The sequence below is a fragment of the Nannospalax galili genome, unplaced genomic scaffold (genome assembly GCF_000622305.1).
Source record: "Nannospalax galili isolate Female #2095 unplaced genomic scaffold, S.galili_v1.0 scaffold529, whole genome shotgun sequence".
Classification (NCBI taxonomy): Eukaryota; Metazoa; Chordata; class Mammalia; order Rodentia; family Spalacidae; genus Nannospalax; species Nannospalax galili.
In genome coordinates this window covers 235,686-301,138 of record NW_008360309.1, presented here as the reverse complement: position 1 = coordinate 301,138, position 65,453 = coordinate 235,686, and the positions used below count along the sequence as shown (strand labels likewise).

The 65,453-nt window shown below is 43.4% G+C and overlaps 1 protein-coding gene, 1 non-coding gene and 2 pseudogenes across 2 annotated transcripts; 2 read left to right on the top strand and 2 right to left on the bottom strand.

Moving 5' to 3' along the window:
- The first annotated feature begins 7,994 nt into the window (after positions 1-7,994).
- LOC115068677 (zinc finger protein 709-like) lies at positions 7,995-27,800 on the top strand. Its single transcript, XM_029559337.1, has 5 exons — positions 7,995-8,149; positions 18,253-18,659; positions 20,822-20,948; positions 21,122-21,185; positions 21,697-27,800. Exons 2-5 carry the CDS (start codon positions 18,621-18,623, stop codon positions 23,078-23,080), a joined length of 1,614 nt encoding a protein of 537 aa, XP_029415197.1. The 5' UTR covers positions 7,995-8,149; positions 18,253-18,620; the 3' UTR covers positions 23,081-27,800.
- Positions 27,801-45,956: 18,156 nt separating this feature from the next.
- Positions 45,957-46,451, bottom strand: LOC103726935 (annotated as a pseudogene).
- Positions 46,452-55,987: 9,536 nt separating this feature from the next.
- On the bottom strand, positions 55,988-56,059 carry Trnae-uuc. The gene has a single exon. It is a non-coding gene; the product is annotated as a tRNA-Glu (tRNA).
- Positions 56,060-58,370: 2,311 nt separating this feature from the next.
- LOC103726934 overlaps positions 58,371-65,453 on the top strand; it is a 31,700-nt pseudogene continuing 24,617 nt past the window's right edge.

Genomic DNA, 65,453 nt, shown 5'->3' with positions numbered 1-65,453 from the left:
GATCAGTCTGTCAGTTCTGTCCCTTTAGAGAACCCTGGTAACCAGCTGAGTTAATAGCAGTACTTAATGTTGTTAAGTGTTGTTAGCCAGGTAATGATTTTCAGAGGACAGTGCCATCCCTTCTAGGAGAACTAATGTATTTCAGTTGTACATGGGATAGTCATGTCATGTTAGAATGAGTTACTATCTTATTGTCTTAATTTGAAATTAAGCATGATATAGAGTTGTGATTGGGTGTCAGGGTGACAGGTGTGCACTTGTGATGGTTGGCTTTTTGTTTTTTTTTGTGTGTGTGTTTTGAGACAGGGTCTCACTACATGGCCTAGGCTGGCCTCAAATTCCCAGAGATCCATCTGCCTCTGCTTCCCGAGTGCTGGGCACGCCATCATGCCCAGCTGTGATGGTTGGCTTTAATTGTCAAATTGGGGTGATACAGAATCCAGTAGGAGGCAGACTTCTCAGCATGCCTGTTGTGGGGCCGCCCCCTCTCCTCGTGGGTCGTTGGCCACTGTTCCACAAAGACAAAGGGAGCAGAAGCGAGGAACAGGGTCAGGATGGCCAGTGAGTACTGACGGAAGAAAACCCTTCCTGGGAGGCAGGTTCAGTGATGCAAACAGCTCCAGACTCAGTGAAGCAGCTCTACATTCCATGAAACAGCTCCAGTCATTCAGTGAGGATTAGGGAAAAATATAGTGTGGGGGCAGTAGCCAATGCTTCAGCTGATAGGTGCTCATAGTACGCTTTATTTACATGTGGAGGTAGGCTCCTATCATCTGACTACCCGGCAGTGCCTAATTATCATATAGAAAAAATCTGGGGCTAGTTTTTACTCCAGGTAACTATGCCAAAGGTCATGTTTTAAGGCGGCACTTTCCAGTTAAGTCAGGCAGGAAGCTCCTGCTGAGAAAGGAGCCAACCTTAACAGCAGGGTTCCCCAACAGCCTGTGAGTATGTTTTCAGAGATTAACTGAGGGGAGAGGACCCACTCTCAACCTGGGCAGTATGTTCAAATGTGTTGGTTGAAGGGAAAGCAGGATCACTGCCTGCTTTGTATGTGTCTACAGCTGCTGCTGCAATCCGCCATGACATCAGACTCCACTCCTCCAGCCTCCCAACATGGATGGAATAGCAGCTGCTCTCCAGAGAGCCCCAGCCTCCAGCATCTGATGGAGACTTTGGGGGCACTCTGCTGTGCCCTGAGCTACTACATGTTTGTCTCTCCATTGTTGAACAACTCAGCCCCTATCATGAAGGCAATCTAATAAATCCTCTTTTGTTATATCCATCTATTCTATTGGTTCTGTACCTCTAGAGAATCCTGCCTAAACAGCGGAGCTCCAGAAATGTTACAGAAAAGAAAACTTAAAGAATAAAATAGAAACTTACCATAAATATCAAATGTAACCCTGGGCAAGGAACTTTGGTCCTGTCACTACGTGGCACACAACAGATCCATGAATCTCTGTTGCCACCTGCCGGACATTAGAGCACTAAATAATGTACTCGGAGCTCACTGTTCAGTGGTTCCTTTCCCTCCCTGAATCATGGACTTGATGGGAATGAGTGCAAAGTTATTTAATGCCAACATCTTGGATAGTCAAAGGGAAATGAAGCACAGTAATTATGTTGTGCCGTGGTGAAGAAACTTAAAAGTATCAGAATACAACTGTTAATTTTATTTTACTAGTTTTTTTTGAGACAGGGTCTTACTATGTAATCATGGCTGGCCTAGAACTCACTATGTAGACCAGACTGGCCTGGAACTCACAGAGATCTACCTGCCTCTGCTTCCCAAGTGCTCTGATCAAAGGTGTGCACCACCATATTTCGCTTATTTATTTAAAAAAAATTTTTATGCCTCTGTGTGTCTGTGAGTATACCACTCATATGTGTTAATGTGGAGGTCAGAACAAGGCACTGGATCCCCCGTAGCTGGCTATAGTTTTTTGTGACTGATCATGCAAGGCACCCTTTTGCAAAAAGGTGACATAAGTACTTGGAACTGAACTCGGGTTCAAGAGCAGCAAGGACTCTTAACAGCTGAGCTATCTCTCTAGCACACATGAATTTTATTTATATCAGTAGTGAATAATCAGAGTATAAATTTTAGAAACTGACATATACCCAAGGCATTGTGAAAATCAGTATGGAGTTTCCTAAAAATAAATAGATAAATGCAAAACAGATTTCCACATTAACTCACTAAATTACTAGGTATCAACCAAAGGAGTCACAGTCAGCTTATTTTAGAGCTTTCTGGGTCATAACTATGTTTATAGGATCAGCCTAGGTGACTATCACCAGATGAATGGTAAAGAAAATGTGGGGCATACACACAGTGGAGTTTTATTCTGCCATAAATGTTAGAAATAAAATCTGAGGTCCAAGGACCCCATCAATACCACACAAAGAACACTATGACAAAGCAAAAAGTAACTCAACAAGAAGATTTTACTTTTGCAAAAGGGTGTCTTGCGTGATCAGTCAGATCCAGTAAATACACTCAGGATCCAGAAACTTGGTGGGCTTTTTAGCCATAACTTGAGAGAACTGTGTCTTTTCCCCATTTACTGAGGTCCAACCTCACAGTCTTTCCTTGTTGGCTAGTTTAAAAGAATTGGCAGGAAGGGAGAAGAGCTCCACTACTTCAGGCCATCAGGTTCAGGAATGTATCAGGGCCTTAAACAAAAGTCTTATAGGATGTGGTGGGATTAAAAGATTAGAATTCCTTGTCATAAACCAAGTTTCAAGTTTTATAGAGTTTGAAAGAAAAGACTAAAATATCTAGTGTTTCTTAAATAAGTAAAAGGGAGGGGCTGGGGAGATGAGATGGCTCAGCAGTTAAGAGCATTGGCTGTTCTTCCAGAAGACCCAGGCTCAAATCCCAGCACCCACATCTTGCTTAACAGCCATTTGTAATGCTAGTTCCAGGGGATCTGATGCCCTCTCTGTCCTCCTCGGGCACTGCATGATATGGGTGCACTTATACATATGCAGGCATAACACTCATACACATAAAATAAAAATGAATAAAACAATTTTTTAAAGGGAAATATTGTTGTTGGTAAGAAACTAGATGGAAATGGAAACCAGAACTTTGAGTCAGGTAAGCATATCTCATAAAGAGGAGTATCACATATTTTTTTGTCATGCATAAAATCGACATGAGTGCTGAGGAGATGCTCAGTGGATAAGAGTGCTTCCTGTGCAAGCATGATAACCAAGTGCTAGTAGCCCTGCTCACATGAAAAGACACATGTGGCCACATATGTCTATGATCCCAGCACTTGGTTGTGATGGAGACAGGAGGACCCCTGGGACCTGATGGCTGCCAGCCTCACTCCAGGTACAGATTCAGTGAGACCCTGTCTTAAGGGAGTAGCGCCATCCTGCCCTGGCTTGCACGCGCGCGCGTGCGCGCACACACACACACACACACACACACATACCATGAAAGTAAAAGGAGACCATTAGGAATGTTGAAGGGAAATGGGGGAAAGAGGTGAAAAGGAGAGCGAGTGACTCTGACCACAGTATATTACATGCACTTAGCGCAATGCGAAAACAATTCCCTGTACCTTATACAATGAGTGCTTGCCAGGAACAACGCTGCCCTAACAGCAACACTCTAAGTAGCTAGAGTGTAATGAAATATGTGAATTTCATTCCAGAAAACTCTGAAAGCATGTGGGACGAAATCAAGGAAAGTCTACGTGAATAAGCAGGTACAGTGATGCATGGGCTGTGGCTTACGCTGTGGCAGTCCTGAGTATTGCGTAGGCCTCCTGACTGCTAGGGAAATGGTCACCCACCGAGTCTCATCCACTCCAATGACATTATTTAGATACCAGTTTTTCTCAACTTGATTTATAGATGAGGCACAAGCCATTTCTATTGACTGCTCCTGTATATATCCACAAACTTTTTACTGCTTAGAACAGTACATGCAGTCATGATCCACAAACTTGGAGAAGCTACAAACCTCCCATTTCAGTAGTAATAAAAACCTACAAGAATTCAGTGAACTAGATGAAAGTATAAAAACACTAATAAATGAAAGGTAATGTAGAGATAAGAAGTAGACTCCTGAAACTAAGCTGAAATGACCAAATGCAAAGTGACAGAGATAGTGGAATCTTAAAAAATACTTTTATTTATTTTTGTGTGTATTTTGCCTGTATGTGTGTATGTAAGTGCACTCATGTTGTGCCACACCCAAGGGACCAGAGAGGGCATTGGATCCTCTGGAACTGGAGTTTCAGATGGTTGTTAGCTGTCATGTGGGTGCTGAGAACTGAACCCCAGTCCTCTGCAAGAGCAGCCAGTGCTCTTAACCACTGAGCCATCTCTCCAGCCCTGAAAGTACAATCTTTTCAGCCAGTTATGATTGCACCATTGCATGCTTATAGTGGAAAAACGCAAAGACATTACAGTCTACTTAACATGCAAATTCACTCTCAAATTTAAGATTCCCACTGTATGATGACATTTATGTGAGGAAGAGTGACAGGTTTTAATTTTTACTAATGGCAGCTGCAATTGAGGACAACTACATAAATTCTAAAGACCAGTCAGCCAAAATGCAGGAGGAAAGATTTCACCAGGAAGAATTTATATGTCTCAAAAATACTTTCCACAAATCACGTAAATGATCCCATATATTCCCATATATTCTCAAATATTTCTATTTCCTGAACTCATTACAAGAACAGAATGTACAAATGTGAAAATTCCTCCTGCAGGGAAGAAACAACATACTTGCCTCATATAAGAATCTATACAAAACACTTGCTCTGGGAATATTAATATAATTCATGTCTGTCAAATGAACATGGAAATGCAGACACTCTGTATTCTCCAAAGCCCATGTCACCCCCATTTAGCCTGTGTATTAATCACTTCTCACTGCTGTGAAGATCACCCAGGAGCAACTTAGAGAAGCCTTTCTACTGGCTCACAGTTTGAGGGTGCACACCACAGCAGTGGGGAAGGCCTGATAGTGAGAAGAGGTCTACATACTGTGGCAGAGCATGAGGCAGCTGGCCACTCTGTGCCAATGTCCGGGAACACACAGAATGTTCTGGAGCAGCTGGCTTTCTCCTTTTTTCTCTCTTGATTTAGTCTGGGACCAAATCATGTTGGGTTAGGGTCCATGGGATGGTAGGACCCATATTTATGATGTGTGTTAACTCTCCTCACAGATACTTCCAGTGTTGTGTCTTGTTGTGGGTGTTTACAAATTCAAACAAGTTGGCAGTGAACATCACACAAGTATTATGTCAGATCTTGGAAGCTGTAAGGATTGCTAAAAGCCCACAATTTGAAAATATGCTTTCAATGCTGGGCATGGTGGCATGTGCCTTTAATCCTAGCACTTGGAAGCCAGAGGTAGGAGGATCCTCATGAGTTCGAGGCCAGCTTGGTCTACATAGTGAGTTCCAGGCCCACTGGGGCTACAGGGAGACCCTATCTTAAAAAGGACAAAAAAAAAAAAAAAGCTTTCAGTGAATGTCTATACCTGGGAAAAAGTATACAACATCCCATTTCAGTAGAATACCTCCTATGATGTCATATGTGCGCATGTCTTTCAGATGAACGACCTGAAGTCTTTTGGGTTTTTTTGGTGTTTTTTTTTGGTCTTTTTGAGACAGGGTCTCTCTGTAGCCCCAGCTGGCCTGGAACTCACAGAGATGCGCCTGCCTCTCTCTCCCAAGTGCTGGGATTAAAGACGTGCACCACCGTGCCCATTATGAAGTCTTAAAACTTGGTACATGTACATACAACCATTGAAAAATCCTATGACTTTTGAATAATCACATATCCACAATGAGAAAACACTCTGTATCTCAAGGACACGGATAAAGCCATTGCTTTCGTTTCCACCCTAATCTATAATCTATGTTCATATGCACACACAACGCTGTCTCATGAGTCATAGTGACATAGGCATTATGACTGTGTGAGTAACAGGGATCCAGTGGTCTGTGCAAACAATTTCAGTATGTGATGGAGTGGGGCTCTGAATGGGGATTGTAGCGTTGGAGGTTGAGGATCTGTGAAGTATGAATTTGGCAGTATTTCAGATACATTATTGTAATGATAGGACCAGGCTTCCTAATGTAATTTGTCTCTGATGTTTCTTTGTTGATATTTTGTCTTGACCATAGGTGTCTATTGGCAATGTGGTATTGAAGATACCCGTTGTTCTTGGATTACAGTCAATCTGTGCTTCTGCATCCACTAGTGTTTGTTTCATGATATTGAGTGTGCTGACATTTGATGTGCATGTGTAGAATTCAAGTATTCTCTTTAGAGATTGTTCCCTTAATCAGTATGATCAGACTGTCTTTATCTCTTCTGATGTATTCTGTTTAGAAGTCTATTTTATCAGATATCAGTATATCCACATATGCTTGTTTGCTTTCCTTTTTATTTTGAGACAGGGTCTCCCTGTAGCCCCAGGTTGCCTGGAACTTGTTACATAGACCAGGCTGGCCTTTAACTCAGAGACCCTCCTGCCTCTGTCTCTCAAGTGCTGGGATTAAAGGCTTGTGCCACCATGCCCAGCTTTAAGGCTTTAAACACTAATTATTTATTTATTTATTGATTGATTATTTTATGAGTATTATGTCAGCATGTGTGTAAATGCACCCGTGTCATGCAGTTCCTGTGGAGGACAGACCAGGGTGTCGGATCCCCTGAAACTGGAGTTATGGACAGTTGTTAGCCACCTTATGGATGCTGGGATTTGAACCCCGTTTTCTACAAGAACAACCAGTGCCCTTAACTGCTGAGCCATCTCACCAGCCCCCTTAAGCCTTTAAAAAAATTATTTAATTTTATGCGTATGAGTGTTTTGCTAGCATGTATGTAAGTGCCCCATGTACATGAAATTCCCCAAAGGCTAGAGGAGGGCTTCAGATCTCCAGGAACTGGAGGTATGTACAGTTGTGGGCTGCCATGTGGGGGCTGGGAACAGAATCCCTGTCCTCAGCAAGAGCAGCCAGTGCTCTTAACTGCTGAACCATCTCTCTAGCCCCTAGTGTATTTTGACTATAGCCTTGACAGCATTGCAATCTGGAGTTATTAAAAGGACATTTAGTTGTTCTGAAATGTTTCTTACACTATTGCATACGTGCTCTTCTAGTCTTTCCTGTGGCCTCATGGGTGTGCCTAGCCTCTTCAGTGAGGAGGGTTCCTTCAAGTATCTTTTGTCCTCTCTTTAATGGTCTGGAAGTACTTTAGTTTGTGTTTGACACAGAGTTTCCCTCTGTTATTCACAAAGTATAGCCTTGAACTCCTGATTCATTTGTCTCCACCTCCCAGTGTTATTTTACTGGATTAAAAAAGGTACCACTGTTTAAAGGGCTCATATCCTTGGCTTGCCTTACTGAAATTCCTGATCCCTGGAGGACATCAAGTCCTGTTCCAATCTGTTATGGGGTGAGTTGTGTGCCTTTCCAGCTTATTATAAGGCATAAGGATCACTGCAATGGATTGTATGTAGTGGACTGTGAAAACTAACGACTTTCTCTTACTATCTGTAAGACGAAAGTCCCAGCTCTTCCAGGGAGGAACAAGGTTTGCTTCAAAGCAAATCATTCTGGAGCAGGCCCAAGCCTGACTGGGGGCAGAAGCCAGGGCAGGAAAGGGCGGTACTCACTCACCCAAGAGCTGATCCTGTCACTCAGGCCTCACAAGCCAATCAGAGTGCTCGGGACGGCCGTCCAATCGGAAGCACCTAGGGGACTGCACCTGTCACTCAGTACTCGCGGGTCGACCTTGGCCAATCACAACCTCCAGGGCGAGCCATCCAGTCGGGACCGCCTCAGGGAGCCGTTGCTGTCACTTAGGCCTTCTGAGCCAGTCAGAGTCACCCAGGCGGGCCGTCCAGCAAGACGCCTAGGGAGCTCTTCCTGCCACTCAGCCTCGCGAGGCGGACCTAGCCAATCCTGGTTTCGGGACCGGATGTCCAATCAAGAGCGCGGGCGGGCGGTGGGAGGCGGACGGTCTCCGGCCGCCATGCTGTGGGGTCTGCTCCTTGGCTGAGGGAGACGCCGCGTGTGCGCGGGTGCCGTGGCGAACTCTGCTGCCGAGCGCAGCTGCGGGGAACTGAGAAGAGCGCGGGCGAGCCGGAAGCCGGGCCATGGTGAGCGTGGGGTTGGCCGTCCCCAGACGCAGGGACGGCCGCTGTTGGGTCCTCTCCGCGGGCTGGGCCGGGCCGGGCAGACAACCGAGGCAGCAGCCAGACCCGCTGGCAGCCGGATCCCTGTCCTGTACGGTCGGTGGGGAGACCTGGATCCCCGCCCGGCCGCCCCTGGGCACTTCCGGCTTTCGGGCCTTGTCTGCGTAGAGCGCGGTGAGCGGGAGGCTCCGCCCTGCGCCTGGAAGCTTCCGTGTTGGTGACGTCACCGTCTGGTGCTGGCGCACTGGCTTCTGGGGTCTCCCTGGAAGGCGGGTCGCTGAACTAAAGGCTAGGTTCTGTGTTGTCTTCAATGTGCTGGGCTCTGCTCACTTTAGGGTCCATTTTGAGTTCATTTTGTGAAATTTGTTAATTCTGTGGACAAAGAGTTTCTTTGTAAAGGTGTTCCGCGTTCCAGAGGAAGTTCTGGAACAGACTGCTTATTGAATTTTCTTTGCAAAGGTGAGTTGAAAGCCGGGTCTGGTGGCGCAGACCTTTAGTCCCCCCACTCGGGAGGCAGAGGCAGGCGGATCTCTGTGAGATCGAGGCCAGCTTGGTCTACATAGTGAGTTCCAGGACAGCTGGGGCTACTGGGAGACCCTGTCTCAAAAAGACCAAAAGAAAGAGAAAAGAAAAAAAGGTGAGAAAATACGTTTTTGCCTAGTTCTTTTTTGCATTTTATTTTGGGGGATCTATTTGTGGATCTGCTCTTTCCCAAATACAGCAGTGTCTTGAATATTGTAGTTTGATGGGAAATGCGAAAGACGTGTTAATGTGTGTGCAGTTTATTTTTCCGTATTGTTTTCACGGTTCTGGTTTTGTGTTAATATATATTTTTTTAAGTTTAAATTTTTTTTAATGTGTATGAGTGTTTTACCTGTATGTATGCAACTGTACTATGCAATGCCAGGGGAGGCCAGAAGTGGGTGTTACAGCCTCCGGAACTGGAATTACGGAGCCGCCATGTTCTAGGAATGAAGGTCCTCTTCAGGAGCAAACAGTTCTCAACCGCTCACCCATCTCCCCAGCCGCTCTTTTATCGTTATTATTATTATTATTATTTGGTCTTTTTGAGACAGGGTCTCCCTGTAGTCCCAGCTGGCCTGGAACTCACTGTGTAGACCAGGCTGGCCTTGAATTTACAGGGATCCATCTGCCTCTGCCTCCTGAGTGCTGGGATTAAAGGCATGCATGTGTAGGTCTGTGCAGGTAATGGCAGTGATGGAGTTACAGGCTGCTGTGAATTACCTAATGTGGGTGCTGGTAATCAGATTCAGGTCCTCTGGAAAAGCAGGATGTCCTTTTAACCGTCAGCCTTTGTTTTTTGAGATAGGGTTTCTCACTGTGTAGCCCTGGCTGGGCTGGAACTAGCTATGTAGACCTGGCTGGCCTCCAACTCAGAGATATTTTCCTGCATCTGCCTCCCAAGTGCTGTCACCACACTCTGCAGATTCTGGTTCATTTAAAATTTTTTTTTTTTTACTTTATGTGTATGATTGTTTTTCTGCATGTGTGCTTGGTGCCTGTGGAAGCCAGAAGATGGCATCAGATCTCCTGGAACTGGGATTACAGATGTTTATGAGTCATGTGTGGGTGTTAGCGCCCTCTGCAAGAGCAGCAAATGCTCCTAAGTGTTGAGCCATCTCTCCAGACTCCCCCTCCCTTTTAAAAAATATTTCCATATAACCTTTAATAATCTGTTTTCTAAAATTGTTTTGGTCCCCCCCCCCCTTTTGGTCTTTGTGAGACAGGGTCTCCCTGTAGCCACAGATGGCCTGGAACTTGCTATGTAGACCAGGCTGGTCTTGAACTCCCAAGAGATCTGCCTGCCTTTGCTTCCTGAGTGCTGGGATTAAAGGCATGCAATTGTTTATATTTTTATTAATTATGTTAACTATAGTTCAAACTGAAAACTGACAGTATTGAGACTTCCTGTGTTGAGTGTGTAGTGCCAGAAACATAGACACATACATATATCCAGTTTACAGAATGAATTTAGGAGGCTGAAGCAGAGTTCAGAAGACTCAGAAATGGCCCTAGAGAAAAGCTAGTAGCATCTGTATTGAAAAAGTAAAGAGTCCAAGACCAGTGAACTGTAGGCAGGGTGCTTGGGCTGAAGCCACAGGGAAGAAGCAAGTTTGAGAGCAGAGTTTCAGAGTCCAGCTGGGAGAATGATGGCACAGCGAGGAAAACGTCTCCTTGAGGTCCTTGTCCAGACTGGCAAGCAGTAGAATGAGCAGGTAGTCAAATTAGTCACATCAGCAGTCAGGGACCAAGCCAAGCTGAAGCCACAAGGACAGTTGGGAATTCCCTTTAAGGATTTTTAATATTCCAGTGTACCCCTATATTCTCAGTTCACCCTGATAAATTTATAGAGTGGCTGATGTCCTACTCCCAGGAACAAACCCTTTATCTAAGTCTTCAGTCTGTACTGCATGGGTGGACAGATGGTGTGTGGTGTTTGTGGATCTGCCCAGGGGCTGTAGGCATTCTCTTCCCTCAAAATGGAGTCAAAAGCTGCTTGTAAAATGGAGTCTCTCAAGTCAAGGCACAGTCTGAAAACTGTTTTGCACAGTGTGGCGGTCACATGGAACAGAACACAGCCTGATCTCAGCAATTGGTATCCAAGACCTTGTAGCACTACTCCCTTTATCAAGTTACAAAGAAAGTTGTAGTTTGTATCTGTAGTTCTTTGTTACGTTTGTATTTTTCTGTAGGCTTTTCTCCTTGCTGGTCTATAAGCAGTATGTTTGTTTTCACAGCCCCTTGTGTATTCCTGATACAAAGGAAATGGATGGGCTTTTGTATATGCTGTAGTGTCTTATTAATTTCTTAGGATTTTCTTGATTTCTTGGGATTTTCTGTGGACAAAGACAGTATGTTTTCTTCTGAATCTCAGTTATTCTCTTTCCTTTTCTTGACAGTTTTTTCTTTTTTAAATATTTGTGTAATTATAAGATTTTTGTAACTTACTGATATGGGATTGCATTGATTTTTATTTTTTTTATTTATTTTTTTAATTTTTGCTTTTTGGGTGCTGTGACTTGAACCCTGGTCATGCTAATCATAAGCCCTGCTAATGAGCTTTACCTGCAGCCTGAGTTTTGAAGTTTGAATTGGTGTTGCATACCTGCCCTAATTTCCACCTGATTGTGGCATATTATATTCTTATTTGGTTTGCTGTTTTTTGTTTTTTGTTTTTTTTTTTTTTTCCGGTCATTTTGAGACAGGGTCTCCCTGTAGCCCCAGCTGTCCTGGAACTCACTATGTAGACCAGGCTGGCCTCAAAATCACAGAGATCCGCCTTCCTCTGCCTCCCGAGTGCTGGGATTAAAGGCGTGCTGAGACTCAAAATTTTTTTAAAAATTTATTTTCACGGGTGTGGTGGCGCACGCCTTTAATCCAAGCACTCGGGAGGCAGAGGCAGGTGGATCTCTGTGATTTTGAGGCCAGCCTGGTCTACGTAGTGAGTTCCAGGACAGCTGGGGCTACAGGGAGACCCTGTCTCAAAAAGACCAAAAAACAAAAAATTTTATTTTCATTTTTTGTGTATAAGTGTTTGCCTGCATGTATGTAAGTGCACTATGTCCATGCAGTGCCCATGGAGGCCAGAAGGATGCATTGGATCCCTTGGAACTGGAGTTAAGGGTGGCTTTTAGTCATGTGGGAGTTAGGAACTGTACCTGGATCCTCTGCAAGAGCAGCCAGTGCTCTTAACCACTGAGCCATCTTTCCAGCCCCTGAGACAATTTTAACCAGGATCATGTGTATGTGTGACCATGGGTTTGGCTCTATTCATTGGAGCTCATTGGGCACGCAACTCAAGACCCTCCCTCAGAATCCATCAGTAGTCAGTATTTTTTTTTTAATTTTTTATTTATTTTTATTTTATGTGTATGCGTGTATTGCCTGCATGTAGATGAGTGCACCTGTGTAGTACAATGCCTGTGGAGGTCAGAAGAGGCTATCGAATCCCCTGGAACTGGAGTTACGGACAGTTTTTAGCTGCCATGTGGGTGCTGGGATTCGAACCTGTTCTGCAAGAACAACCAATGTTCTTAACTGCTGAGCCATCTCTCCAGCTCCCACTAGTCAATATTTCAAGGAGGAGTAGGGACCCATGATTGATCGTTGATGGGCCCAGTCTTGTGTAGGCCCATTGCAGGGTAGCCACCGTTGCTGTCAGGTCGTGACGGGCATTAGCTCTGCCATGCCCAGAAGTCAGCATTTTATATTCCTTCTCCTATCTTCTGGCTCTTACATTTTCTGCCCCATCCATCTTCTGTAGTGATCCTTGAGCCTTGGAGGTGGGATAATCCATGTCTGGTTCAGTGAGCCAGATCACCGAGCCATGTGAGCCATGTCACTCAGATCAGTCAAGCATCTGCATTCACTGTCATGCGCTGTAGAGTGAGACTGCTGATAAAGGCTGGGAGCAGCATTTGTCTGTGGGTGTACACACAAATACTGAGAAGGTATCTTGGCTCTGACAATTTAGCTAAACAATAATAAGTTCACCGCAGGGCCTAAGACAGGCCCTCAGATGTTTTTTTGTTGTTTTTTTTTTACTGGGTTTGCAGTGCCAGTAAGGATTCTCTCTTTTGGAGTAGCCCTCAAAGGTAATCACAGAGCAGCTGGCATAACAGTGGTGCTACTGTTGCACAAGTGAGCATATCTTGCTTGGCAGGTTGGTGGTGTAGATTGTTGGGTTCACAGCTGGGTAAGACCTTTGATGTCTTTTCTGCCCCAGCAGCCTGCATAACAACGACCAGTACTGTGAAAGCTAACCACCAGGGAGAAAGCTTCCACCTCAGTTCTCTGCACTGCAACTCAAGTGTGTGGTGTCTTCATTCAGAAGAGCTTATCACCCAGCTGCGAAAGCTCTGGGGCTTCCCTGACTCATTGAAGGAGGCATGGCATACCTAAGGTTTGGTTTAGTGAACATTGCCTTTCAGGAGCAGCATTACCTAGACATGCAGGGTATCTCTGTCTTTTTTTTTTTTTTTTTGGTCTTTTTGAGACAGGCTGGCCTGGAACTTGTTGTGTAGACCAGGCTGGTCTTGAACTCACAGACATCTGCCTGCTTGTGCCTCATGAGTGCTGGGACTAAAGGTGTATGCCACCGAACCCCGAGTATCTCTCTTTTAACTCTTCTTATTTTTAAAATTCAAGTCCGGTGTATAATGTGCGCCTTTTAATCCAAGCACTCCTAGGAGGCAGGGAGACTCTTCTGAGCTGGAGGCCAGCCTAGTTTACAGGCCAGCTGTGACTACAGGGAGACCCTCTCTCAAAAGACCAAAAAACAACCAAAACCAAAACCAAACATTTATATATGACCTAGCTCTAACACTCCTGGCCATGTACCGGTGGATTCCATATCCTACCATAGGAACTACTTGCATAGGCATGTTCATTGCTGCTCTATTCATAATATCCAGGAAATGCAAACAGTCTAGATGTTCCTCAACCTAATAAAAATGTGATATATACATATATAATGGAATTTTATTCATCTGTAAAGAAAAATGAAATTTTGAAATTTACAAGTTAATGGATGAAGCTAGAAAAAAATAATGTGATAACTTGGCCTAACAAGATAAACACGTTTTCTGTCATGTAGATCTTAGGGTCAAACTTTAGATTTGTGTGTTTAACTTGGAGCACCTGTAGATGTCAAGTCAGGAGATTGGAAAAGGGACAGTGGACTTTAGGGATGAAGGGATTCATAATTTATAGGGTTTTTGTTTTCTTGAGATGTCTCACTCTGTAGCCCAGGCTGGCCTTGAAGTGGGAGCAGTCTTCCTGCCTCTCCTTCAGATGCTGAGATTACACGCACGTGCTCCCATACCTGCCTAGTTGTGCTGTTTTTTTAATGATCATCTAACCTACCCTTTTATAACTGATAGTTATTATGTTTTGATAAAATTCTGCAAAGCCTCGGGACCGCTGCCATTTTTACAATGATATTTTTAGTCAGCTTTTTATTTTTTATTTTATTTTTTTTATTTTATGTTGTATGTGTGTATTGCCTGCATGTAGGTAAGTGCACCTGTGTCGTGCAATGCCCGTATTGATCAGAAGAGGCTGTCAGATTCCCTGGAACTGGAGTTATGGACAGTTGTTTGTTGCCATGTGGGTGCTGGGATTCGAACCTGGGTCTTCTGCAAGAAAAACCAGTGTTCTTAATTGATGAGCCATCTCTTCAGCCCCTTTAGTCAGCTTTTTTTTAAAAAAATTTTTTTGGTCTTTTTGAGACCGGGTCTCCTTGTAGCCCCAGCTGACCTGGAACTTACTATGTAGACCAGGCTGGCCTCGAACTCACAGAGATCCACCTGCCTCTGCCTCCCAAGTGCTGGGATTAATAAAAAAATTTTTTTTAAATTATTTTATTATGTGTATGTATGTGTGCCACATGAAGGCCAGAAGAGGGTGTCAGGTCAACTGGAGCTGCAATTACAGGTGGTTGTGAACTGCGACTGCTGGGAGCTGAATTTGAGTTCTCTGAAAGAGTGGCAGGTGCTTTTAACGACTGAGCCATCTTTTCAGTATCCCCTCCCTTTTGAATAATTGAATTTTTATTTGTGTATGAGTGTGTTGCCTGTATATATGTGAATGAACCTGTGTCGTGCAGTGCCATGGAGGTCAGAAGAGGGTGTTGGATTCCCCTGGAACTGGAGTTAAGGATGGTTTGTAGCCGCCATGTGGGTGCTGGGAATTGAACCCGGGTTCTCTGCAAGAGCAGTCAGTGCTCTTAACCGCTGAGCCATCTCTCCAGCCCAAATAATTGAATTTTTAAATTTTTCTTCAATTTTTATAATGTTTCTGTTATTGTATGTATATGTATTTGTATGGATATGAATGTGTGTGGGCAGATTCATGCCATGGTGCCCTTATATACGTCAGAGGACTTAGAGGAGTCAGTTCTCATTCCACCATTAGGGGCCTGGATATTGTCAGGTTTGGTGGGAGGGGTCTTTTCACTGAGCAGGCCCATATAATTAACCTATAAAGTAACCCGTTTCTTACGGCATTTTCATACATTGTTTTATTTGTTCCACGCCCACCTGGTTCTCTTCCCCATCTCACTGCCCCCTCTTCCCCATCTCACTGCCCCCTCTTCTCCATCTCACTGCCCCCTCTTCCCCATCTCACTGCCCCCTCTTCTCCATCTCACTGCTCCCTCTTCCCCATCTCACTGCCTCTTCTCTCTGCCCCATCTTACCTTTTCTTGCTGTGTTTTTCCCCTATTGATATGATCATGTGACTTTGTGATTTAACTTGATATGTTGTATTACATTGATTTTTAATTTTTTTCTTTTGGGTTATGGGGATTGAACCAAGGCTCTTTTTAATTTTTTATTGAATTTTTGTGTATTTCATACATAAAATCATCTTTATACCCCCTTCTCCTTTGGCACACTCCCGTTAGCACCCCCACTGGAGTTCATATACTCTTGTCATTTGTATTAAAGGCCTATTATGTAAAGATAGTATTCTGAGATGTTGCTCAGTGCATTTTCATCCACCAGGGTTTAGTCAGCCTATCTAGAGTTTCTCCCTTCAAGAAGATCAGCTCTTTCTCACCCAGCAGCAGTCGGCTACCAATAATTCTTCAACTAAGATTGGGGCTTGCTGTTCATTTCCACAGTTCTGTACTGGGTTTTTGTCTGCCTAAGTTTGCATGGGTCTTGTGCATGTTGACACCATTGCTGTAGGTTTGTATAAGGGTCCCAGGTGCCTGTAGGACCTTTTCCGTACAGTCATGTACTTCCTCCTGGCTCTTAGAATCTTTCCCCATCCTCTTAATGGTCCCTGAGCCCTGGGTGGGTTGACCTTAATATAGGAATCCTGTCCTAAGGACCCACATTCTGTTGACTCTTATTCTCTGTGTTTTGGCCATTTTTGGCCTTTTGTGTTCTGGCCCTCTGTTGCATGAGAGAGCTTCATTGATGAGAATTGAAAGATGCATTAGCGATATGTGGTGACTGGAATACTTGTCTGCAAATTTAAGGATCCATATTTTCCACATAGTAAGAAATCACATTTGTCTAGGGATATGAGGGCCTGAACGAAGGCTTTTGTATGTGCTAAGCTTATGCTGTAGTACTGTCACCCACAGCATGTGGATTGTTTTTTTTTTTTTTCTTAACTATTTATTTTATGTGTATAAGTGTTTCGCCTGAGGCCAGAAGAGGGCGTTGGATCCCTCTGGAACTGGGGATCTGTCTGTAAGAACTGGAACTGTCTATAAGACAGTTGTTAGCTGCCGTGTAGGTACTGGGAACTGAACCCAGGTCCTCTGCAAGTGCTCTTAACTACTGAACCATTTCTCCAGCCCCCACCAGGGTGTGTTTTGAACTTTGAGACAAGGTCTTATTCTGTGCCCTGGGATGGACTGGAGCTCTTGGCATTCCTACTGCCTCAGACTCCTGAATTCTTAAGTCAAAATTGTGCACCACCATGCGTAGCTTGTGTGTTATTTTAAAAAATATTTGGCTGTACTTGGTTGCACAGGCTTTTAATCCCAGCACTCAGGAGGCAAAGGCAGGTGGATTTCTGAGATGAGGCCAGCCTGGACTATATAGTGAGTTCCAGGCCATCTGGGGCTATAGGGAGACACCCTGTCTCAACCCTCTACTCGCCAGAAAATACATTTGAAGATTTTGTTTGCTAGTGATTGTGTGCCTAACTTGTTTTTGTGGTAGAATATTGACCTGATAATTTAAATTATGAAGTGTGTGTTTTCCTGAAACATACTATACGAGATTGGTGTGTATTCTTAACTGCTTGGAAAAACTTACTAGTGAGGTCATCTGTGCTTTCTCTATCCTTTTTTTTCCTTCAGACATTTCCTGTCTTATTTAAGCAAGTCCCAGGCACAGTATCCTATGCAGGGGCAGAGGAAATTCTTTTTTATTTGTTTATGAGTGTATTGCCTGCATGTATGTAAGTGCACCCATGTCATGCAGTGCCCATGGAGGACAGAAGAGGCCATCGGATCCCCCGGAACTGGAGTTACAGATAGTCGTTAGCTGCCATGGGTGCTGGAATTCGAACCTGGGTCTTCTGCAAGAACAGCCAGTGTTCTTAACCGCTGAGCCATCTCTCTAGCCCCTATTTCTTGATTTTTATTATTAAGTATATATACTTGATTTTTTTTTTTTTCTGGAGCTGAGGACCGAACCCAGGGCCTTGCGCTTCCTAGGCAGGTGCTCTACCACTGAGCTAAATCCCCAACCCCAAATATTTATTTTTATGTGTATGCGTGTATTGCTTGCATGTATGTAAGTATACCCATGTTGCGCATGATTCTCCTGGAACTGGAGTTACAGTCAGTTGTTAGCCACCATGTGGGTGCTGGGAATCAAACCCCGGTCCTCTGCAAGAGCAGCCATTGCTCTAACTGCTGAGCCATCTCTCCAGACCCAATTTATATTACTATGTTACTGGTTTTTGTTTTATTGATACTTTGCAATCATAAATAATACCCTGAGCTATGTGGCAAGAGTATAGTTAGAGAGTAGAAAACAGATAGTCACTGGCCTCCAGCGGAGCTCAGAGAAAGAGATGTTCCCAGTGATGCAAATGAAGGCCAGGGAAGTGCTGAGAACAGTAAAAATTCAGAGCTGACCAACTCAGAACCTCAAATTGGAAACTTTTACCTTGCATGGCCTCTTTCCAGCTTGGGCTTGAGCCCTAGGAAGCAGCCTCAGGTAGGACCTGTCCTCTGAGCCCAGGGGCTTCAGCAGAGCTTGAGTCATGGCTCTTAGGTCAGGATTTGGCCAGCAGTGTGATACAGACGGTTACATATGGAAGTATCAGTAGATGAGAAACTGTAGATTCCTATTGAGAGGAGACAGAAAGTTCCAGTAGCCCAGGACATATTTAGTCTCAGAGATCAGTCCAGTATGAGTGTGAGCCGGTGGGTGGAGACAGACCTGGAGGTTGTGTGGGTGGAAAGTCAGGGAACACATTCAGTGTGGGTCCAGGTCCCGGATATTGCTATTTTGCTGGGTGATGGCTAATCTTGATTGGATCTGTAATCAATTAAGAGACGTGTCTTTGGGCAGGTCTGCCAGGTGATTTCAGGAAGGACTAACTGAGGAGAGAAGACTCTTCCCCCAGCGTGGGTGGTGCTTTCAGAAGTGGCCGGCATAGAAAGAAGACAAAGGCAGAAGCAGTGCTGCCTCCCTGCCCGCCTTCACTTCTTGAGGGTGAGTCCCTGTCCCATTGCTGCCGCAGCCGCTACCACCGCCGCTGCCACCACCGCCGTCCTTCAGCCGTCCTTCACTGACGTCGGAACTCAGCTTCTTGGGCCTCCAGTGTGGACTGAACATCAGAGGCTGTCGGTGAATCTTCCAGGCCTTCTCCACCCGATTGAGAGCTGAGTCTCCAGCCTTGTGGACTGAGCAACTACCAGGTCATCAGCCTCTCCAGCATGGAGACAGCCATTGTTGGACTATCTAGGCCGGACCAGGTAATGGCTTAATAAATAATAAATAATCTAATAAATTCCCTTGTAATATATGTTTATCCTGTCAGTTCATTTCTCTAGAAGACCACCTGTGTCCCGTTTTTCTTTTGAGTATACTTTAAGCATTTTAAAATCACCATTCTCTTAGTCTCTGCTTCTTAACCACTGTAAAAGGACATTTTCTGTTTTCTTCACCATTGAAGACATAAAATAGTGACTTGGGGCTAGAGAGATGGCTCAGCAGTTAAGAGCACTGACTGCTCTTACAGAGGACCTGGGTTCGATTCCTAGCACCCACATGGTGGCTACGAACCGTCCTTAACTCCAGTTCCAGGGGAATCCGAAGCCCTCTTCTGACCTCCATGGCACTGCACAACACGGGTGCACTCACATACATGCAGCCAACACACTCACACACATAAAATAAAAATAATAAAATTTTTAAAAATAGTGACTCAGTAATGTGCTTTAGTTAGTAACAATAAGTAATGTTATATATAGAGAGTCCTGCCAGAGGTGCCACATGTTGCCAGAGAAATTGAGGTCCCCTGTTGGATTTCTTAGTCACGTTAATAGAAGAATTTAAGAATGAACTCAAAAAGAAGCTTGAGGAAGATTTTGTTCGAGCTTTTAAGGGGGAAAAAAAAAAAAACCTCAGCAGGAAAGCTGTAAATCTTGGCATCTGTCTAGAGAGTAGACATGGAGAAGAGAAAGGAAAAGCCATGCCATTAAACTGCTTGCCCGTTTCTATCTCCTCCCCTAAAGAGATAAGCATAACTGCTATTTAAGGATTTGTGGCAATGATTTATCTGCTCACTGAGCTGAGTGGGGTTGTTTGGTGTGGCGGTTGTGGTACTCCTCCAGTGTGGGTGACTTCAAATGTTGGCTTACATTTTACAGCCAGGGTTCTTTGAAAGCAAAGTGAGGGAGGAGTAAGGGTAAGAGACAAGTAAAAGTGAAGTTGGAACTCTTTGAACAGGGGAAAGATTGCATCTTGCTGGGAGCAGGGATGATTTTATAGAAAAGCATAACATAAGACCTAGGCAGAGAACCAGAAGTCAGATACAAAGGCTATTTAAAAATATTTGAATTGTGGGGCGTGGTGGTGCACGCCTTTAGTCCCAGCACTCACTATGAGTGAGTCCCAGAACTCAGTATGTAGACCAGGCTGGCCTTGAACTCACAGAGATCTGCCTGCCTCTGCCTCCCGAGTGCTGGGATTAAAGGCGAGTGCCACCACACCTGGCTAAAAATGTTTTTTTATTATTTTTAGTATATGAGTGTATTGCCTGCATGTAACTGCATTTGTGTCATAAAATGCCTACAGAGGTCAGAAGAGGTTGTTGAATTCTCTGGAACTGGACAGACAGTTGTTAACTGCCATATGGGTGCTGGGAACTGAACTTGGGTCCTGCAAGAGCAGCCAGTACTCTTAACTGCTGAGCCATCTCGAGGGCCCTCCCCCCATTTAAATTTTTTTTTATTTGTGCGTATCTGTGTATGTCTGAGTGTGTATATACCATGTGTGTTCAGGTACCTGTGGAGGGCAGAAGAGGGTGTTGCATCTCCTGGAAATGGAGTTACAACCTGTTGTGATACGGGTGTGGGGAACTGGACCTGGGCCCTTTGGAGGGGAGCAGCAAGGGCTCTTAATGCTGAGCTATCTCTGTAGTCCCTGTTTGAATCTCCTGGTGTGCTCAGAAGTCATCTATTCATTGAGCTTTCTTGGGATTTTTTTCTTTGGTGTCCAAGGCTGACTTGAGTGATGAACCTTGAGTCCAAGGCTGGGGAAATGACTCAGCGGTTAAGGGCACTGACTGCTTTTCCAGAAGACCTGGGTTTGGTTCCCAGAATCTACATGACGGATAATAGCCATCTTTGACTTCAGTTCAAGGGAATTTGGAAGTGATTAGTAGTCTTCAGAAGGAAAATAAGACTCCAGAAAAGTGCCACAGTGTTCGTATGACTCGTTTATTCAGAGTGATTTGCTCTTACCACTTAGGTCTGTGCACTGTCTCACAGAAGTTACTCCTTCAGACCAGCAAAGCTGTGTCATGGATTAATGTGCAGAAACCACAGAATTATGTGAACATACTATCAAATGAAAACATTTGTAACCCTGCCATTTTCACTTGTTCTTTATACACAAATATGGGATGTTTTAGGATTTGGTGAACTTTGAGGATCTAGCTGTGAACTTCACCCAGGAAGAGTGGGATTTGCTGGATCCTTCTCAGAAGACTCTCTACGGAGATGTGATGCTGGAAACCTGCAGGAATCTCACTGCTGTAGGTAAGAATATCATCTCACCTTCACTTAGTAAATTAGGGAACATGTTTCTTGGTTATTGATGGTCTCTGTGATTATGTGTTGAATACATAAGGCATAACTGCAGTGCAATGAGGCTATACACTTAACTTTTCAGTAATTTCTAATTTAACAAAATTTCTGGGACTACATTTTAGGATACGAATGGGAAGAGGATGAGCCTATTGAAGACCATTGGGAAGATCCTGAAATAAATCTAAGGTAATTCGCATGTACAAGTGGAAGAAATATCCCTTGAAGAAATTTTAATGTACCATAAAAGTTTAAGAGAGGCTGTCAAAACAAATAAGCACAACTTTGCATTTATTCATCAGTAGAAACTTTTCACCAAAATATCCTTCCATGTAAGTTTCAGTTTTTGTGTAGCCTTTCATTTGGAACCAGTTCTAGGACTCTGTATTAGCGAATGGCAGTGCTTTGATCTGAGTTCTGTGAGAGCCATATTGTAGAGCATCAATCCATTGAGTTTCAGACTTTCTGCAGAAGGCATACACTTTGCTTGGTTTTGGTAGCAGGTTGTACAAGATGTTCTATTGAGCAAACATTAGTAAAACAAATATTGCTTATCAGTTTTTACATAGCTACATTTCACAGATACTTTATGATAGTGAAGAAGGTAGTTATGTTGAGCAACCTTATCCCACATAGCCGATCTCAATATGAACAGCAGTGTGTGTGGAGAAATTTTCATGTGCCATTCATCTTTTAATAGGCATGTCATATCTGACTCTGAATATGTACCAGAGGAGCAGGAGGAATATGAAGAAAATAAGCCATATGAAGACTCTAATTTTCTAACAAATATTGAAGGCTATGTGGACACTAACACTGTGAATGGACCTGCTGTATGTGAGGTATGTTTAAAATCCTTTGGACTGTATCACCTAACTTACAATGGACAACACAACTATGATTACAAGCAGTGTGGAGGAAGTCAAACTGTAGAAAAAGAGGAAGGTAATCAGTGTGATGAAGCTCTGAGTTCTTCCAGTTCACATCAAAAACATGAGAAAAGTCACACAAGAGAAAAGCCCTATGAGTGTCAACAGTGTGGGAAAGCCTTTAGATACCCCAGTGCCCTTCAGTTACATGAAAGAATTCATACCGGAGAAAAGCCCTTTGTGTGTAAAGATTGCGGTAAAGCCTTTAGAGGGCTCAGTGCCCTTCATTTACATGAAAGAATTCATACTGGAGAAAAACCCTATGAGTGTAAACAATGTAATAGAGCCTTTACATATCTTAGTGCCCTTCAATTACATGAAAGAATTCATACTGGAGAAAAACCCTGTGAATGCAAAGAATGTGGCAAAACCTTTAGAAATCGCAGGGCACTTACATTACATGAAAGAGTTCATACTGGAGAAAAACCCTTTGAATGTAAACAATGTGGTAAATTCTTTAGACGTGTCAGGACCCTTAAATTACATAAAAGAATTCATACTGGAGAAAAACCCTATGAATGTAAAGAATGTGGCAAAACTTTTAGATGGCTTACTTCTCTGCGATTACATGAAAAAATTCATACTGGAGAAAAACCCTACGAATGTCAACACTGTGGTAAAGCCTTCAGATGTCAGGCTTCCTATTATAGACATAAAATAATTCATGGCGGAGAAACATTGTATGACTGTAAACAGTGTGGTAAGTCCTTCATTTACCCCTCTTCACTTCAAGTGCATGAAAGAACGCACACTGGCGAAAAACCCTTTGAATGTAAACTATGTGGTAAAGCCTTTAGATGTCAGTCATCCCTACGATTACACGAAAGAACTCATACAGGAGAAAAACCCTATAAATGTAAACACTGTGATAAAGCCTTTTCAAGTTACAATTATCTTCGATTTCATGAAAGAAACCATACTGGAGAGAAACCCTATGAATGTAAAGATTGTGGTAAGACATTTACACATCGCTCCTATCTTCGATCACATGAAAGAAGACATACTGGGGAGAAGCCTTATCAGTGTGTGCAGTGTGGTAAATCCTTCAGCAGTCACAGTTCCTTTAAGAGACATCAGTCTGTTCATGCTGTGGAAAACCCCTATGAATGTCAAGACTATCTACTTCCTTTATCCCCGTTTCCTTCAGATGCATGAAAGAACTTACGCTGGCAACAACCCAATGAATGTGAACAGTGTAAAACTATTGCCAGTCACATAAAACACAAGAATTCAAGATGATGACAGATTTTTCTATGTAAACAACGTGTTAGAGCCTTCAGGGGTCATAGTTCCTTGCAAATGCATGAAGGAATTCTACTTGGCATAAATTCATATGATTGTTGTAAGCAATGTTGTAAGTCTGTCACCTGTTGCACTTCCTTTCAGAGAGATAAGGTAATTGATTCTGGGGAAATGCCCATGCCTGTGAAGGTAGAAAATATGGCTGATCTTTCGTTTATCCCTATTTGCCTTAAAAACATGAAAGAACTCATAGTGGTGAAAAAAACATGAATGTAAACAATAGAGTAAAGCCTTCAGGTGTCACAGGTCCCTTTAGTAACGAAAGAATTCATACTGGAGAAAAAACCCGATGTGAACGTAAGCAGTTTTTGAAAGCTTTTAGATGTTGTTGCTCCCTTAGGCTCCCTGAATAATCCCATACTGGAACCAATCCTGTGCATAGAGACAAAGCTGTGAGGCTTGCAGAGATCACAGTTCTTTCACAGACATACAATAATTGATGGTGTGGTAAGCCTTGTAAGTGTAAAGAATGTGGCAAGTTAATGGATGCAGAGAGATGGACAGATATTTTCTTCAGTAGAGTAGCTGCCCAAAAGTTGCCCATGTTCCTGTAAATAACTCCTATTAAACTCAGTAGTTCTCCAAGCTACACTGGGTGGAATCATTTTTTGTTCCTGTCACTGGTACCCTATCTGGGATGAATATACCTTTCTGTGTCTTCAGAAAAAGTTCACACTATAAGGACTTTTAAAGTTGGACTATGTTTTACATTAACACGAGACTTCAGGAACAAGGGGGGAAGCTACATCTTAAAGTGTTGTGTTTCTGTGTCAAGTTGACAGGGTCTGGAATTATGGTTAGTTTTAGTTGTTAGCTTGATAAAATCTGGAGATTTGTCTCAAATGACAAATGTCTGGATTAGACTTGGCGCCTGCCTGTGGGGCGTTTTCTTACTTGGGTTATGTGAGGTAGGAAGACCCATCCTGAATGCAGACAGGACCATTTTATAGCCAGGCCCTGAACCGAATGAAAAAGGAGGAGCTGAACACAGGCATTCTCTCCTGTCTGCTTCATGATGTGGAGACAGTGTGACTAGCTTTCTCAAGTTCCAGCCATTGTGACTTCCTCACAGTAATGGGGTGTAACTTGGAACTGTAAACTAAAATAAACCTTTTCTCCCCTAAATTGTTTTTGTCAGGGTATTTTATCATAGCAACAGAAATGAAACTAAGACAGTACGTGATCATGGTGCACAGCAGAGCCAGAGATGAATTTGGTAGGAGCACTTCCTTGCCTTGTCTCGGATGGGTGTGCTAAGACATTCCACAGAAGCTAAGATTTCTCAGGATGGAGCTTCCATGGTGGTAAACCCAACATGGCTGTCCTTTCCAGTGTGGCATCCCCGCTGTGCAACCTCCTTGTAACATGGCACACTCCATGATGAATGAGGTATGGGGGACATCTTACCCTCCACCATGTGACTGACAAGCCAGAATAGCTACAGCCCCTGAAAGTAGCGTATGTGGGACAGAATTGTTCAGTAGACTGTGGCATCTGATGCATGCCCCTTGTTCCAGGTAACGAGACATGTAACTGAGGCTGAACTGTCTGCGCATCATGAATTTACCCACATAACACAGGAATTACACAAGTAAAAGACATGCAAAAGCTCTTCTCTACTTTAGCCTTTGAATTGGCAGGGGAAATGGAGGGAAAAAAGGGAGAGAAAGATGGAAGAGATGACTTCCATTTCTTAAAGCCGAGGGTAACCTAAGGGCGAGAGATCACAAATCAAGTCTATGCTAAATTGCTGCTCCTGGGATCCAAAACCTGGAACCCATGGAAAGAATTGAAGAGCTAGGAAAGAGTGAGGTTAAAGTGGTAGACGCTTCCTCTCAGGTCTGACCTGGAATACAGAGGAAGTGAAGGTCCGATCAATACGGCATGTCTGATAGGTCACCACAGGAAACTGACAATCAGATATCCCGCCTTTGGGAGGTTTGAAGCTTGAGCAAATGTTTATGGAAGATAATCAATGACAGAGCAGTACAGCTGAATGAATCTAAGCTTTTCCTAGAGGTAAGCAGTTATTCCTCCAGGGTAAGGTGTATGCTCTCCTGCAAGAAAGTATACTGTGAATGTAATTGTTAGAGCCCATCCCAGGGACCTCTCAGCCGCCAAGGGCATCTAATGAAGAGGCAGCACTGTGCTGCAGCTTGGGCCCAGAGACTATCAGACCCAGGGAGCCTGTGGGGTTACAGCAGGTGAGAGCCTCTCTGAGCTGCTTCTTGACCCTACACCAATTTCAGAGTAAGAAGCAGCCCCTTCCTTCACCAAACCTGCTAGGGTGAGGGATATGTGACAGGCCTGTGGCAGCAGTCTGGATGAGGATACAGGATGGCTCATGAATGACTGGCAAATGTAGGACTGGCTAAGGTAGTAGTAGTACCTCCCATCTATGCCACCGCATAGATGGTCTGAAACTCCAGTGTGTAGCCCAGGATGACATTGAACCTGTGATCCACTTGCCTCCATATCCTAACAACTGGGATTACAGGAATGAACCACCACATTCAGTTTCATGTGGTTCTGGGGATAACGGGCTTTTTGCATACTAAGGCAAGCATTCTACCAATTTAGCTATGCCGCCAGCTCAACAGTGATCTTTTTAGGAAACAATTGGCAAAAATGATGCAGTCTTTTCTTACTGTCTTGTACTTTGTTAATGTTTTATTTATTGTCCCTTTAGTTTCAGACAGTTTGACAGGCTTGGCGTGGGCTGTGAGCCTTTGGTGAATCTGCCCACTCTCCCAAAAGGTTTGAAAAGGGTTAATTTCTTAGATGATATAATGCTAACTTTGGAGTGTTCCACAGATTTAGGAAAGCATTTGAATGAGCTTAAAGAGTGAAGATTGGAACACAGTTTACAGAGTGCAAGGTCCAGAGACACTTGTGAAGGTCTTGAGAAAATCCTCAACACCTGGGGTAGACAGACAGCTCAGTTGTTAGGATTACATAGTACTCTTGTAGAGCACCATAGGTCTATTCACAGCACCTGTGTTGAATGGCTGACAAGTGGTTATAACTCCAGATCCAAGGCTTTTAGTTCCTCTTCTGGCCTTTGCAGGCACCTTTACTTATGTGCACATAACCACTCACAAACATGCATGGTGTACATATAATTTTTCAAAAAGTCCTCAACCACCTGTACCTGTACATATTAAAACAGTGGTTGAAAAGTTTGAGGGCAGCCTGAGTGTATGATGCTCTCAGAAGATAGTTATTTTGGTGAAAATGCAGTGGGCTGCCTCTCTAGGAGTTGCTTGCCTTGGAGCCCCCCCCCCCCCCCCAGGTCCTGCAAACGGTACAGGCTATTGTTGCCATTGCTGTTAGTTGCTCCCCGGAATCAGATAGTAAGACTGATGACCGCATACTTGGTTGTTGGACATGGAGAAATCAAGCTGAGACTGAGCTGGAAGCGTCTCGCTGGCGAGCTTCCAGTGCCTGTCGGTTCTGTGCAGGATGTAGTGTAGAATTGTTCTCAACAGTGCTGCTCCGCTCTGGACCTCGCATGCTGGACTGCCAGATGTCAAATCTCTTTTGCAGTAGACAGCAGTTGCTGCTAAGACCAAGGTGCAGAGAGCAAGTGGCTGTTGCATACTGACCCCTAAGTAGGGCATCTCTCTCACCCCCTCTGAGGCTCAAGGCACAGTGTGGTAGAAGGGGTAGACATGATGTAAATGCTGGAGGAAGGGAGAGTACAACGTTCATTTTCTTGCAATCCCAGCACCTTCGATTGTCCCCAGGAGACCTGTGCAAAATTGAGCACATTCAAGTTTCATGGGGAGGGAGGGTCATGAAGCTCCCCCCCTTGACTTATAGGCTGTTAATAGTCACTTGGAAGGGTGGTTAGCCAGAGCTACACCCTTTTTTAAAGCTTCTCCATTTTGGTTGAGCTGTGACAATTCCCATAACTATAGTACTTTGGTTCCTAGATGTAAAGTATCTTATTTCTCTAGATTCTTACCTTCCCTGTTGGGTGTACCCCAAGTAATGACCATCCAGGAAAAATGTTTATAAATCACCTAACATCATTAACTGACCACTCACTGGTTCCCCTGAGCAGTGGTCAACTGTGGGCCAGGAAAGGAAAGTTCTCATCCTCTTTTTCTTGCCCCTCCTTCTGCTCTGCAGTGACTCCGGCTTGTGTGTAGGTGGCCTTCTCTGGTTCTTAGAGTGACTGACCCCCTTGCAGATTTCCCCAAACGAAAGCCTGCACTGTCCATCTTCCTTCGTGCTGAACTTTGATGTGATGTGTGGGCTATCCCATGGGGTTCTCTGCGCCTTCCTTTCCCCTGTTTCCCCTCCTTGGACCCCTTTTCCCTTGAGTGACTCTAGTGAGACCATCTCCATTGTGCTGGCTGCACCCACCACCAGCTGATTCAACCTTGGGTAAGTTTTGAGGGTTTTTTTCTCCTTTCTGTACCAAACTGTTGGTCTCCTGGAGGAGCAATGGAGACATCTCTTTCCTCCTTTACTGAGCAGACCTATCGGTCTGGGAATGTCTTTCTTTTGGTCTGTTTTCTGTTAGGAAAAAAAAAAAAAAAAAAAAATCTTCCTTTCTCACTCTGGCCACCATGGGCGCCACCATGGGCTGGAAGTCCTCTAACATCTTAGAGCCAGCCCCTTTTGGCAAGCCTCCTCAAAATCTTTCTACTTAAATGTGGCCTGGCTGCTGGACCCCTTGACGGGGGCTGCCACTGGACAGATGGCGACACATTGAGCTCCCATATTCAAAAGGACCTTGCGTTTGCTAGCCCTCCATGGCCATGGGCTATAATGTGAGGTTTCCAGCTTTGTCTCTGCTTCTACCCTTCTCTGCTCATCCTGCTCTGCATTTCAGGTTCTCCAGAAAAATCCTCCATTCTCTTACATCTAAACCACTTCCTAGTTTGGGGATAATGTTCTTTCTTTTGCTACAAAATATAAATATATATGCCTACTGTGTTTTTCCAAACTCATTATAAAGGAACTTGCTCCCTGACCAAACTTCTCGCCCTAATCAGATAACCACAGGGTCTCTTTCTTTGTATGTCTCCTCCCACTCTGATACAAGTGGTGACTCCTGGCTGCTACCCACCTCTGCTCTGAGAACGGCTGACAAATCTTCCTACCCACCCCCTTACCCCACTGTGGGCACTGTCACTCAAGTACCATTCTCCTCCAGGCTGGCACTAGCTAGCCCTGCCTCCAAGGATCTCCAAGTGAGAACTTCACCATGCCCCTACCATCAGTTTCTCAACCAGACTTCTAGATTAATGCTTGTACAAAATTCTCAGTCCAAAATGGTATACCTGTCTCCGCCTACTCACTTTAATTACTCCCTTACAACCTTTCCTTAGAGCCCACTCCCACCTGATTAATCTGAGTTACATTAAAAAGAAGTTAATCTGTGGACTTGGAAACAGCTTTTCTAGCCTGCGGGGTTACCTCTTTCTAACCTTACCCTTGCTTTACTCCCCAGCACCACAGTTTTCAGTCAGTTGGCAAACTATGAGGTACCCCCTCCCCCCTCCAAAGAAACCAAAAATACCTAGCTGTGCCTGCCTTCTACAGTGACCCCCCTTCTACAGTGGCCCATGCTGGCAACCCAACTATAAAAGCCTCACTGTACCCTTTATCCTTCTCAATGGTTGAATGTCATCAGGTTATTTTAATGTGCTACCATTTGTTTATATACTGCAGCTAAATATTACATATATGTAAAGTGTCTTTATGAGTCATAAGACCTGTGGCCCGATTTGTAGATGTGTGCATGTGTATGGATGCATGTGCTTGGGGCTCTATATGAGTGTATATATGTATATATAAACATTTAAAGGTGATTTAATTTTTTAAAAACTACATACACAGTTCTCCTTTTCAGTATATTTAATATGATCACCATGCTTTGCCTGTATTTATGAACGGTAAATATCTGGGATACAGCAAGCATACAATTTGTTAAGTTTTAATTTTAAATATAATTGGTTTTTAAATCATATAAACAAAATTAAAGTGTTAAAAATATATAAAATATATAGTTGATTAAAAGGAGCCAGATGTGGTGGTACATTTCTTTAATCTCAGGAGGCAGAGGGAGAGGCAGGTAGATCTCTGTGAGATCGAAGCCAGCCTGGTCTACATAGTGAGTTCCTGGCTAGCTGGAGCTATAGGAAGACTCTGTCTCAAAAAAAGAAAAGATTAAATGAAAATTTTTTACATAAAAGGACTTTTATATAAAAACTCATTCAGAATGTTTATAATTCCTAAGTTCAAAATTCTATTACATTCAAATAAAACTGATACCTGATTCTCTATTTACAACAACAAAGTTTTCTTACATATTGATCTACTTTTAGTAATGTTTAAAATCTTAATAATGTTTATGAAAACCAGCTTACGTGGATTTTATCTTATCCTTTTACTAAATCAGATTTAAAACCCGTGATTAGGAGTTGGAGACATGGTTCGGCGGTTAAGAGTCTTACTGACTGCCCTTGCAGAGGACCCAGATTCCATTTCCAGCACCCACATGGTGGCTAACAACTGTCATAACTCCAGTTCCAGGGAATCTGACTCCCTTTTCGACCTCCGTGGGCATTGCACCACACGGGTGCACTTAACATACATGTAGGCAATAGACTCATACACATAAAATAATAAAAAATAGTAAAATATTTAAAAAACCTGAATATTGTTTATATGTTTTCCCATTGGTTAAATTACACAGTGATTATAGATTTCATTTACAGGACAAAATCTTACATCTTATTTCTAAATTTGGCCCATTATACAAAATTTCATCATGGCTGTGATCTTAGTCCTCTAAATTACTAAGTAAACACTTGACACTAGTCAGTTGTGACTCTCTCGAGCCTAAAAGGAAAGGCCTATACTTTTATATTTCTTAAATCCTGCTGTATTTGCAAAATAATTCAAAAAATTGCCGTTATTCTTCAGTAATAAAGGTAATAAATATTTAAAATCTTAATTCTGATAAGACTACAGGTAAAGACAGTATTAGATCCTTGTGTTATGATTGTTTACCCAGGCCCCATACTTTAAACTGTCCTTGAGGTAACCTGTATTTATACTCTTATAGTCTAAATTAGAGGACCTGTCGCCTTCTTGCTTCTAAATATAATACTTCTGAGCTGGGCATGGTGGCTCTTGCCTTTAATCCCAGCACTTGGGAGGCACAGGCAGGAAGAGCTCTGTGAGTTCAAGGCCAGCCTGGGCTACATAGTTTCAGGACAGCTGGGGCTACAGAGAGACCCTGGCTCAAAAAGACCAAGGGGGAAAAAAAACCAAACCCATATATATCAGCAATTAAATGTGGAGAGATAAAATATTGCAGGCCCAGTCTGTTGGTCCTTTCTTATGTATTCATCTGCTTTTAGTACTGAGGACTCTTCTGGTGGCCCTTCCAGGCTTTGTCTTACTGTTTGGTTAGCTTCCCTTTACTGGGCTCTTTGCCCTGCTCCTGGGTTCTGGCCCCCTCCTCTCTGGGTGTCTGCTCTTATCAGAACTTCTTCCCTTGTCTCTGATAAGCCTCCGAGTTCTCTGGGAGCCCTGTTCACTGTTCACTATACTGACCTCTGTGTTCCCTCTTTTCCAGAAGACGTTTGTTTGCTCACCCCAGTTCTCTGCCTCCACTTTACAGCCAGCTCTCTCCTGTCTGCTACCTTCCTAAATTGGTAAACTTTCTCCTGAGCCAGGCCTACTGCTGTCTTACCCGTTTACTGCTCAGAGACTATCCTGAAACACCAGTCACAATGCTAGCTTAGGAACTTCCCATAATACAGAAGACTTCTCAGTGTTAAACTGCTTAGAACTGAAAAACCCTCCCCTAAAACAGCTACCTTACAGAACTGGAGGTGCCCACAACACACTGAAGACAGCTTACATATCCCCAGAGCTGACCTTGTTTCTTCTAAAGATAGAGATGGAATTTCTACCTTGGTGGTGGAATTGTGGTGTGTGTTCGTGTTCATGTTTGTGTCTATGTAATTATCATTCTGTGTTGGGCAGCGTGGAAAAGAAAATGTCCCAGAATAGCCAGGGGTGGTGGCGCACGTCTTTAATCCCAGCAGGAGGCAGAAGCAGGCGGATCTCAAAAAGACCAAAAAAAAAAATTTCCCAGAATAACTGAGTAACAACCCTGTGATCACTTTGATTTTCTTTTATTCATTTTTCTGTATGCTAAGACTATTTCAATTTTTTTGTGTCTTGGCATACCTTAAAATGATGTGCATATGTGTATGTATAGATAAAATGTTAAGTGTTTTGATGTTATGTTAAAGAACTCAACAAGTATGTACTTAGAAACTAAGGTACTCCTTTTGAGACCTATTGAAATGGTATCTTTGGGTCTATTAAGTGTTTTGTAAAATCTTAAATACTATTTGTTTATATAAAACAGCATTGATTTGGGTCATAAAAGGTTGTTAGGTTATGCAGTTTGACATGTTTGGATACAGAGATGATAATTTTCTAAAACAAGTTCATTTCATTTGTGTGATAGTCAGGGGTAATGGAAATGATAGGAAATAAAATTGCTTTATGCTGGTCAGGATTCCTCTGGTAATGAACATTGTAAATCCTTGTTGGACCAATTGCTATTTTTTTTCCAGAAATATTCTTAATATACAAATGTTAAATATGACTTTTTAAAATTAAATTGATAATACATGTAAAATAATAGATACATATGTTTGTCAAGTATCTCTTAAATTTCCTTTTCATGGTGGGAATTACAGGAGATACAATACCAGCAAACAGTAGCATTCAAAAATCTAGGTAAGCTTACTCTGTATATACTAGAGATGGCTATGTAATTCTTAAGATGATAGTAAGTAGTATCTTACATTTCTAAGATAAATATTTTAACTTAATAGCATTAAGAAATAAAAACTATTGACTACCTGTGTTCTCCTCTTGCAAAAAGTTTTTGCAAGGTTCTTATTTTATCCAGTTTAAATGAAAGTTGGCCATGGTGGCCTTGAATCTCAGCATTTGGGAAATGGACGGATGTCTGAGTCTAAGGCCAGCCTGGTCTCCATAGGGAGTTCCAGGCAAGCCCCGGCTCCAATAGTGAGACTCTGTCTCAAATGAACTAAAATAAAAAAGTTTAAAAAAAAATCTATCTTTGTATATACGTATATTGTTTATATGTGCTTATATTTTTGTATTTACGTGGTATCAAAATTGCTTATAAGCGAATCATATTAATTAAAACTGCCAAGTCAATTCTAATTACTTTTAATTCATAGTGTAGCTAAAGTTTAAAAAAAAGATAAGCAGTCTTACTCAGATGTTAATTGATTAATCCTCTCAGCTCTGAGTGGTCTACAAACATCCTTATGCTTGGACAGTAGACTGACTCGCAGAACATGATGCTTCTGGGGCAGTATAGTTCTCCCGTATGTACAGTTGCTCTCATCTGGATACAGTCACTAGCATCTAAGAAAATCCAGTCCTGCACTTTCAGCTTTTTATCATTTCCATTAAATGTATCAGGCTTTTAATGAAAAACTGAGTTCTAAGTCAGGTTTACTTAAAATTTGCCTCTGCCAAGCAAAGCAATACTGGTGTAACTGATCTCCTGGGTGTTCAGTTATATGTGGTGGCCTATACCAATATGGTGAGAGGGCCCTAAATGGGACAATATTTTGACCCTTGCCCTCCAAGGTCAATTAGGTCCCAGGGGACTATGGAGCATCTCTCAGTGTCCTACAGCTCTGTAGGGTAACCTGTATTGTTCAGAGAGGCCATCGAGACCCCACTGAGTAGACTAACCAGTGTGCATTAAAGGGGAGAGTCAACACAGAGGGACATGTTCCCTATGCTTCCAAGGGAAGCTATGGTCAAGCAAGGCCTTGACTCATTCGCAAAAGATGGAACAGCTGATAAAAAGAAAGGCTGAGGGAGAGAGAGGGCTTCATCCCTGGCCCAAGTTACACCTGAGGACCAGACCTTCAAATGACCTTGACATTAAAAACAAAAGGATTAAATTTGGCCACCTGCATGATCTTAAACACCCAGCAGAAAAGTATAACCAACGTTAAATAATAATACAAGACAAAACAGTGGGTCAGGTTTTGTCGGCCTTTGGGCCTCTGACATGCCAGGTGGAGTAATCAGTCACCCAGTGTAATCAGATGAAAGGATTCGTGCTTACATAGCCATAAAGATACTGTTCTTTGTATATCCCTAATAATTCTGCTTATGTCTTTGCTTTACAAGATCTACAAAGTCAGACTATGACCATGTCAAACACCACCATTGGTAAACAGCTTTCAAACTAGAGCTCTGGATCTTCACAGTAAAAATGTATTCAATCTATTGTAATCTTAGGAGCAGTGCTTTTGTACTCAAATGCTGTCTTAATTTTATGTATTCTTATGTATAGTCAGTCCATACTCTGTCTTACCACAATCTTAACTTCTGTCTGGGTCCCCTTGATCACTCTCCAGTGCCTGAAAGTCAGCAAGAGTGGAGACCCTAAATACCCCCCTACGTCCCCAGTGTCAGCCTGAAGCAGCCAGATTGACTCAACGTCCGTCTCCATTATCTTAGGGTCTTAGCTCTTGAGCGGAGATTGTTAGGTAGCTAGATAGATATTAGCAGGCTTGGAGGACATTGAGGAAGGGCCCCTCCCTCACAGCATCCCCCTCACAGCATGAGGTTTTCTGATACAGAGACTGCTCCAAGACCCTCTAATGAGAAAGAAAGTCAGGAATGTCAACTGGGGGCAAGCCATTTTCTAAAGCTACTCCATTTTGGTTGAACTGTGACAATTTGCATAACTATGGTTTCTATAAGTAAAGTAACTTGTTTATATTCTTGCCTTTCCTGGACCCCAAATAATGGCCAGCCGGGAAAGATGCTTACCAATCACTCAACATTCTTTGCTCATGGCCAACTGTGGGCCAGAAAAGGAAACTTCTGCGTACCCTCCCCCTTCTGCACTATAGCTACCCCAGCTTGTAAGCAGATGGGGGGCTCTGATTCTTATAGAGTCCCCCTATGCAGGGTTTTCCCCAAATAAAGGCCTACATTGCTTTAAATCGCTTGTTCCCTTGTCTGTCTTTCCTTCTGGCTGACCTTTCAGGGATCATAAGGCTGTTGCCCTGTACTTAATGGTACTTAAGGGGCAGCTGCCTCCCCACGTGTCTGACAGGAAGAGCAGAAAGCAGCTGTGGATATTAACACTGTGTCCCTGTGGACAGCTAGAGGGTAAACTAACGAGACATTGCTGCTGTTCGTCTCACGGTATAAAAATGCTTGCAGCGTGAACAAAAAGCTAGATGTTGACTGCCTTAAAGCGGCTTCCTCATTCAGTTTCTGCTGGTTGGTGTAAGCCTCGGTTTGCTCTCCACAGTGTACTCAGGTCTTCTGCTGGATGTTGTGAGCACCTGATTTGATGAGGTTTTGCTATATACCTACCAATTCTATCTGCTTAGTATTTATTCTTTTACTACTTTTGCGGGGGAGAAGGGTCTCACAGTGTAGCCCCAGCTGGTCGGAACTCGAGAGGGCAACCCCTGCCTTCCGAGTCCCGAGATTATATACAAGTGCTACCACGCCCGGCCCTTTTATGTTTTTATTGAAATTATATTTTATGTGTGTGCGTGCATGTGCATGCCTATGCAGTTCTGGAGGTCAGAGTACAAACCTGCATAAACTGGTTCTTCCCTTCCACCATCTGGTCAGGATCAAACTTAGGATATCAGTTTTGGGGGAAGGCTCTCATAAGCTCCCATTCTTTATGTATATATTGTGTGTGTGTTGTTGTTTTTTTTTTTTAAATCTTTTTGAGACAAGGTGTCCCTGTAGCTTCAGCTGGCCTGGAACTCACTATGTAGATCAGACTGGCCTCGAACTCAGAGATGGGCCTGCCTCTGCTTTCCAAGTGCTGGGATTACAGGAGTGCACCACCATGCCTGGCTCACTTTCTATATTCTTTTTTTAAAATATTTTTTAAATTTATTTTTATTTTATGTGTATGCATGTAATACCCTCATTTAGGTAAGTGCACCCGTGTCATGCAGTGCCCACAGAGGACAGAAGGAGGCTGTCGGATCCCCTGGAACTAGAGTTACAGTTGTTAGCTGCCATGTGGGTGCTGGGATTCAAACCCGGGTCTTCTGCAAGAACAACCAGTGTTCTTAACCGCTGAGCCATCTCTTCAGCCCCACTTTCTATATTCTTAATAAATGCAGTCATTCATAATTTTTAAAAATTTATTTTTATGTGTATGAATGTATTGCCTGCCTGTGTCTACATGCACCCGTGCTGTGCAATCCCTGAAGAGGTCAGAAGAAGGTGTTAGATCCCCTGGAACTGGAGCTACAGATGGTTGTTAACCACCATGTGGGTACTGGGAATTGAAACACAGTCCTCTACAAGAGCAGCCAGTGCTCTTAACCACTGAGCCATCTCTCCAACCCACTCATTCATAATTTAAAATAAGACTTTTGCTGGGTGTGGTGGTGCATGCCTTTAATCCCGGCACTCAGGAGGCAGAGGCAGGCAGATGTCAAGTCCAAGGCCAGCCTGGTCTACATAGTACGTTCCAGGACAGCTGGGGCTACAGGGAGACCCTGTCTCAAAAAACAAAACAACCCCCCCAAAAAACCAAAACGCCAAAACCAAGAACTATAGAAACTACACCCCTTAGTAACCAGCCTGCCCTTCCCTTAGACTCACCCCACCTCCCCCCAAAAAGACAGGCTGTAGCCTGGGGCCAGTCAGTCTTACAGCACATCCAGCTATAATCTATCATTTTGCTCTAATAAAGTTACTTTTGCAAATCTGTGTGAACCCCTATTTCCAATTCTTTGGATAAAAGGCCAAGAACCTGAAAAGACCTGGTCCAGACCCCTACTGCTGGTAACAATAATGTGGTTATATTCTCATAGAATTCATAATTGGGATAATTATACTTTGCTGTTGGCACAATCCCCATGTTTTCCCTGACCTGTGGAATGAGGTCTTCGATCGATTAGGACCAAATGAAAGCCATTAGAATTGCAATCAATTATTAGAGAAAAATTGTGAATGGGGAAAGAAAATACAACATCCTCAGAATATACATATTGGTGTCACCATCAGAAACTTGAAAGATGTAGGTGTGAGTAGTTTCTTCCCCCCCTTTAATTAATTAGTGTTTTTGAGACTCTGTCTCCCTGTAGCCCCAGCTGGCCTCGATCTCACTTCAGCCTGCCTCTACCTCACAAGTGCTGGGATTAGAGGTGGGCGCTAGGCACCCGGCGCTTTAATTTAATATGGCCTTTGCAGAAGAGGGATGAATCTGGGAGAATGAGGGTTGGTTATTGTAAAGTTAATCTGTTAATAGTAGTCACTCCTTGCCTAGGTGCTGTACCAGATATAGTTTCCTTGCTTGAGGAGATTGACACATCTCCTGGTACCAGCTACCCAAGTACTAATCTCTCAAATGATTTTTGGCCACACGTGTCCTTAAGGCCCCCAGAAACAATTTCTTTTTGTTGGCAAGGCCACCAGAAGACTTGTTTTACTCAGTTAGTTCTCAAGCTTTGAATCGTAACTTATTTTGCAGGGATCTTGATTACCTTTCTTTCCTGCAATAACCCTGGTCCCTTACATTGATGGCATTATGCTTATTGGACCCAGTGAGCAGAAGGTACTATCTACTGTGGATTTTGGAAAGTATTTTTACATCAGAGGATAGGAGGTAGTTGAACCCAAAATTCAAGGGCCTTGGAAAAAATTCTAGGAATCCAGTTGTTTGTGGTACATAGAGATACTCCTTTTTAGGGGATAGATCAATTGTATCTGGCTCCTTCAAGAAAGGATAACGTTAGTGGGCCTATTTTAATTTTGGTTATAGCACATTCCCATTTGGGTGTGGTATTCTGACGGAGTAACTGCAAGCTGCTACTTTGAAGGCGGTGCAGAAAGGAGAATGCTCTGCAACATACCCAGTTTCGCCTGCGTTCTGTGCCACTCTTGCCTTTCGATCGTCACATCCCTAGCCCTTTAGCTGAGCCTCGCCGTCCAATCAGGAGCACCTGCAGGCGTCCATTCTTTCGGGTGCCTAAAAGAGGTGGTTTTACTTCTGTCAGTCAGGCCTCGTTAGCCAATCAGATCCTCCAAGTTAAATATCACTGCGCCTCGGGGTGGCTCTGGCCAATCAGGGCTTCGGGACGGCCCCCAATCAGGAGCTCGGGTGGGCTCAGCGCAGTTGGGGTAGAGGTGCTGGTGGCAGCCCCGCGGTGGTGGTCACCAGACGGGGAGCCGCCAGAGCCGGTGGATCTTCCCTAGGCTGGGCTGGCTGCTGAACCCTGCGTCTGTTCGGTCCATTTGGGGACCTGGATCGGGCCGCCTCGGGTCAGCTGCGCCGCGGCCTTGTCTGCAGAGAAACTGAGCCGGAGGCTCCGCCCGTTGCCTAGGGTTCCTGGTTGGTGCAGAGGCTGTATATATAGCCTTGAGTTCAGCAGCCCGCCTTCCCCGCCATATATATATATGGCACTGGCTGCTCTTGCAGAGGCTCCGACTTCAATTCCCAGCACCGACATGGCCGCTAACAACAGTCTGTAATTCCTGTTCCAAGGGATCCAAGCCGGTTTCTGACCCCTGCAGGCATTGCATGACAGGGGTGCGCTTAAATACATGCAGGCAAAACACTCATATACTAAGCCTGCATTTAAGTACACCCATGCTTCCACAGCACTTGGAGGTCAGAAGAGGTCGTGAGAGCCTCTGGAACTGGTGTTAAGGATGGTTGTTAGGAGCCATGTGGGTGCTGGGAACCTACCTGGGTCCTCCTCAAGAGCAGCCAGTGCTCTTAACCACTGAGCCATTTCTCCAATCCATGAAGTTCTTTAGTTTTTTTCTTTTTGACCTATTTTTAGTTGGTATGTTATATAGCATAACTGTAAAGCAATTGATTTAAAGTGCTTGTGTGCTAAGTGAGGTTTCCCAGAGATCTCAAGCAGTTGTTTTTCCCCATTCACAAGCCACATGTTTTTCTTTATATTCTTTGTGATTTTTTTTAACATTAAAAAAGTGAGCATTTGGGGTACTGAGGGGATGGTTCATCAGCTAAGAATACTTGGTGTTCTTGCAGAGGGCCAGGGTTGGGTTCCCAGCACCCACGAGGCAGCCAACAATCTAACTCTGGTTCCAGGGGATTTGACGCCCTCTTCTGGCCTCCGTGAGCATTGTATCAGATAGAACATTCATATGCACAAAATAAAAATAATATCAGGGACTGGAGAGATGGCTCAATGGTTAAGAGCACTGGCTGCTCTTGCAAAGGACCTGGGTTCAATTTCCAGCACCCACATGGGGGCTAACAAGTGTCTGCAACTCCAGTTCCAGGGGAATCCAACATCCTCTTCTGACCTCCATGAGCATTGCACCACACAGGTGCACTTACATGCAGGCAATACACTCAAACACATAAAATAAAAATAATAAAATATGGGGGCTGGAGAGATGGCTCAGCAGTTAAGAGCGCTGACTGCTCTTGCAGAAGACCTGGGTTCGATTCCCAGCACCCACATGGGGGCTATGAACTGTCCTTAACTCCAGTTCCAGGGGAATCCGAAGCTTTCTTCCGACCTCCGAGGCATTGCATGACACAGGTACACTCACATACATGCAGACAATACACTCATACACATAAAATAATAAAAATAAAATATTTTTTTAAAAATAAAATATGGCCAGGCATGGTGGCACATCTTTAGTCTCAGCACTCGGGAGGCAGAGGCAGGTGGTTCTCTAAGTTCAAGGCCAGCCTGGTCCACATAGTGAGTTACAGGCCAGTTGTCTCAAAAAAAGACAAATAAATAAATATTAAAAAAAAACAAAAACCATTTGGAGTCAGGGGAAATGAGTCAGCAGGTAAAAGTACTTGACGCCAAGCCTGACGATCTGTTTGATTCCTGGGACCACATGATAGAATGAATGAACTGATTACCGAAAATTGTCACCTGACCTCCACATGTGCACCGTGCATGTGTATGTTCTCTCATAATAAAATCAATATTAAAAAATTTAAAACGGGCTGGGGAGATGGCTCAGCGGTTAAGAACACTGACTGCTCTTGCAGAGGACCTGGTTTGATTCCCAGCACCCACATGGCAGCTAACATCCAGGGGATCCAACACCCTCGCATGACATGGGTGCACTGATACACATGAAGACAATACACTCATACACATAAAAATAAATTGTAAATACTTAAAAAAACAAAAACAAGGCAGAGAGCAGGTGAGATGATTCAGTGGACAAAACACTTGTCATGCATGAGGCCTGGGTTTTGATCTGAAGAGCTCCATGTAAATTCAGATGTCACACACATCTGTAATTCTAGCTCGCCTACAGTGAGATGGGAGGCTGAGGCCGGAGAATTCCCAGAATGTTGTGGGTCGGGTAGCTTTGCTTGCATAGCAGTGGACAAAAGAAATCGAGGACCAAGTGTAGGGACTGAAATAGTGTTCCTATGGCTTTAAAAAGTATGCGTGGTAGCCGGGTGTAGTGGCGCATGCCTTTAATCCCAGCACTCAGGAGGCAGAGGCAGGTGGATCTCTGTGAGTTCAAGGCCAGCCTGGTTTACATAGTGAGTTCCAGGCCAACTGGGGCTACAAGGAGACCCTGTCTCAAAAAGACCAAAAAAATGAAAAAGCATGCTTGATAAATTTAACTGAACCTTGAACATGTATGCCTGGCAAGCCTTTTCTCGTGAGAAAGTTTATGCAAGGACACTTGCTGAGGGGTTATCTCCGGAATGCCAGTACTCCCCTAGTTTCTCAGGAGACATTTTTATCTCTCAAGGCATGGTATGGTGGTACTGTTATCCTGATCATTATATTTTACTAAATTGCAGTAGTCTAGCCATTTTATTATTATCCACTGTTCTGTAAACATTCAGCTGTAGTTCTAATGAGTATAAAAACAGAGTTGCATGCACTCACATACATGCAGGCAATACACTTGTACACATAAAAAACAGTTCCATGGTAATCCATTCAGGTCCTGTGGCTGTCCTCCTGGCAGCTACAACCAAGGTTCGAGTTGTTTTCTATTTATTTATTTATTTATTTATTTGTAAAAATTTTGTATGCATGTATCGCTTGCATGGAGGTAAGTGCACTTGTGTCATGCAATGCCTTCAGAGGTCAGAAAAGGCTGTCGGATCCTTTGGAACTGGAGTTATAGACAGTTGTTAGCTGCCATGTGGGTGCTGGGATTCGAACTCTGGTTTTCTGCAAGAACAACCAGTGTTTTTAACCGCTGAGCCATCTCTCCAGCCCCTCGAGTTGTTTTCTAACCCCTGCACAATTGCTGTGGTGTGCATACATGTGCCTTCATTCATACACAAATATATGGACACCAACATGCACAAACACATAAACATTGTGCATACACACACCATAATAAAAAACAGTAACGTGAAGAGAGACTGAAGAAGATAAACCAACATTGACCTCTGATCTCCAGACACAGGCACACCTATGTAAATACATGTGTGCTACATGCATACAACATGGATACAAACATTTCCATGCACACAGGAAATGGGTGGGTTATGTAGAGCTAAGCCAGGGAGTGTCCCCTGTGTGTGCCTTAGTTCCCAACCTTTTCCTTTTGGCAGAACATCTGCTGCTAGTGGTGAAGTCTGCTCATGCTGTCTGCACCTCGATAGCACTTTAAAAAATTATTATTTTTACTTTATGAATGTATTGCCTACATGCATGTGAGTGCACCCATGTTGTGCAATACTGCGGGGGTCAGAAGAGGGCTTCAGATTTCCCTGGAACTGGAGTTAAAGACGGTTTGTAGCAGCCATGTGGGTGCTGGGAATCGAACCCGGGTCCTCTGCAAGAGCAGTCAGTGCAACCCCAATATATAGCACATTTTTAAGGATTCCTTTAATTGTTGTTAGAAATGGGTCTGGAGTTCCCTCCAAATGACCACACGATCTGGAGTATGTGGACAAGGCAAACATTTAACTTCCGAAGAAGGGTGCTAAGCTGCTCTAAATTGAACGAGTGAGCACACCTGGTGGAGGTCATGCTGGACTTTTATTCCTAACTCAAAAAGGGTCCTGTGCCTCACTGAGTGGGTAGAGCTTGACCTCACATTCTTCCACAGTTGGCTAGTTTAAAACTGCAAAGCTGATAAGCAAAATGCAGGTATCAAGAGCAGGATGCAACCTGAGCACAAACTTTAATCTTAGAAAAATGCTAACTGGGGAAGGGAGTTTTACCAGGTGGTGTTTTAACAAATTTCTGTGAAAGGACTAGAGAGATGGCCCAGCACTTGCTGTACTTCCAGAGGACCTGGGCTTAGTTCCCAGCACCCACATGGCAGCTAACAACCTAACAACTGTAATTCCAGTTCCAGGGGATGTGACGCCTTCTTCTGGCCTCCATGGGTACTGCATGCGTGGGGTGCACTTCCATACACACATGTATGTAAACATTCATACACATAAAAAATAAGATATTTCTGGGCGTGGTGGTCCCAGCACTTGGGAGGCAGAGGCAGGCAGATCTCTGAGTCAAGGCCAGCCTGGTCTACCTAGAGTTCCAAGCCAACTGGGGCTACAGGGAGACCCTGTCTCAAAAACACCAAATAAATAATAAAATATAATAAAATTTCTATGAAGATCAAACCTTTGTGTCATTTAATCCTTTCATTGAAAAGACAGTACATTTCATTAAATTTCCCATAACTTTCCTCTCTTACAATGCAACTTTATTCTTTTCTCTGAATTTACTTAGCGTTTCCAGGCTTTACTGTTCCCGAGGTACTTATCAGTAACATATTATGATATGATGTAGTGGAGGTTTTTTTGTTTTGTTTTTTCTTTTGCTTAGAAAACATTTTCACTGGCTGACAGTTAATCCTTCAGTTGGCTGGCAATACTCCCCCTGTGCTCCAGAATAAGACCTTTCTGGTAAGAAGAAAAGACCGTTACCATTTCTACCCCTTCAACTGTAAGCAGAACACTGTTGATGCTTTTTATATCAGCACATTCATATTTAGAACTACCCCAAGAGGTAAGTATTCTCTTGTATTCACAGATGGGGAAATGGAGTGTCTTATGTATAAGATGACCAGGCCACATAGTGAGGCATAGCCACCATTAGAATCCAAAAACCAATGGTTTAAGTGCTTATTAGAGAATGTTTGGAAATGAGGAGGAAAATAAGCCCATTGTGCACCCTCTGTGACAGAAGCCAGGTCAACTTTTGGAACAGTCATTTCAGTCCTTTTCCTGTGTATTTTTTAAAAAAATATTTTATTAATCATTTTTGTGTGTGTATGAGTGTATAGCCTGCATGTATGTGAGTGCACCTGTGTCCTGCAATGCCAAGGAGGTCAGAAGAGGGCTTCGGATTCCCCTGGAACTGGAGTTAAGGATGGTTCGTAGCCACCATGTAGGTGCTGGGAATCGAACCTGGGTCCTCTGCAAGAGCAGTCAGTGCTCTCAACCCCTGAGCCATCTCTCCAGCCCCTTCCTGTGTATTTTTAAAAGCATGAATACATGACATTTCAAAATCGATGTTAATTATTTTTTATTTTGTTTTGTTTTTTTGAGATAGGGTCTCCTTGTAGCCCTAGCTGGCCAGGAACTCATTCTGTAGACCAGGCTAGCTTTGATCTCACAGAGATCCTCCTGATTCTGCCTCCCAAGTGCTGGGATTAAAGGCGTGCACCACCATGCCCAGAATTAATATTTTAAAAATTTAATCCCAGCACTTGGGAGGCAAAGGCAGGCGGATCTTTGTGAGTTCAAGGCCAGCCTGGTCTACATAGTGAGTTCCAGGACAGCTGGGGCTACAGGGAGACCCTGTCTCAAAAAGAGAAAAAAGAAGAAAAAGACAAAGTTACTATTTTCATAGATTCTTTTAGTCTTTTGTCAATTTTCTCTTTTACATAGTTTAAGATTATACAAGATTTTTACTATCTTTAACAAAACTTTGAATTGATGACTAAGATGGCCTTGGTGACAGTATTCGGCATTCAAATTATCTATAGGTTTTACAGAAGCAATCACTCAACATCCCTGTCTATTGACAAAGCTATCAAAACACGTAAATCTTATGGCCCAAGCTCTCTAGTGCATGGGTTACCATGTTTGTTTTTTGAATCCTGTTAGATATACATCATTTAAGAATATTCCATGTGGGAACACGGCGTTTGGGGTAACCTGAGTGTTTGTTCCCAGGCCATGGTCACTCCTTTTTGGCTCCAGAATAAACTCTATCTTATCCCCTTTGGGACAAAGCAGCTCAACCAGTGCCTCTTAACTGGAAGCAATCTAAACGCTGGGGTACTTTTACAACCTCTGGAGATATTTTTGATTGACACAACGGACCATGGGTTCTGCCAAGCATCCTGTAATTTACAAGTCATCCTTTCCATTTCCCAGACCTGACCAATAACTTGTACTCCCAAATGTTAATTAGGCAGCATTCCTGGGAGGAGGTGAACAAACATCTGCTCATACCAGAAGAATCTAGGTTGTGTCAAGTTGGCAATTAAAATCAACCACCTTAGCTGGCCTGGTGGTACACGCCTTTAATCCCAGCACTCAGGAGTCTGAGGCAGGCTGGTCTCTGTGAGATGGAGGCCAGCCTGGTCTACATAGTGAGTTCCAGGCCAGCTGGGGCTACAGGAAGACGCTGTTGCAAAAAAAGACCTAACTAAATAAACAAATAACCATCTCTCATCATGTCCAACTTGGAAATGAGTTTATTGTGGTTACTTCCAGGAGCATGGGGGAAGGGTTACTTACAGGAGCATGACAAGTCAAGGTAGCTGCATGGCTGAAAAGCCTGGTCCTATATGAGTGAGCACTCGTGAAATCTACACCCCTAGAGCTCTGCATGATTTGTGGGAAGCTCCACAAGTCAGAGTCTCTTTTCCTTGAAGCAGTCCTTATTGCTTATGTAACTTTGGGGAAGGAGGGACCTTCTGAATCTTGTAAGTTCCAGGGATTTCCTAAGACTTAGGAGTTGTTTACTTTCTGAGAGTTAAGGATCCTCCCTCAAGGAGAATTACTGGGGATACTTCTTCAGTGTTTTTCTATAAAAGCACGTTGGGAGGGAAGGCCCTGGCCATGGGTCCCTCTCCCAGAGAGGTCAGGACATACCTCTCTCTCACTTCACATCTGAGGAGACTTCCTAGGTCCTGGAGCCACCCTGGGTCCAGAGAAGAGCCCTGCATAAGAGGGAATGGTTTGGTGTGTTATGAGGGTTGGTTGGATACAGAGACCAGACATGACTCATATTTGGAGAAGTCCACAGGTAAGTCATAGTACACTTGGTAACTTGGACCAATTTTTCCTCTAAGTCAAGTAAATAATCTTGATGGAATAATAATAACAATAACAACAAATAATAACAAATATTCTTAAGGGCTGGAGAGGTGGTTCAGTGGTTAAGAGCACTGACTGCTCTTACAGAGGACTTGGGTTTGTGGCAAGCACCCACAAACTCCAGTTCTAGGGGAATTTGACATCTTCTTCTGACCTCCCTGGGCATTGCATGACACAGGTGCACTTACACACATGCAGGCAATATACACATACACACAAAATAAAAATAAATAGGGGAGGCCGGGTGTGGTAGCCCACACGTTTAGTCCCAGTAGTCAGGCAGATCATTGTGAGTTCAAGGCCAGCCTGGTCTACATAGTGAGTTCAGGTCAGCTGGGACTACAGGGAGACCCTGTCTCAAAAAGACCAAAAAAAAAAAAAAAAAAAAAAAAAAAAAAAAAGGGGCTGGAGAGATGGCTCGGCAGTCAAGAACACTGGCTGCTCTTGCAGAGGACCCAAGTTCGATTCTTCCAGGACAGCTGGGGCTACATGGAGACCCTGCTCAAAAAAGACAAAAATTAAATAAATAAATTTTTTTTTAATTCTTAAAATTTCCAAGAAAAAAAAAATACTCCCAGAGCTATACAGATGGCCCAGCAGTTAAGAGTACTGGCTGCTCTTGTAGAGGACCTGGGTTTGGTTCCCAGTACCCACATGGGGGCTCACAACCATCTGTAACTCCAGGGAATCTTATGCCCTCTTTGACCTCCATGGGCATTTAAATAAATAAATTTTTTTTTAATTCTTAAAATTTCCAAGAAAAAAAAAATACTCCCAGAGCTATACAGATGGCCCAGCAGTTAAGAGTACTGGCTGCTCTTGTAGAGGACCTGGGTTTGGTTCCCAGTACCCACATGGGGGCTCACAACCATCTGTAACTCCAGGGAATCTTATGCCCTCTTTGACCTCCATGGGCATTGTACAACTCAGGTGCACTTATATTCATGCAGGCAATACACTCATACACACACACACACACACACACACACACACAATTTTTTAAAAAAAGCAAACAAAACTTCCACATATTCCTCAGAGAGAGGAAGGACAACAGCTACAGCTGATTCAACGTTTTTCACATATCACAGTAGAAAATACATAATATGCTTTAAAAATCTGCACACTTAAGTTTATATAAAAGAGGGTTAGCAGCTGGGTGTGCTGTGCACACTTTTAGTCCCAGCACTCAGGAGGCAGAGGCAGGTGGATCTCTGTGAGTTCAAGGCCAGCCTGGTCTACATAGTGAGTTCCAGGGCAGCTGGGGCTACAGGGAGACCCTGTCTGAAAAAAGAATGGATTGGCAGGAAAATAAGGCAGGATTGATAATTGTTTAAGGAAGTTCTAATTGTTACAACAGATTTGATCTTAATAGCTAGTCGTGAGAGCCTTCCGTTTGATGCAGCATCGATATCTTCATCAGTGGTGATCTTTCCACTCATGCTATATACTTTGCCGCTGAATTAACACTTTGGGGGCTCACTCTAGATCTTTTGTCAGGGCTTTCTACAGTTCTGAGGATTCACCATTCCATTCCTGTCACTGTCAAAACTGATGAAATGTCTCTAGCTATTCAGCACAGCCAGAGTTCTTTAAATGCATTCAACCCCATTGTACTAGATCGGTCTCTATCCAGCACTGAAACCGTAAGTTGACAACTCTGTAGGTTCAAAGGTTTGTATCCTCCAGCAATACCTAGCTGTCAGACAGCCCCACAGCTCATCACCTCCATTTGCCCATCCTGGTCAGCTACGGCGGCTAGTCTCCATACTGTGGATCCTGCATTTGTCTGGGTAACACAGGCCCTCTGGGAGCTCTTCCATATCTGCCTGAGTAGTACCCACCACTGGTACCAGGGTGCATGCCCACTGCTCTACCCCAAGATGTAGGAATTTTGTCAGTTATTGTTGTTTCAATTCATTGTTGAATTAGCCTCCTATGGATGGGATCACACAACATACTATAACATGGGTGATTAGGACCCAGGTCATCATCCCTTTGCATTTTCCCAACCATTGTTCTGTAAGATTAGAAAAAGGGTCATTTATTTCTGAATTTTCAGCTGACTCATTAGACAAAGCAGTTAGTCCCTAAAGAGCCTTTGTGATAGATTCATCAGGAACTGTATTATCGGGAATAAAATTGTGGCATCTTCCACCAAGTATAAAACAAATACCTCCTTTCTCTGCTAGCATCACACCAAGTGCAATTCTGTTCTCCCAAGCCAAATCTGGTGGCATGCACTTGGCTAGATACTTGTTTAAAAGCACCCTTGGTGTAAGTGATACATCATTGTTATTTTATATTCTTGTGTATTGGTGACCACCGGTATATAGTTCATTTGAATCCTGTGTACTTATGCGCATGAGTGTAATGTTGCATGTAGGTAGGTGCACCTGTGTCAAGCAATGCCCTCAGAAAATGTCAGAAAAGGATGTCAGTTCTCTGGAACTGGAGGTACTGATGGTTGTTAATTGCGATGTGGGTGCTGTGAATTGAACCCTGGGTCCTCTGCAAAAGCAGCCAGTGCTCTTAACTGCTGAGCCATCTCTCTAGGCCCTAGAAATGGTCTATATTCTTATTAGGAAGAAAACATCCATGATAAGTAAAAATCTTATTCTTGTAACTATTCACGTAGCTGCAGTTCATATTTATAGTAACCTAATATTGTTGTTAAATCTCTTTTACTGGAGGACACTTAAACAACCTCTACCCCATCCTCCCAAGCTTCCAACAGAAAAATCAAGTAATCATGGCCAAATCCCACCGAAATTTACTCTGGGGGAAACAAATCAGTTTATTAGGCTGACTTACAGAGCAATAAGTGAAGGGTTTTGGGCTGGACTGTGGATGAGCTTAAGGCAGCCACTCTGGAAGGTCTGTACCCAATGTGGATGACCCATGTCCTATAGCTGGAGGCCCCTCCCCTCCCCCTTCCCAGGTGCTCTGGCCCCTCAATAGACCCAAAAAACCACATGCAAGTAGGGCAGACGTGTATACTAGGGGCTGAAGGAGTGGCTGGGCATTCTGGTGAGTCTCATCTCCATCCTCGGACTCCCCCCAGTAAAGGAATATCCACAGTCAATAATCCCATCTTATATAAGGGGGCACAGCTGAACTCAGAAAGATGGTGTCTGTCTGGCTTGGAGGTCAGTCCTGTACAACACTCCACCCCTTCTTCCCAGCTCTCACATTCTTTTTGCTATCCTCTTCTGCAAGTGCTCCTAAGCCTTGGACGGGGTGACACAGACGTCTGATTGTTCTCGTCCCACTCCAGTGAGTATAGAATCTTTGTGCCCTCTCCTTGCTCCTTGTGTCTCCAGAACGGAAGTGCTTTTGAGACTTGGTGGTATTTGGCCTACAACAAAATACAGATGAATGTGAAACAACGATAAAACAGGAAAATGTTGATGGGCGTGGTGGCGCACACCTTTCATCCCAGCACTTGGGAGGTAGAGGCAGTCAGATCTCTGTGAGTTCCAGGGCAGCTGGGGCTACAGGGAGATCCTGTCTCAAAAAGACCAAAAAAAAATAAAATAAAATAAAATAAACAAAAAAAAAAACCAAAAAAAAAAAACCCCAAACCAGGAAAATGTCCAAAGGGACACTGATACTGATGGCAGTGATACTGACTGTAGTAATAACCTATGATTGTAAACACACGTTAGGAAGTGCCTTAACCAGTGCATCATTTAGCAATGGCACAGCAGTTGCTTTTGCACTGGGCTTTACAACCTACCTGGTCACAGGCTTTTGTCTAAGGTCCCAATACCATATGTGAGTTTGCCCCTGTGGAAGAGGCCTTAAAGTTCAATCAGAAAGTTGGTTCAGATAGAACCACTTGTGCTCCTACTGTACAAGCTGGCACATCTGGCCTGGGACTTCCACCATGAAGCATGAAGGACCCACAGCTGAACAGAACTTTTGACCATAAGTCTCCCCAGCCTATCCCACCGCATCTAGCTGAACAGGGCTATCTGGTGGGAGTAGAAACAGATGCTCCCAGAAGCCAAAACTTAGTTCAAAATCCTAGATCTAGGGTTGGATCTCCTCCCTAGGAGTGGGTTTATATAATATTGGAGTGGCCTTTTTAAAATGCAGAGTGACCATCAACCATGGGGCAATAGTTTTCTGAAGACTCCATGCTTTGTTACCCTAGAAGTCCTGTGTACAACAAGCAGAGTATATCTAGGAGTCACAACACACATTCCATTGATCTGGATGCAAAGCATCCCCTCCCACCTTTCTGTGTCTGTGCCCTGAAGTCAATAGAGTGAAAAAGGATTTATAGTGATATCGAGTGATTGATCACATCTGTGTGAAAATGGACTACTGAATGAAAATAGAGGAGTATCAAACAGTTTCCAACCATCTTTCATTTTTGCTAGAGGGATACCACCTCTCAATCTCTGTATAAGCCACATGAGCATGGGGACTATGGAAACAAGCAATATAACTTAATTCTTTCACAAGCTGTAAGCCATACATGAGAACCCATGTTGTAAATGGACCTTATTAATGTGAGGCATGTTGTTTAGAATATATGGGTTTTCTAAGTTCTTTGGGAGTACATCAAGAATTTTATAGTGCAGCTGGGCGTGGTGGTGCATGCCTTTAATCCCAGCAGAGGTAGGCAGGTCTCTGACTGGTCTACATAGTGAGTTCCAAGCCAGCTGGGGCTTAGGGAGACCCTGTCTCAAAAAGACCAAAAAAGAAAAAAAGAAAGAAAGAAAGAAAGAAAGAAAGAAAGAAAGAAAGAAATTTACAGTGCAAAATCTCCCTCTCTGTACAAGGGCTATAGAAAAGCCCTGATTCATAGGAGTTCATTTCTCACAGAAGGAGGAACTCATACTATAGGAAAATGTTTCCAGGACAACATGGTAAACTTCTCAATTTTCAAGTTCCCTTCAAAAACACTAAAGAACTTATACTGGAGAGAAGCCCTATGAATGCAAACAGTGTGGTAAAGCATTACATGTTCTCATTATCCTCAAAGCATGAAACAGTTCATACTGGACAGACACCCTGTAAATGTAAAAAATGAACTCACAGGCATCTTTCTAAAAAAATGTATTTATTACTTTTATTTTATGTGTATGAGTGTATTGCCTGCATGTATGAGTGCACCCCTTTGTGCAGTGCCTCAGAGGTCAGAAGAGGGTGTTGGGTTCCCCTGGAACTGGAGTTAAGGACTTTTCTTAGCCGCCATGTGGGTGCTGGGAATCGAACCTGGGTCCTCTTCAAGAGCAGTCAGTGCTCTTAACCATTGAACCATCTCTCCAGCCCCACAGGTATCTTTAAATACATGAAAAATTCATATTGGAGATAGACCTTATGAATGTAAACAATGTGGTAAAACATTTACAACTTGTAATTATCTTTGAATACATGAAAAATTCATACTGTAGAGAGACCCTGTGAATGTAAACAACATGGTAAAGGACATTGTTTGGAACTCACAGTTTCCTTTGAAAACATGAAAAAATTCACACTCAAGAGAGACCCTATGAATGTAACAATGTGGTAAAAACTTTAGACTTAGTAGTCTAAAAAGACTTGAAAGAATTAGTAGGAGAAGACACACTGGAGTGAATCCCTGTGAATGTAATCTTCATAGATATGAAAGGACTCATACTGGAAAGAGACTCCTCTTTGAATGCAAATAATGTGGTATAATATTTAGCTTCTATAGCCATTTTTTTTGGTCTTTTTGAGACAGGGTCTCCCTTGTAGCTCCAGCTGGCTTGGAATTCACCATGTAGACCAGGCTGGCCTCGAAGTCATGGAGATCCACCTGCCTCTGCCTCCCAAGTGTTGGGATTAAAGGTGTGTGCTATTTTAAAGGTACAAAAGATTTCATACAAATAGAAGCTTTATGAATGCAAACAATGTGGTAAAGCATTTAGACATTGCATTGATGTTCAAAACCAAGAAAACATTCATTATGAAGATGGACCTTGTGGATATATACACTGTGAGAAACTTATGTGTTCTTCCCCAAACCTTCAAAGACATCAAATAAGTCATAATGGAGAGAAATACTATGAAGAATATAGCAAAACTTTTAAGTGTCCATGTACACTTCAATTACATGAAATAATTTATACTGGAAACAGACCCTATGAATGTAAACAATGTGGCAGAGGCTTTACATTATAAATATCTTAAAAACTTGAAAGAAATCATCTTGAGCAGAAACCCTGTGGGTGCAAACAATGTGGTAAAGTCTTCAGATATCCAAGTCATCTTCAATTACACAAAAGAATTCATAGTGGAGAAAAAACACATCATTTACAAAATCATTTACAACTTGCAGTTATCTTGAGTACATGAAAAATTCCATATGAGGGGCTGGAGAGATGGCTCAGCTGTTAAGGGCACTGGTTGCTCTTGAAGAGGACCCAGTTTGATTTCCAGCACCCACATGACAGCTAACAACCGACCAGTTGTTACTAATGACTATCTGTAACTTCAGTTCCAGGGGAGCCAATGCCCACTTCTGGCCTCTGCTGGCATTTCAGTAACTCCAGTTCCAGGAGAATCAATGCTCTCGTCTTACCCTGCAGGCATTGTATGACGTGGGTGCACTAACACACATGCAGGCAATATAGTCATAAAATAAAAATAATAAAATATTTAAAAGATCCATATGTGAGGGAGTGAGTCTATGAATGGAAACAATGTGGTAAAGCATTTGCAGTTTGCAGTCATCTTGTAGTACATGAAAAAATTCATGCTGGAGAGAGACCCTATGAGTGTAAACAATGTGGTAACGCATTTAGATGTCGTAGGCATCTTTTTTTTTCTTTTTGAGGCAGGGTCTCCCTGTAGCCCCAGCCCTAGAACTCACTATGTAGACCCAGCTGGCTTTGAACTCACAGAGGTCTGCCTGCCTCTCCTTCCCAAGTTCTGGGATCAAAGGTTGTGCCACCACACCCAGCAGTCATCTTTTTGCTTGTTTTGTTTTTGTTTTTTGAGACAGGGTCTCCCTGTAGCCCCAGCTGGCCTGGAATTCCCTGTGTAGACCAGGCTAACCTTGAACTCACAGAGACCCACCTGCCTCCGTCTCCTGAGTGCTGGGATTAAAAGCGAGTGCCACCATGTCGGGCATGTAGTCATCTTAAAAGACATGAAAAAACTCATGCTGGAGACCCGTGTACTATAAACAAAGTGGTAAAGATTTTACATGTCATACTTCAATTCCAGAAGAGAACTCATGTTGTAGAGAAACATCATCAATGTAAATAATGTGGGAAAGCCTTTTGATTTCCTCTTTCCATGCTAATACATAAAAGAGTAATTGTGCGTAAGAATCCTATGAATGTGAACAAACCTTTATATGTTATACTACCTTGAAATTACTTGAAAGAACTTACACTCCAGAGCAACTATGTGGATATAAATAATGTGGCAAAGGGGCTGGAGAGATGGCTCAGTGGTTAAGAGCGCTGGCTGCTCTTGCAGAGGATTCAGGTTCAGTTCCCAGTACCCACATGATAGCTAACAACATCTAACTCCACTTCCAAGATGCACCCTCTTCTGATCTCCATGAGTTTGCATAGCACAGGTGTACTTACATACATGCAGGCAATACACTCACACACATAATAAAAATAGTAAGTAAGCCAGGCATGATGGTGCACAGCTTTAAGCCCAGCACTTGGAGATGTAGCTGATGTCTATTCATTTCCAATAAGGAGCCAATAAGTAGCCAAATAACAATTCTATTAACATACTACTGGGTGAATCAATGGTTTTATTGGGGTTATTTACAGGATCTTGGACAATTCAGACAGGTGTATCACCAAAAAGCCCACTTAGGTCTTGGTGATGTCTTACAGAAGTTCCAAACTGGGAGACCTCTACTCAACATGCAGGCATTTTGGCTAGTCAGAGAATCTTTTCTTCCCCCTTTAAAAAATTCTAAAAGTTTTAATTCATCTTTATTTTATGTGTATGAATGCTTTGCCTGCATGCATATAAATGCGCCCGTGGGTACAATGCCAGTAGAGGCCAGAAGTGGGCATCAGATTCCCTGCAACTGAAATTACAGACAGGCAATGGCTGCCATGTGGGTGCTGGGACTGAACCAGGGTCCACTGCAAGAGCAGCCATTCCCCTTAATCACGGCACCATCTCTCCAGTCCCTCTCTCTCACCCATTATTTACTGCTTCTAGAACTGTAGGGAGGGTCCGTGTGAATCTTGCAAACGTTTGCTCTCTAAGGCTTGTAATTATGTACTTCCCAGGTGTCATATGCCTTGCACTCCATTCAGAGAAAATTGTTGGGGGGGTGATGTAAATATCCACCTATGGCTAAGTATTGGGCCGCACTGCCAAAGTAAGACTTGCTCTCAGGTGCTTCACCAGTGGTATGTGTCTCTGAGATGCACATCCATTGTGAAAGTGAAAATTTTCTTTGGTGATGGATTGCAGCTGGGAATAAGCATGATCTGTATTCATAAGTTCAAATATTTAGAAGGCAGTTTGATGGGCTTATCAGATTCACTTAACAAAAGAAAAGAAGTACTTTCTTACTGAGGCCTATAACCTTTCCAGCCACAGGTTTTTATCTAAGCTTACAATACCAGACATGACTATCTTCCTGTGGCATGGGCCTTAAATCCAATGGGAAAGCTGTTGGTTGCCCCCTTGATAGTTACATCACTATTGCTTTAAAAGGCACCTCCTACCTGGGCTTTTGGTGTTGCAGCACACCAGTAGCTGTAGAGGACTGTGGCTGACAACTGGCAATATGGTTCTCCTGTATGTGCAGTAGCATTCGTCCCCACTGAGCCTGTCTCCCCAGTCCTCACACCTGTTTTTTTGTAGATTTTGTGTATGACAAAAATAATGTGTTAGTTGTCCTTGTGGAACAAGCTCATCTCATTTAACAATAGCTTCCAGTTCCAGCCCACGTCTTGGAACAGTATGATTTCTTTCTTCTTTATGGCTGAATAATACTTCATTGTGTATGTACCCTGCATTTTCTTTACCATTCATTTGTCCATGGTCACCGAGGCTGTTTGTATTATTTGATTATGGTGCCTGGTCATATAAACCTCATTATGCAGGTATCTCTCTGATAAGCTTTGGGTAGAGTAGAAATGCTTTTGAGTTTTGTTATTTTAGTTTCCATACTGATTCTTTAAAAAAAAAACATTTTATTGGGGCTAGAGAGATGGCTCAGCAGCTAAGAGCACTGACTGCTCTTGCAGAGGACCTGGGTTCGATTCAAATTTTATGTGTACTCATGTATTGCCTGCATGTAGGTAAGTGCATCCGTGTTGTGCAATGCCCATGGAGAACAGAAGAGGATGTTGGATCCCTTGGAACTGGCGTTATGGACAGTTGTTAGCTGCCATGTGGGTGCTGGGATTCGAACCTGGGTCTTCTGCAAGAACAGCCAGTGTTCTTAACTGCTGAGTCATCTCTCCAGCCCCCTCCATACTGATTCTTTAAAAAATATTTTATCACCGGGTGTGATGGCGCATGCCTTTAATCCCAGCACTTGGGAGGCAGAGGCAGGTGGATCTCCGTGAGTTCAGGGCCAGCCTGGTCTACATAGTGAGTTCCAGGACAGCTGGAGCTACAGGGAGACCCTGTCTCAAAAAGACCAAAAAAAATTTTATTTATTTTTTATTTTATGTGTATGAGTGTTATGCCTGCATGTGTGTAAGTGCAGCTGTGTCTTACACACATGCAGATGCTGGAGGCTGGGGCTCTCTGGAGAGCAGCTGCTGTCCAGTCCATGTTGGGAGGCTGGAGGAGTGGAGTCTGATGTCATGACAGATTGCAGCAGCAGCAGTAGACACACCTGCATCTGGAAAGAAGGGCAGGCAGGTGGTCCTGCTTTCTTATCAACCTATACATTTGAACATGCTGTCCAGGTTAAGAGTGGGCCCTCTCTCCTCAGTTAATCTCTGAAAACATGCTTACAGATTAAGCGGTTTGCCTGTTAATGGATTCTATATTATGCCAATTTGGCAAATAAAACCAACCATGACTAGTGCACACCTAACATCAAACCATATTTCCTTTTGTTATATTTAATTTACACAGGAAAGCATTAAGAAAATTCAAACATGACAAGACTATCATGTACAGCTGAAATATATTAACCCTCCCAGAAGATAGAGCAGTCCCTGGGAATGCTTACTCTTTTATTATCCCATAGCTTAACTATGAGGATCTATACTTAACAATACTTAAGTACTGATATTAATTCATTAATGGTATATTCCATGATAAAGAAATAGTAGAGGAAAGAAGTCCGAGATAGGTAAGTAATATTTGTGTATATGTGCACAAATGTTCTATATTCTTTTTCTTTTCTTTTTTTTTTTTTTTATCTTTTTGAGACAGGGTCTCCCTGTAGCCTCAGCTGCCCTGGAACTCACTAGACTAGGGTGGCCTTGAAACTCCCCAGTGCTTGAATTAAAGGTGTGTGCCACCACGCCTGTGGAGAAGTACATTTTAAGTCTTGCCAGATCTCGAGTTTCTCTCATTTCCTGTGCCTGCTTGAAGATGTGAGCGCTTAGCTTCTGCTCCTCCTCCAGTCACCTCTGCCACCATGCCTCCCCTCCATAATGGACTCTTGCCCCTTTGGAACTGTAAGCGTAAATAAACTCTTACTTTTATAAGTTCCCTTGGTCATGGTGTTTCTATCACAGCAACAGAAAAATAAGCAATACACATAAGTATAAATCTTGTTCTTGTAAATAGTTACATAGCTCATGTTTACAACTTCTGTCTTCTAGTACCCATTTCATATTTCCTCACTGCCCCTAAACACAGGAGATTTTGGATTTTTTTTTTTTTTTAAATCTTTTTGAGACAAGGTTTATCTGTAGCCTCAGCTGGCCTGGAACTGGCTATGTAGACCAGGTTGGCCTTGAACTTACAGAGCTCTGCCTGCCTCTGCCTTTGGAGTGTTAGGATTAAAGGTGTGCACCACCATGCCTGGCTCCTAGATTCTCTTTTTAAAATGGTTTTCACGGGTTGGAGAGATGGCTCAGTGGTTAAGGGTACTGACTGCTCTTGGAGAGTACCTGGGTTCGGTTCCCATGACTCACATGGCAGTTAACAACTGTCTGTAATTCCATTTCTAGGTAATCCAGTGCCCTCTTCTGATCTTCATGGGCATTGCATCACATTGATGCACTTACATACATGCAGACAATACACTCATACACATAGAATTTAAAAAAATATATTTTAAAATGGTTTTCAGATTTTTTTTTTGTCTTTTTTGAGACAGGGTCTCCCCGTAGCCCCAGCTGTCCTGGAACTCACTATGTAGACCAGGCTGGCCTTGAACTCACAGAGATCTGCCTGCCTCTGTCTCCCAAGTGCTGGGATTAAAGGCATGTGCCACCACGCCTGGCAAGCAACTATTGTTCCCATAACGGGAGTCGAACCCGGGCCGCCTGGGTGAAAACCAGGAATCCTAACTGCTAGACCATATGGGAAATGCTTTATTTGTATTTAAAAAAATATTTAAAAAATTTTATGTGTATGACTGTATTGCTTGCATGCATGTAAGTGTACCTGTGTCATGCAATGCCTGCAGAGATCAGAAGAGGGTATCGGATCCCTTGGAACTGGAGTTAGGAAAACTCATCAGATATGTATAAAATGAATGTATAAATGCCCCCCTTTTCCTTTTGGTGTGGAGCAAAGTTGCTGCTAAAATGGCTCTGAACAAAATGGAGTAACTTAGGTGTTAGGGTTCCAAACAACAGCAGTTTCCCCCCTCCCCAACAGGGACCTCACCTTGACCTTTGGAGTCAAGGGAAACAAACTCTGCTGAGAAGCAGCCTGCCTTTCCTCTGACCTCCAAAGATAGGATAAGCAGATTCTACCTGATAACCAGAGATTTTAGAAGCTGTTTTTCTCTTAAGAGGAAAGAAGTAAACACTTCCAGACCCTAATCCTACCTGCTTTTCCTGCTTCCCCCTCCCTGATTTCTCCCCAAAACATTCCCCCTTCCACACCCTAAAGCCCCCATATATAAAGTCCCAGCTCACAACACGTGGGTGGACATCTTTCCCAGACATCTTGTCGTGACATCCCTTCCCTTCCCTTCCCTTCCCTTCCCTTCCCTTCCCTGACATCTTGCCCTGACATCTTTCCCTGCCCTTCCCTGACATCCCTTCCCTTCCCTTCCCTTCCCTTCCCTGACATCTTTCCCTTCCCTTCCCTGACATCTTTCCCTTCCCTTCCCGACATCTTTCCCTTCCCTGACATCTTTCCCTTCCCCGAGGGAAAGGTGCTCTGCGCGAAATAAATCTGTATCCCGCTGAGAATTCCATCTGTGCCTCGGTGCCTTCATCCATCCGCTCGTGTTCTCCACTGCTCGCTCTCTCTCTCCAACATTTTTATCTATCATTAGGGAAGTTTGCTGAGCCAGTTGATGGTCCAGGGCCCCTGAGGTTCTGGTCACTTCCTCTGTATTGTTTTTAGGAACAGGGAATTCCTTTAGGGAAAAGAGATAAGAAAAAAAACAAACCCCTTTCTGGCATCCATAACCTCTGGCTATGGCTAAACCAGCGACATCTTTGGCTTAGGTAATTTTGGTATCTCTGATCTCATGAAAGTACCAGCCCAAGGACATTTCTAGCTCTTAGTAGCTCTTGGCCGCTTAAGAAACTGGTCACATTTCTTTTTTTTGTTAACCCTAAACTGCCTAAGCAATTTCTACCTCCTGTTCTCAACAGGAACCAAAGCAATTTACATTTTCAGTGTAGTCAGTCCCAATCAAAATCGCCAGGACATCGTCACAGAAAGGAAAAAGGAATTCTAAAATTCATAATTGAAGCACTAAAGACCCCAAATAGCCAAAATAATTCTGGGGAAAAAAATTCCGGAGGGATTACCATACCATATCTTAAGTTATATTACAGAGCCATAGAAATAACAGCAGCATGGTATTGGCACAAAAACAGACATGCAGATCAATGGAGCGGAATAAAAGACTCGGGCTTAAGAGCATGCAATTCCAGTCACCTGATATTCGGCAAAGATGACAAAAATACACACCGCAGAAAAGGCAGTATCTTGAACAAAGTTGCTGAGAAAACTGGAAGCCTACATAAAATAAAATAGGCCCATATTTATGCCCCTGCACAAAAATCAGCTCCAAATGGATCAAAGATCTTATTTATCTATTTTGGTATTTTTGAGACAGGATCTGCCTGTACCCCAGCTGGCCTGGAACTCACTACGTAGACCAACCAGGCTAGCTTCGAACTCAGAGATCTGCCTGCCCCTGCCGGCACAGTGCTGGGATTAAAGGCGTGCTTCACCACACCCGGCCTGGATTAAAGATTTTACAGTTCCAAACCGGAAACTGAGAAAAAAACAAGGAAGCTTTCCTATTTCACCTGGGTTAAACTGGGAGCCCTATCACTTGGGAGGCATGGGGATCACCACACTGGACACACTGTGTTTAAGAGACTGCACACTAGCCACCCTGTGCCCAGGAGGAACAGGACATGTCTACTGGGAGCTAGAAGACAGCCGTGCCAGCTCCTGGGGAGAGCAGCGATTTCTGCATACATGCAAATTTCCCCCTAAGGGGCCAGGTCTGCACCTGGGTCAGAAGCCAGGGTGGACCGGTTGGTCCGTGCTGTCCTCGTCACCTCTGCTTTGCTCAGACTCAGCCCCTAAACTAACTGCTCCTGTCACTCAGACCTTGCTGGCCAATCGGGACTACCGGCAGGGGAACAAACCAGGTGGGAGGCGGTTCTTCCCCCCGCAGAGCTGTGGGTTCTGCCCTAGGGCTGAGATAGGCGCTGCCTGGAGCTGTGCGGAGAGCGCCGGCGAGCCGGAAGCCAGCTGGGTGAGCTTGGGACCAGCAGATGCGCGGGCGGGCGGCGCGACCTTTACCTCCGGGGAGGCTGCTCAAGCCTGAGCCCAGAAGCCTGTGTGACGTCACCACCCCCCCCCCCCCCCCCCCGCGGGCTCAGGCGGTGTTTTTGAGGCCGTAGGAAAATGATCATTACAGTAAAACAAAACCTTGGTAGGCAAAACTGAGTAAAGCAAATAGGAGGGCTTGCCGCTGAGCAGGAGATAGGCCAGGTAAGAGGAAGAACAGGGTGCTGGGAAAATCAGCAAAGCCAGTCTGGACAGGTTCCACCCCTCAGGGACGTTCCACCTGTGAGGGACTCCTCTGTTACCTCTAGTAAATGTATCTATGTTGATAGTGTTCTTCACGTGTTTACATTTGGGTATGGTGTAAAAAGCCCTTCAGAGTAAGCCTCCTGTTGTTCCAGGAAGGGATCACTGGACCCAGGGGTGGGCAGGGGAGGAGAGATGTGGCCCAGGACTCACAGTCCGCACAGTAGAGGAAGCCCCTCGCAGCCCCCTCGGCTCTGTGCGCCCTCCACTCCGCAGTGCGTCCTTCCTTTCCACGTTTGCTTTCTCTCCTGCTGAAAGAAGTCTTATGTATGATTTTTTTTGTGTGTGTGAGAGAGTCCAGGTTGCGTGTCCTTCACTTACGTTAGCAAGTCAGATACTAAAGGGGAATCCTTTCTTCATACCTTTCCAGTCCTGGTGACCAGACTCTAGGTTTTTATGGCTTGTGCTACAAGCGCTTTTGCCAGCTGAGGCGTCCTGCAGGACTACTACACTTTCCACTTTCCTTATGGTCTTTTTTTTTTTTTTTTTGGATGATAATTGGTTTGAAGGAAGTTTTGAAATTGTGAAATGTGAATCTTGCTGTTTTGCTCTTTCTTAGTGTTAAGGGTAACAAAAAGTCCCCTAAGAGTCAAGACTATAACTTCTCTAGCCTGCCTGTTGGAAGACCCACTTTTCCAGTTTCACTAGTCAATCACCAGGTCATAGGACCACCCTTAGGAAGGCGGGTTTACCTTAAGTCAAGCTAAACAGATGGGCGGAACACCTAGTGTGGTGAGATGGTAAGCTTTTCCTGCTTCGACCCCCACAGTGCTTCTGGACCCACAGACATGTGGCCCTCTGTAAGTCTGCCAGCTATTTTTGAAAAGCGTAGTCTCTCTTCTTCATATCCTTTTCTAAACATGGTTTCTTTAGGGCTTTGGGCTGCCTCAAGCATCCTGTATTTCTTTACTTTTTCTCCGAAGCTTCCCTCGCAGCCATGAGGCTGCTAGCCAGCCACGTGACTGACTTCTCTGCAGCATATAAGCCTGCATGACCTTATGGCTTTTTCCTTCTCCCCTCCATTCTCCTCCTCAGGCAGCTGCCGAGATTTCCAGCTTGCCTGCCCTGAGGATTTTTCTTCACAGTTCTAATAAAACTGTCCTAAAGCTTCTATTTGGGTCCATTCTTCCATTTTTTTATGAATGAGACTTAGAACCCTCTAGGGGATGCTCTTTTTCCTCTGTGTCATCAAGATTATTTTTGTATTCGCTCTTGTACTTCCACATGTATTTCTGCAGCAGCTTTCAAAATTTATAAGACTACCCACTGGGATTATAAGTATAATCCTGAGTGTATAGAATATTTAATATCTATTGCTATCTTACTGATAGTGAACCTCATAACCCAAGAACATGGGATGAATTTCTTTTATCTTAAAAATTGAGATTCTTGCCAGGTGTGGAACACGCCTTTAATCTCAGCATTGGGGGAGGGGGAGTGCAGAGTCAGGGGGAGCTCTGCGAAATCAAGGTCAGCCTGTGCCAGGTGAGCTCCAGCCCATTCCATATCTAGTTCCAGGCCAGTTGGGGTAACAGGGAGACCCTGTCTCAATAAAAACAAAAGACAAAAAAAAAGTTAGATGCCTCATGGGTGGGGTTGCAAGCCTGAAAAGTTGGGGTTGATCACAGGAACCCATATGGTGAAAGGACAGAAACACCCCTATAAGTTGTTCTTTCACCATGGATGAGAGAGAGATTAAAGTAAAAAAATAAGTTTTAGCCTTGAGTGATGGTATATGCCTTTAATCCCAGCACTCAGCACTCTGGAGGCAGAGGCAGGTGGATCTCTGTGAGATTGAGGCCAGCCTGGTCTACATAGAAAGTTCCATGCCAGCTGTGGCTACATGGAGACCACTGTCTGAAAAGACCAAAACAATAAAAAAATTTTTTTTAAAAAAACAACTTTTGTAGTTTTTAAACTACAACTTTTGTCCCAATTTTGCTGAATATGATCTCACGATTTTATCTTTTGAGTGGTAACTTAAATGGACTTCTTTTCTACCAAATATTTTGTCATTGCTGTATATAAGTGCATTTGAATTTTGTATATTTTGTTCCTTGGCCCTGCTGAGTACATGTTACACATGATGCTAGTATAAACTTCCTAAGGCCTGGTTTTCCTGTGATTCATTTTCAGTCCCTTTGGGTAAAATTTTTGAACTGTTTTGGGGTTTAGGACATAACCATTTTGCCACATGGAATGGTGTTGAGAATAATTCCTTCTGTGAAAATCAAGAAAAAAAAATCTTTTTTTTGAGACAGTCTCCCTGTAGCCCCAGCTGGCCTGGAACTCACTATGTAGACCAGGCTGGCCTTGAACTCACAGAGATCTGCCTGCCTCTGCATCCTGAGTGCTGGGACTAAAGGTGTGCAACACCTCATCTGGCATTAGTTGCTTTTTATACCCCATCCTGCCCAATTGCCTGCTCTTTGTATAAATTGATGAAGAAGAATGCCCTTGTGGGATTGGGATAAAAAGACTAAAGAGGCTTTTGAGAAGTGTGCCATCCTTTAGAACAGATTGAACAGGTGTGTCCTCTATTTCCCCATGGTCACTGTCCTAGTTTGTTCTTCATTGCTGTGACAAAATACTCTGACCACTACCAACTTGGGGGAGGTTTATTTAGCTTACATATCCCAGCTCACAGTTCATCCAGAAGCCCAAGGTAGGAACTCAGGGCAGGAACCTGGAGGAAGGAGCTGGAGCACAGGCCATGGAGGAATGCTGCTTACTAGCTTGCTCCCCTTGGCCCCTGCTCAGCCTGCTTTCTTTTTTTTCTTTTTTTAGGCTTTTTGACACAGGGTCTCCCCATAGCCCCAGCTGTCTTGGAACTCACTATGTAGACCAGACTGGCCTTGAACTCACCCAGATCCGCCTGCCTCTGCTTCCCAAGTGCTGGGACTACAGGCGTGAGCCACCACGCCTGGCTTCAGCCTGCTTTCTTAAACAACACAGGCCCATCTGCCCAGGGGTGGCACCACCCACAGTGGGCTGGGCCCTCCCACATCATTCATCAAGAAGATGCCCCTCAAACATGGCCACAGGCCGGTCCAATCCCCAATTGAGGCTCCTTCAACCCAGGTGTGTCAAGTTGACCATAAAGCTATCCAGCACAGTCACTTTGTGTTAGAATCGCAATACAGAAGATTGTAGGTAGAAACTCAGAGGACAGAGCAGGAAAATGCCAGGAAAAAAAAAGCGCCCAGAGGCGGAATGGAATGTTTTGTAGGTATTTCTCCCAAATGCACATATTTCTCATGAAGGGGTTATGAAGTTTATAACAGTCAAAAAGTAAACTTAGAAGCTCAGGAATCTCTTGAAACAAGATTCACAATGCCTGTCCCCAATTCTATACGGTCATGCAAGCACTAAAAAATGCTGGAGGCTGACACTCTGGCTTGAGGGACTTCTGGTAGTTGTACAGGAGCCTCCAGGCCTGGAGCTGTTGTCATTATCTCTGCCAGGGTGGGCTTTTCAGTCACACAGCTGCCTTTCTGCCATTCAGCTCTCGTGTGCTTCTGTAAGTAGCTGCAATAAACCTACTCATTCCCCAAACCAGACTTGGGTAGAATCATTTCTTTGGTGTCACTGTTGCCCTTTACATTTGTTAACATCTCCCTATGTGTGAAAAGTCACATGAGGTCTGAGAATCAAATTTATATCAATTTTGAGTACTTCCCACTGTTGAGTCAGAGGGAAAGGAAGGTGTGAGACCTGACATCGATCCTCATAGTGTGGACTGTTGATTGAAAAAGAATCACGTGCAGATATGACAGATCTCTGGCTCATCTGAAAGGGGGTGTATCAACATGTTACACTATGGATTCTCCCTTAAAAGAATAGACTTCTGTTGTGAAAGTGAAACCTAGTTTTTCACTTTGGAGACACGGAAGTGATATTTGGAGGGCAGGCTGGGCTCACCTAAAGGTGAGGTTCATAAAGATCGGTCATGTGAAGGCATGGCTGACTGAGTCTCTCAGATCAGAAGCTCGTATCTGGTAGACTGGATGGCCTTTATGTAATTCTGTTGAGACATAAATTTAAGAGTTTAACTCACTTTCCTTTTTTTATTGTGTGATATGTGGGTGTGGGTGCACACATACATGCCATGGAGTATGTGTGTGGTCATAGGACTTTTGTGGAGCTGCTTTGTTCTTCTACCTTAACATGGGTTCTGGGGATTGAATGCAGGTCCTTGGGTTTGAGCAAGTAAGCGCTTTTACCTGTTGAGCCATCTCACTGATTTCTAACTTGTTTTCCTTGAGAATGGGGCACTATTGTTCACTTGGAATTAGTTTGTAGATGTGTGTGAAATGTCATGGATCATCAAAATTCATGGTCAGATATGAAAAAAATAAAAAAAAACCTTTATTGTATGTTTGTATATGTGTATGTGTGTGAGTGCCTGCATGCAGTAGTGTATACGTGGAGGTCAGAGGACAATTTCCAAGAGTCAGTTCTCTCTTTCCATCTTTACAGAGGTTCCAGAGATTGAACTCAGGTCATCAGGCTTGCATGGTAAGCACTTTTACTTGATGAACCATCTTCCAGGACCTCTCCTGACCTGATTTTTAAAGTGCAAATTATGATCTAATTTTAACCTTTGGTCTTTATTATTAGTTGGTAAGTTCTTGAAGTAAGTTAAGCAAGACATCATTGTGTTATTTATGACTTTGAAAAAGCTAAATATTTCTTATTCCTAGTCAGTTTGGAAAAATAATTTTTGGTGACTACAAAACTCCATTCTGGAGATTCATGAGACTTTTCTAAAAGTATAATGAGGAAGGTGAGAATTTTGGTGACAGTGTACTTCTTCTTGCCCTCACTCATTCCCTCCCTCCCTCCCTCCTTCCCGAGGTGGGTGTTTTGCTCTGTTGCAAAGACTGGCTTGGATAGCTGGGCTCCTTCCATCTTATCTTCTGGCACAGCCCTGACCACACACATGCCATCACAGCTGGCTATACTGAGTTCTTTCTGAAGCTCATGCCATCTTTGTACTTACTGGCTTCTGATTTGTAAAAATTCAAAAAGTGTTGTTTTGGATCTTGAAATATTGAACACGTATCATATTTGTTACTTGATATAATTTGGGCTTGAGTTAACTACATAGAACAAAATGTTAAGTTCTCTCACTCCACCAAAATGTGAACATTGTGAGCAGGAATTTCTAAGGACGAGAGAATGTTAACACTATTCTCTACATCAGGTGGTTGGGCTTTTTATATTTTTATTTTTTGGTCTTTTTGAGACAGGGCTTCCCCTTAGCCCCAGTTCACCTGGAACTTGCTATGTAGACCACGTTGGCCTTGAACTCACAGAGATCTGCCTGTCTCTGCCTCCCAAGTGCTGGGACTATAGGGCGTGCGCCATCACACCCGGCTGGACTTTCTTAAGACAGGAAGTAGACATTCAGTGTAGAAAGAGAATTGGGGCAGAGCAGCAGCACATCCTGTGCCCTGTGCCCAGGACTGAGAGTTGTGTCCTTAGGGTGCTTTCCTTTCAAATTGCTCAGTGCTTCCATTAGAACACCTGTGTCATGAAAAAAAAAAAGTGTAGATTCCACAAAGTTGTAAGAACATATTATCAGTTGAGTCTATGGGATGTTTAGGATTCTGTGACATTTGAGGATGTTGCTGTGAACTTCACCCAGGAAGAGTGGGCTTTGCTGAATCCTTCTCAGAAGAATCCCTACAGAGATGTGATGCTGGAGACCTGCAGGAACCTCACTGCTGTAGGTAAGAATGGTGTCTTACCTCCACTTGCTGTATTAGGGAACAAGTGTCTCTTGGTATCAATCAATGCTCCTCTGTGATTTAGAATATTGAAAGGGAAGAATGTGGTGAATAAATCAGGTGTGGTTCAATATACACTGAAAGCTACTAATTTTTTAGCAATTTCTAATTTCTCATAAATTTTCTTGACTGCATTTTAGGAAACAAATGGGAAGACCAGAATACTGATGACCAATACAAAAGTCCTGGAAGAAATCTAAGGTAATTTGCATGCAAAAGTGGAAGCAAAGGTCTTTTTTAGGAATTTTTTGAGGTATAAAGATTTCTTTCTTGACTTTAACTTTCCTCATGGCCTCCAGTGTGTTGCTCAACTCATCCTGCTTCCACTGGGCATGCTGTGAATGGGCATGCCATCCTCTTCTTGATGAACTTGAGTGCTTGTTTACCCTTAGATATCTTGAGCACCTCCATGGCAAGCCTCTCATAGGGCACAAATTCTCACACCCGATCATGCTCTACATCAATTTCTTGCATTTGGTGAGGTGCCTGGGGTTAGGCGAGTCAGCCTGGCTGCTTTCAATGGCAATGATGACAGTCTTTTTAGGAATTTTAATGTGCCTTGAAAATTTATGAGTAAGCAAACAAGAAATAGGTACAATTTTAGTGTTTTTCTTCATTAGACTCTACCATAATATATGCTAAAATGTGAGAATACTTGTCACTGTTAGCAGAGCATTTCATTTGAAACAGTTTTAGGAACTGGAACTGAGTGCCACTGTTTTGATTATAGCTCTGTGAAAGCCATAGTGTAGACTCATTAAGCCCGTTAGTTACCATTCAGATATGATTGAAGACATGTGCTTTGTTTGACTCTTGGAACAGTGTACTGAGCTAGAGCTTATAAAAAGTTAGTAATAAAGCAATTATTACTAATTTGCTTTTTATTTTATTT

What these genes read in the sequence shown, in the direction of transcription:
- LOC115068677 (XM_029559337.1), top strand. Translation starts at nt 18,621, where the DNA reads ATGGAGACAGCCATTGTTGGACTATCTAGGCCGGACCAG. An exon ending in GACTATCTAGGCCGGACCAG is followed by an intron (nt 18,660 to 20,821) that starts GTAATGGCTTAA and finishes GGGATGTTTTAG; the next exon opens with GATTTGGTGAACTTTGAGGA. An exon ending in GATCCTGAAATAAATCTAAG is followed by an intron (nt 21,186 to 21,696) that starts GTAATTCGCATG and finishes ATCTTTTAATAG; the next exon opens with GCATGTCATATCTGACTCTG.